Consider the following 68,770-nt stretch of genomic DNA (forward strand, 5'->3'; position numbering starts at 1 on the left):
GGCAGTTGGAATTCTTGATATAAACAAGCAAATACAAATCCTCTTTAAAAAAAAAAAAAAAATCAGTGAACTGCTCAAGAATATGAAAGAGTTGGGAGCATGAAGCTTTGGTTGATGTGCATTGAGGGTGCTCTCAGCCACCATCAAGATTACTGCATTGTAAGGATGGGTAAGATTTCCTATTATGGATTCCAGATGCTGATGATAATAAACTCAATAGCAAAACCCGGGCCTTTAGGGCATATAGCTGAGATAGCTATTGTTGTTTCAGCTTATCTTTTGTATGTAATCTTACAGTAAAATATAGATGAGCTGTTCTGTTGAGGTAAGACAGGAACCACATACAGGTGTAGGAATACATGCTGGCTGTGCTTCCAGGCTAGGAAACTGCTCTGTGACACGCAGTGTTGGGGGTTCAGGTGTGAGGCTGAAATATTTCCAGGACAGGTGTTGTCCTTAGGGTAAAAGGAGGAATGAAACCCAAGGATGGCAGCTGTGCTAATCTAAGTTAGCTGAGCATAGCCCTGATGTTTTTAATTTGGTGAAGGTTATAAACTGTACCTGCAGTTATAAGGCCATATTACAGTTATAATGCTGATAAAGGATTAAATGTTAAATAAAATTATACCCCGTTGACTGTTAATACTGACGGCTGAGAATTTAAGAGATGACAGTTTTATTCCTGCTCTCTGCTGTTGGTCTTTACTGTCACTTTCTTATGGTTTATTTTTCTGCAGTACCACTTGCTTTGACACTCCTAGTTTGCTTGTGAAGTGAGATATGATTTAGCTATGGAATTCTGCAGGCTGTATACTGACAACATCTGTATTTAACTATCATATTTCCTGCAGATCACTGCTGCAAACCTTCTTGTGACTGGAGACATACGTAGTTTCACTAATAAAACCTCTCTAGGTGTTTGTAGCTCAGACAGACCAGCGAGGCTGAATTTGTGTGTTTGTTCTTTGCTTTTGCTGTGTTCCTGTGACACAAATAACCAACAGCTTTTCTTAGATAAAGCTGCAAAACTGCTCTTGTCCTGATGCGTATTTATTTAGCATCATGTTGAATGAATGACATCTGGCAGGGTTTTTACCCTCACAGCTGTTTGCCATCTGTTAGTAAGCCAAGGTGAATACGTTCTAAATGGCAGCTGCAGGCTGGGCTGCTGATTTCATTTCAGCAGTGCTTCCCTGTGAATGCCACAATATAAATAACTGGGTGCCAAGAGCACGGGCTAAAGAATTTTTAAAAAGCGGTATAAAATGTGAAACGCTTTAACAACCTGTTACATTCTGAATACAGACAGAGCTGCAGCTCTTATTGCTGTCCTGAAGTCTGTGGGTGTCAGCCTCAGCCTGGGCAGCCCATCAACTTGCATCACCCCACAGGGACATCCTGCCAAGCCAGCTGTGTATCAGCAATGCAGAGGGGACAGTTCTGAAGGAGCTGGTGATGGCTCTTTCAGTTGGAGCCTGCTGCCTGCCTGCCTGCCTGACAGAGTAAAAAGCATAATTTGCTAAGTAGTAACCCATTGTTTCCCATCAAAAAGAGGTCAGTTTTCTCTGGTATCAAGTTCTGGTCATGCTGCAGCTAGTTTGATGGACATATACTGTGAAGCAGAAGAACAGATGCGTACTCACAGAGTTCAAATTGCTGCACAAGTTACACACATAGCCATTCCTTTGCTCTTTCAGGTATAATACCTTTGCAGCTTTTTCTTGTTAGTTCTCTTTCTACCACAGAGCAGATCCTGTGTGGATATTCAGAAAGCACTGAGCACACCAAACTGAGTTTGTAATCTGGAAGCAAACCTGGGTCACGTTATGGAAGTGCATGGAGCGAGGTAGGGAGGTAAGAAGAATGCGGAAGGGGCATGAGAAGCATAAATATCCTTCTGGCTGGGGTCTAATGCTTCAGTGTTCTTATTGCAGGTAAGAGGAAGAAAGGAGTGGGGATGAAAGTGCAAATGGCACGTTCCAGAGATGAGAGAGGAAGAGAAAAATGGAGTATTAAAATGATGGAAGAGAAAACAGGAGCAACCACCACAAAGAGAAGCCGAGAGGCATATTTCAAAGGAAACTGGAAGCAGGAGAGTTGCAGTTAAGTTCAGTTGTGCACGAGTTCATCTGAAGGTCTGGCTGGGCTGGAGGGGAGGCACCAATAATGTTCCAATCTGTACCAACTTTTTGGCCTGTTCCCCCTTCAAGTCTCTGTACTGATAGCTTAGCAAGCTTCACATTTGAATTCTGGCCAAGTAAGCAGGAAGGACTGAGCCTAAAAAAGCAGCAGATCCTTCCGTCTGCCTCCTCTGCTTTCTTTTCCCCTAAATCTTTGTCACTCTCCCTGCAAACGTGATACCATTTCACCAGTAAAGCAAGACCAGTTCTCCAAGCAAGCCACAGACTTCTGGCACAGGGTGAGAGACATTCCGCCTTTCAGTAATATTATCTCACCTCTGAGTTTCTTGGGTTCTAATATGCTCTTATATAGGCTTTGCTCTTCCACTCTCTACCACCAGGTAGCTCTATTCTCTCTTCCTTAGGATGGAAGTGTCATGCTCTGTATAGCTGGCAGGGAAAATGGTGTCTCCAGAAGTAGTTTCAGTTACTCTCATATATCATCAAAGGAGGAATACGCTTATCATTTGGGGCAAAAAAAAGTTTCATATGAAATTGGAAGATTCAAAGGTAAGGGAAATGGAAGAAGGGGAGAGGGTACAGGCATTGCCTTTCTATGGTTTCTTTGACAGTCAGTCCAGATTGAGACACGGGTGAAAACTAAAAGGCCTCTCTCCCTTAATGTTTTTTTCTGAAAAAATGCTGGGTTCAGATATCCATCACAACCTGTAGATGGATAAAATGGAGAAAAGAGGGTCATAGCTGCACTGGGCTCATTGTTCTGTTGCTTACTGGGCAACACCAGCGGCAGATGACAACGTTTTGTGCTTTGGGACAAAGAATTTTATTGTGCATTTATTACAAGTTGATGGATCTCAAAGGTGATCCACTGTGCAAGGAGTTGTCTGAGGATGATCAGAAATGTGTAGGTCTCTGTATCCAAATGTAGGATTGCCATCAGATTACACCTGCTGTACAACAGATTTCAGCTGTGGAAGCTTTCATGTCAAGCATTAGTAATCCCGGTAGAGGTACAGGCTTAATGAATTCATAGCACCTGACTTGGCTGGGAAGTCTGCTGCTTAACCCACTCGTTGATCAGTTTGTGAGCAATGGCCTGTTTGGGAGGGAACCAGGGTAAAAAACTTCCATTGTCTTGCTTTGCAGATCTGGGTTCTCGCTTGAGACCCTCCATGATTTCTTCCAGGCCAAACCAGCGGGCTTCCTCCAGCTCCAGGCTGTTCACACTGATCTGGAAAGAATTAGGGGAGTACCAGTTTCCTTAAATCAGCTTCAAATGTGGGCAGCAGTCCCTCGTTCTTGCTCCTGCAAAGATCCCATGCTAGAATCCCTGGAGTGATTAATCCATGCTGGAATTAATTGTTGATGCCAGCACAGGAGAGGACATGACTGCCCACTGATGTTTCCTTAGCGAAGCCACAAGTCAGTCAGCCCTATTCCATTGTGGCATTGGCCTGCAAAGTACTAGTGTCTGATCACAGTAATTAACATAGCAGAAGCTGCATGTTCTACAGCAGATAATGTTCTGAATATTAGAAGGTAACTGCTCTGCAAAGTTAAGAGGGAAAAAATGCAGAAGCATGATCTGTGCTTGTACATTCAGTGACCTGTGTAAAATTTTGCATGTTACAACAGAAGCAATTGTTGTTTTCCAGTCTCTTTTTCACTTATAGGAAGCTAGCTGAAAAAGCATTTAGAGAGGAGCTGATGCTATCCAAGGTAAAGTCTGTGGACCGAAAGAGATTCTGCTATGTAAGGCTGGCATTGAAATGCCTTGGGGGAATGCGAGTCCACTCACCTCCAACTGCTGTCTCCTCACCAATGCATGACAAGCTATCATTAAGCAGCTGCTGGGGAAGGGCCAGTGCTGGGATGCTGAATACCAGAGTGACTCCACCTCCAGGCCCACCTCTTCTGCCACTTCTCGCCGGGCTGCTTCCTCCACAGCTTCACCTAGAAGCAACCATACTTGAGTAAGGGCAAGCTGGCATCAGGGCAGCAAACCATGGCAAGAAAAACGTAGGTACGCTCATTTCTGAGGTGTTCTAGCCCTGACTGTTCAAGCGTGAGCAGGAGCTCTGGCTGTGCTGACCTAGGAATGCTTATTCACTGAATTGAGCATCTTGCTGCCAGTGCTTGCTTCCCTTAACCAAAGCTATCAGAGACACTCTTGTTTCTTTTCTGTATGCAGAGCCAATGGACAGAATGTGGGGCTACCCTTCTTTGTTTCCCTTTTTTTGTTTCCCACTTTCCCTCCTGTAATGAGAGGTCTGTAGTTTTGTTGTTGTTTTTTTTTTTTGAGCCAGAGGGTATGAGATATAATACAGACTAAGAAGTATCTGGGTGTTACTGCTCTATTCTGGGAAGCCTTACACCTAAATTTACTATCGGGAACTACAGCAACTGATACGCATTCATAATTCACCCATTCTCTTCACATATGTACTATTTTGAACCCTATCTGAGTAATGATGCTGACCCAATCCTTGTTTTTGTGGTATCAACCATGCGTAGTTCATCTTTTGTGAGCAAGCCCTTGGTTGATGTCCCACAGCTCTGCACATCTGAGGGCACTGTGCTGGACGAGAGGCCGCCTCACCTGCTTCACAGTAGCCAGACAGAGCGGTGTACATCCCCTGAGGAAACGAAGCCTGTCGTGCAAGGAGGCAGCGGCTGCCATCAGACACCAAGATGATAACTACTGGAGACATCTAGAAAATGCACCCAAGAGCAAAGGAAGGAGTTCAGAGCAAACAAGTAAGTGAAAGTGGGGACTTTTCCTAGCTGGCTGGGAGCACTCTGTACTTAGCTGTGCTGCTCAGGTGCTTACCTGTGGGTAATAAGTTATTCCACTGGCATGGCACACGCGCTTGCTGCCAGCTACGTTTTTCTGAGTCGGCTGCCCGGTTTTGCTGCAGTACTGGTGGGAATCGTGCCAGCGGAGAAGGGCCTGGGCCTGTGAAGAAGGAAATACAGGTCTATGGACAGCCAGAGCCAGATGATTCAGAGCAGTCTCCCCAAGTGATGCTTTGCTGTTTCATGCCCGTAACAGCATGCTGGGGAGAAACTCTGATTACATTTGGAAGCCTCTATAATGCAAATAAAATATGGGCACTATTTTGATAAAGGGAGTCTTCTGCAATTGGTGTTCTGTGTTCATTGCTCTAGCATCCAAATTTCATCTTTTTAAGGGGAGGTGGAGGAAGAGTTGTTCCTTATTGGGATATAATGGGAGTACTAATGAGAACTGAACTATGCCAGGGAGACGCCAGCCCCAAATACCATTAGGGAAAAATAACCCAAGCATCATAAACATTACAGAGCAGGAAAAGAAACAATTATTTCTGCTTCTCTTATTGGACGCCTAATTTTCACACAAGTCTTTCCTTAGAGCTTCCAAACAGGGCATCTGGAGAGTAACAATTTGTAAGTGTGCAGATGTAACAGAGCAGCTCTGACAGAAGATCTGTAAGGCCATTCTTGGAATTCAGTTTGCCAAGAGAATAATAGAAAAGCCATGTGTGTTAATTGCCAAGGACAAACTGGGATTGCTGAAACTACCACTGCCACTGAGATCAGCATATTTCATGCTGGGCATGCAGCAGGTTGATGCTAAGTGGCAAATGACTGCAATCATTGTTAAGCCTCTTGTCTGCTTCTCTTCCCATTGCAGCTTGCTTTTGTGACAGCAAATCTGGGAGAAGAGCAGTAATTTATAGCATCCTTGTACCTAGTTGGCTAAAAACTGACAGTAGATACTTCCACAATACATATGAAGTCATAAAACAATGTGGGAGACAAATGTTAGGAATAATAACTTATTAAGGTTACAAATCCTGCACTGTACCGAGGCCAGCAAAGAAGAATCCTTCTCATCCACTACAAAGAAAGCCTTTCGTAAGTCAGTGAACGATCCCTTGAGCTCAGCCTCAACGACTGATCTTTCCAAGGCTCCTGCTTAAAAAAAAAAACAACAGATCTGTGATTTCATGAACTGCAGTTCTTATCCCAACTTTATACCCTTCACTGTTCCAGTATACGACCTCTGGAAGTTCCCATGGAAGTGACATCACTTCAGCGGTACGCATTTCCAAACGTTAAGTGACCTGCAAACAGCCCACCTTTACAAACACACCCAGAGGAACCACAGCGCAACTGAGCTACAGTTTGGTGGCTCAATCACTGCGCTCACAGCAGCTCCTACAGAGGATCGACTGATTCCTCTTGACAGTAAATAATCACTAGCGTGGAGAAGGGACGCTGCCTCAGCAGCATCTTCATCTCAGTGCATCGAATGTGATGCCAACACAGATGGAAGAGGAGTCATCCAACCTAAATCCAGGGCAAAGTGTGGTACGTGCTCATCTGAACAACCAATCAGCACCGACTTCTCTATCCACTGTTCAGTCTCTCTGAATTTCTCCAGGATCCTTTTCATTTCTAAAGAGCAGGAGAAAGGGGAAGGAAAAGCCGTAAGGAAAATTAATTTGTATGACTGTGAAGCTCTTTCTGCCTAGCCAACGTTTGTGCAATCTGGGTTCAAGGGGGGGTGCTCATGTAAGAGCAGTGGTGGAGACCAGACATACAGCTTTCCTTCCTAGATGTTGTATCTTTAGACCATGTCAAGCTAAAGATGCAAATGTTTTTATGCTTGAGTAACAGCTGTCCATTCCAATTCTCTCTTATGCCAGCTGATACCTTTCTCGCAGAACTTCTCCCTGCTTTGGTGGCAAAACTTGTTGTCTGTTATCCTACCAGCTCTTCAGAAGTTATGGTCCCAAATATTCAAGATTTATAATCTCAAAGTAGCTCAGGTATATTTTGATACCATATGCATGTGAGGAGCTCACATCAATGTGCCAAGGTTTTAACTCCAAATAGACTTTTTTGGTAACAAACAGCATGCCTTATATAACAGGATGATCTATGTGTGTTTTTTTTTTGTTTTTTTTTTTTAACCCATGTAAGGTGTTGCTTGTTGCAAATGATCCTGTATCTTTTGAGCTGCATGACCTGGGTGATGCCTTGTCTGGACACCTGCTTACCTGCTGCACTGAGCTGTGGTATCAAATATTTCTTCCCGACTTTCTGCAGGAAGGGTGAGAGATTGTGAAAGATGCAGAAAGTTCCCGAGGTCTGGGCTTGTCTACACAAGATGTCATCTTCCTTTAGCTTACTCAAGTATCTGCAGTAAGAAAAGAGTCAGAATGATGAATTTGAGATCACGTCAATATTACATGTGCTATGCTTATTTGGACACATTTATTTCAGGCAGAGCAAATCCAAGATATGTAACCCAAGTCTCGCAATCCAAGAGGGTTCTTTAAAAGATGTGGTTGTTTGTGTGCTTCTTCCAGACTGTCTGAAGTAGTATTTAAATGAGGTGAGCACTGTCACTTCAAAACTGCCTGAATTTATTTATTTATTTATTTATTTTTTTGAGAGCTTTAGTGAAAGCAGGCATTCATTTAGAGAGTTTCAGCCTGAGGCAACTAGCTCTTTTCCATAGTGAAGGGAGTGTAGAGATTTTGACCACTCCCATTTACAAAGCACATGCAAGACTCTTGCATCACTGCTGAACTGCTACAAGATGAAAGCTGGCATTAGATTTGGGTAGGGCTGTTTGTGACAGTGAATACAAGAGTGCCAAATCCTGGTCTCAGTGCAAATGAGTTAGATGAGAACTTACCTCATTTTTCTAATATAGGTGGAGTGTGACCTGCAGAAGAGAGCAGCTCTTCTATACGCTGCTCGATAAATTGCAGCCATGATCAGCACCTATGGGAAGCTGTTTCTGTCTGAAAAGAGAAGCACAGAACATAACGCAGCAGCCTTGAAAACATAAGTTTGATTTAAAAGGTGCAATAACCCAATGCTACATGCTTACAGAACCTACAGAACGTTGGCGTTTGCTTTCTAAAATAAGTGTGCACAGAAGGTCTTAAAGTGTTACAAGACGAGGTTAAATACTTCTCTCCGAACTCCGGTACCAGTGGGATAAAGAGCAGTGAGAGTGGCTGCTTTCTTGCTTGTTTCCTACGCAGTTGTAATGGCCTCCATCCAACTGAACATCCTATTGCAGCAAGCAGCAGATCTGTGGGAAAGGCACTGATGCCAGAAGGGAATGAAAGACAAAATATCGGTGGCAGAAGAGAATTCCCAGAGCTTGACGAGAGGCAGCAGTTGCAGCTGAACTGGATCATCTCCAGCTGAGAATGGCTTTTGTGCCAAAGGATCCTACTACATTGTCAGCTCAGGCAGTCACAGACTGCCGCCTGAACTCAGCTTCAGAAAACAGCTATCTCAGGCATTCATCTGAAACAAAAATGAGCTGTGATTCACAATCCTCAGCAATTATCTTGAGTATTTCACTTTCCAACCACAGATCTCAAAGCTCTCTAAGGAGGAAGTTGCATTTCCTTAATCCTACAGGCTGGGATGTGTAAGCTGCACCAAGGAAGAGGTGGTGAGTCCTTCCTCTGAGGAAGGCTGGTGACGGCTCCTGAGCCGGGTGGTGCCTGAGCAGAGGCCCCTCTCCTTGCAGGCAGGCAGCCTCTGCTCAGTGCTGTGGAGGTGTCACGGTGGCTCCTGACATCTCTGCCCACCCTGTGGGAGGTGGACTGAGATCAGCCACTCTGCATACGCATTGCCCACTTACTGCACTCGGAGCAGAAGGCGTGCTGTCTGCAGCAGCAGGAAACAGCTCTGGAAGGCCACCGTTGTCCTCAGCTGGAAGTACAGCTCCTCCAGCACGCAGAGCGAACAGCAGCTGTCTGACCACATTGAGTCGCTCTTCCCCCAGCAGGAGCTCTGGGAAATGTAGTTCGGAAACCCTTGGCTCAGTTGGGTGGCTGACAGGATCTGCTCCGGCTTTCCGTCAGCTCCTGCAGCTGTGGAGCTGCTCTCCCTGTGTGCCTCCTTCTGCCAGAATTCCATATACTGTAATTTGCCAAGCAGGAGCTATTATGGGAACAATGCTACTGCAGTAAGTTGAGCTATTCTGAAAGTATTAGCTCCCCTTTGTTTAGTTTCTTTTTATCTTTGCAAGTTTCTCTGTTTTCTGTGTCAGTAGCGTAAGGGCAGTGTTTGAAGTTAAGGACTGTGTGTTCCCAAAGAGGAAAATATGCCAACAACTGAATGCATCTGAAGAATGGAGCTGCCGAGTGTTCTAACACCCAGACCTGCAGCTGAGTTTGCAGTGGCTCCGATTGGAAAGTGCCCTTTGCCAGGACAGATGACAGAGTAACAACATGTTTTGTTTTATGCCTTCATAGCTGAATACATTTCTTTGGTACTGAAAATGTTACCCTGGGCTGGAACCTATCTGCCTATATTGAAGAGAAAGGGAATTTTATCAACATGTAAATGTTTTCAGCACCTTTAGCTGTTTGGTGTGATTTCCTAATTGAGAAGTTGTCATGTAACTAGAGAGCATTGCTTGTAGAACATAGTAAGTAGAGTAGGCAGGAAAAGAATAAGTAGAATACGTAGGGAAATGCCACTCTGGTATTTCTTTTCTCATTGCTTAAGTGTTTAGGTGTAATTGTTATTTGTGAGACTGCTCTGCTTCAGGAAACACAGTCTTATTAACCTACAATGCTAATTGGATTAATGGACAAAACATCTTCCCTTAATAAGATAGAGCACTGAAGTGTAATCTCCAGTGTAAACTCGCCCTGCAGTTAAAACAAGCCAGTAGATCTGCTGAGCTGAAAACAGTTGTGGTAGTAATCTTGCTAGTTCTTGCTCTTCTGTCTTGCCAGCTGTTCCCAACAAGGGGACATGAGCTGGGACTGCCATCAGCTGCTAACTGCTTCCAATGCATCCAGCTAGCAAGCTCATGCCGAAAATGTGTGGTTGCACCACAAGGAACCTCTTGCTAAAAAATGTTTCTTTCCTTGGAAAAGGCTGGGGTAAGACAAACCACTTCTTTAAACAGAAAGTTAATGAGTAGTCTTCCCGTCTGTCATTATGCTGTAGATACAAACTAATCTATAACTGATGAGGCTGCCCAGAGAGGCAGGTGGTGCCCCAGCCCTGCAGCTACTCAAGGTCAGGCTCGAGGGGGCTCCGAGATCCTCGTGGAGCAGTGGCTGACCCTGTTCATTGCAGGGGAGCTGGACCAGATGGCCTTTAAGGGATTGTTCCAACTGCAAGGATTCGATGAAGGCTTGGCTTCATTTTATCACGGCTTCATTTTGTCAGCAGCCTCATCTTCGGTACTGACGCTCCTAGTTAATAAACAGGTGGGTCACGTCAGCCTGAGGAAGTCCCGTTAAAAATTAAAAAGTTAAAGGTTAGGAAGCTAAAGCGGCACTCTGGTTTAAGGAGGAAGTTTGCCACATCTCCAAAGCTGCTGCTCTACCTCTGCCCACGTGTCCCGGCCTGAGGACTTTCAACCCGGAGGCCGGCGGACTGCTCCCCACTTCCTGCCGGCTGTAGGAGCTCTATTTCTGTTGGAAGTCGACCAAGGTGAGAGGAAGGGAGGCTTATTTCTGACGGATGGTTCAGCTGGAACCCGTCTCTCTTTCCGCTGCGGCACGGCACCGGCAGCGCGCGCCGTAGCCACACGGGGACCGTCGGCGACCGCGCTCTTCCCGGAGGAGATCGAGGCGGCCACGCGACGCGGACCCCCGGGCTGCGCCCCGCGCCCACGTGGAGCAGCGCCGGCGGCGGCGCCTGCGCACCAGGGCGGCCGCCGCTGTGACCGAGCTCACGTAGCGCGCCGGCCGCCGCCCGCGCCCCGCCCCCGCCGCGCGCGGCCCGGGAAGGCGTGGCCTGCGCGCCTATTAAAGCCGCGGCGGGCGGCACCGCGCGCGCGGAGCGTGACGGCGGCGGGCGGCTCGTGGGGCTCCGTCTGTGGCACGCGGCCCGCCCGCTCTCTCAGGTGAGGCCCGGCCGCGCCGCCTCTCTTACCGGGACGGGACGGGCTCCGCGGGGGGTGGGGGCGATACGTGGCAGGCGCCGCGCCGCCGGTTCCCGGCCCTGCCGGCCGTTACGTAACGGGGGGGCGGGAGCGCGGCGCCGGGCTGGGACCAGGCCCGCGCCGCTGCCGGGGCGCTGCGCCGGGCGGAGCCTCTCCGCGGGGCCGGGGCTGCGGGCGGCGAGGCTGAGAGGCGGCGCCGCTTGGCGATCTCTGCGCCGTGCCGAGCGGAGCCTCTGCGCTGTGCGCGGGGCGTGCGGGAACGCGTTGAAACGAGACCGAGTTTGTAGGAGGACTCTGTCGGGCGCGGAGATCGCCGATAAAGCCTGTGTCGGCGCGGTGTCTTCGCTGTCACTCGCTCTGCGTGTTTCTGGGCGCCTTCTTCCAGGATCGTCAGGCAGAGTTGCTGCTCCCCTTGAGAAGAAGGGGCTTTTTGCCTGCGCGGGTGCCCATTCAGCAGGAAGGAGCTCCCGCTGTTACTGCTTTCCAGCTGTTGATCGCTGGGATTTTCGTTGTGAGCGTTTTTAATTCCAAAAACATCTCTGCAGATATTGTGCTGAGGCGTGAATAGGAGGATAGCCTTCTGCTTGTTGTGTCTAATAAGATAAGCGCTCTGCTGCGTTGCCAGAGCTCTTTGTCTTGGCTTGGAAAGCTAAAACAAACGTGCTTTGAGAGGGCTGTCTCCGTTTAGTCCTGCTATGCCAGAAACCTACTGGAAACGTGCTTCCATCCCCGGGTTACACACTTGTGTGTGGACTTCCCTGCTCTGCAGGATTGAAACTTCAAGCACACTGCTGATGTTGGCTCTGGAATTCATTCTCATCTCTTACAGGCAAACAGCTTCTGTTGTGCAGGAGTTGGAAGACGAACTTAAGTTCATAGAGGTGTAGGATCTGCTGCTTTTGATTCTTTTCAAATAGAAGTAGGGACACACAGTGCTTTATGTGCACTGCAAGCCAGCAGAACAGGCAGAAATTTCAGGAGATCAGCGGAAGGCCTTTTGAAAGTGGCACTTGGTGCCTAAGAACTTTGGGAAAGTTCTTTCATTTTGGGTAAGGATTCCAGTCATGAGTCTCAAGCTGCAGCCCTGTTTGGAGAGGGAGCCTTGCTGCAGGGGGCAGCTGCCACTGCTTGTGCTGCTCTTCTCTGCCCTCAAACACTGCTCACTTTGACTCTCTTAGTTAAAGTAGATTGCTTGCTACCTTAATTTAAAAAAATGTTGTTTAGGGATTAAGTTAGAGCCGCTCCAAAATAATTCCACACTGAACTCAGTGCTCAGTTTCCGTTTCCTGTCAGCAGTTTCTTGCTTTCTGGATCCTGGTGGGCACCAGGGAGCTTAGGATGGATGGTGAGAACTGCTGTGTAATAGTATTGTTCGCCGAACGCTTTGGTCTTCAGCCACCATCTATCTTGATTTGGCTGCTCTGAGGCTTTTTCATCATGTACTTGGTCTTAGTTTTGCTTTTCCTTCTGCTTGCATGGGTGCTGTGTGCATATCCTCTCTGATACGACCCTGACAACTCTATAAAACTCATCAGAAAAACCCATCTTGGAGGTCCATCATTTGAAATGGCATTTGTTGCTTGTCCCTACTGTTAGGGGAGTTCCATATCACACTCGGCAGTATCGCTGCTCTGCTTTACTGGTATCTTCATGCTTGTTTGTTCCTTGCTTTATTTTCCCCAATCATTTTTTCCCCACTCTGTCATGTCTCGCAGTTTCGAAGCTAAGCAAACATACATCTTGCAGAAAGTTGGGGAACTCTCGTGTTGAAGCTGTCAGCCTCACTCCCACTGGAATCGTTTGCTCTGTATGTGGGCAGCAGGCTCCCTCCTCTCTGAGATGCTCATGTGCCATGTTGGTGTGTTCCAGAGCGACGCAGCTGCGGAGGAGAGCCAGACTGATGGCAGTAACAGAGCAATTTCATATCGGTTTACTGTATGTCTCTGACAGGAAGAAATTAAGCCTGCCTATTTGGCAGTTCATGCGTGTAAGGGATTTCCAGCACCTTTCCTAACTGAGCCTTGTTTTCTTTGATTTGGGAATGTGTAGTGATCCTCTAGGAGAAGTTTTGAAAGTCGTGCTACTTAGCAACTGCTGTTAAGGCAGTGAAAGCTGCACGGCTGGCTGCTGCCCTGGGCTCTGCTTCCAGCTCAGAATTCTGGCTGGGAGGGAAGTCATCTTGGGTGGCTGCACATTGCTGCAGGACCTGAGCCCTTGTGAAAGGCAGGAGAGCTGGAGACTGTGAAGAACAAATGAAATTGTAGGTGACCTCTGGATGTCATCCAGCTGAGCCCTCTGTTTGGAGCCGGTTGAGCTTGGAGCTTGGGTTGGGCTGCACGTGGGTTTGCCCTATTTCAAAGTTCTTCAAGAATGGGAAATGAGGTTTCTTTGGGAGCCTCTTCTGTGCCCAACTTGTCACTGTGACAAACGTTTCTCTTTGTACCTACACAGAGTTTCCCTTGTTACAATTTGTGACTATTGCCACCAGTTCCTTCAGTGTGCTGGTGAAGCTAGCAGCAGGTAAACAAACAGCCAGTAAACAAACAGCTCAGTGAATTCTGAGTACTGATAATGTGAGCAAATATTTATCGTGCAGTAAAACTGTTTGTGCTTGGTGGTTGATTCACAGATGTGTTGGCTTGGCCGCTGAGTGAGCCAGAGGCACCCAGCTTTCTGCAGAGCAAAGTGGGAGCTGAAAGGTGTGTTTGGACACAGCTTTTTTAAGGGAAGAGCAGCAAAATAATTGTCTTTGAGAGTACTGGATGTACTACAGATGTAACTTGTTAACTTAAGCAATTACTCAATTGGAGCTGTCCTTAATGGGGCTAATATCAGCCGCAGGATCTCATACAGTTGTTATCAGTATCTTTGGGTTACCTTGAAAACTAGGTAAGCATTTCAGGCTGGCTGGAGAGTTGGGTTTCTGCTCATTGCATTTTGAGCTGCAGTTCCACAAACGCGTTGAACCTGTGCTGCTACCAGAAACAACACTGCCTGACGTTATTGTCTTTGGCTGCCAGTTGTGCCTCCCAGCTGCTCTCTCTTGGATGTTGTGCGGCTATATAGTGAACAGAAGGAGCTGAGCCAGGGTGAAGGAAGGGAGCTACAGGGTTGTTTTGTTTTAGATGAATTGGTTTTGGAATAGTTGGATTTAGCTTGATGCCTGGCTGCCCATGGTGGGGACAAGCAGGTGAGGAGGAGGGGAGGAATGCTGCTTTGGAGCATTGGTGGGGCTGAGGGCTCTGACTTGGAGTGGGCAGAAAGCAGGCCTGCAGCTTTCCCTCTGCGGATTTTACTTTGCAACTCAGTCCAAAGCAAATCCTTTTCTTCCCTAAACGGGCAGAGTGAGCCACTTTGTAATGTGTTGGGTTTTTTTCCCCTCCCTAAATTAATCATTTTGCCTTCGAAAGAGCTGTAAACTATTTCTGTTAGTATCTGCAGTTGTTTTCATTCACCTGAGGAGACAGAATGCCTGAAAGATGAAGCTTTCACATATGGGGAAATAAAAACCCAACATTTTGTGAATTCCAAGACAGCATGATGACTTCTAAGATATTCCTTACTTGAGAGAACGAGCTGTCTCATGAGTTGAGTGTGCGGTGAGTAGGGATGTTTCACCTGCTTTGTTTCTTTTGTAGGTACCTGGTGAGGTGACAGCTTTGAGCTACAGCTATGGCATCCAACAAGATGTGGTGCACCGTTGCCCTTGGATTTCTGCTGCCTTTTTCTTTTGCCCATACGGACTTCTTCACCTCAATTGGTGCGACGTGCTTTGGTGTATATGCTACATAGCTGAAAGAATTTCTTAATGACTATCATACTGATTCTGCAGTGGTGTGTTAATGGAGTGCAAGGCTTTTATTGGTATACAGTTAAATCCACTTACTAGCTCTTAGGACGTGATTGGCTTTTTTCTTGCCTTTGAGAGAAATATCCTTTGAATTCAGTCAGTGCAATCAGTCTGATGAAGCTTTGTTTTGTTATGTACTCCTATGGGTATTGAATTGTAAACACAGTTTTGGTGTGTCTTGATGCATGCTTATAAAGGCAAGCAAAACACCTGTTGGAGGTACAAAATGATACCAGCATGTCAGGTGCCTTCTTTTGTGTCCCAGTGCTGTGGGTCGCAGCTGAAGATGCGCCTTGCATCATTTCATGGTGAACCTGTTCTGCTGCCTGCTTGCAGGAAGGAAAACAATTGTTGATTAATAACTAAGGTTGTTTGGGTGCTGTTGGAGTCATGCCACTGAGCTTAAAAATAAGTCTGAGGTATTATTACGTATCACAGATAAAGTCTTTATGTATTTAGCTTTGTCATTATTTGTTCTGTATTATGTATGTTTGGATGAAAGCTTACTCTGTTCCAACTTATTTCCTTTTCCAAATGAATCCTGAATTAGTTCTAATAATAAATATGTGATCTTATGTTAATTTCCATGGCAACGAGCTTTGTCCAGCATGAGATTTTCTTCCTCAAAAAAAGAAAAGGCAAAAAGCTTTGCTTTAAGTACTCCTTCCAGTTTAGCTAGCAGGATGTGGGAGCATTTTGGGGAAGGAAAAGGAAGAATACAGAAGAGAAAAAGACTCTTCTGTTTTCAGTTTCTTGTTTGTTTTTGTTTCTCCTTGTTTAACCAAACTGTTCAACTTTTTTTTCTAGGCCATATGACAGACTTAATTAACACAGAGAAAGATCTGGTGATATCACTGAAAGATTACATCAAGGCAGAAGAAAGCAAGCTGGAACAGATCAAAAAGTAAGCAGCTTGTTTGATGACGCTGATAGCTAATAATTTGAGTCCGGCCTTATCTAAAAAATGCCTCCCAAGGTTCATTACACCTGAGGAATTTTGCCTCTGAGGCAAAGATTAAGCTAGAAGCTGTTACCGGGGTTTTGTCCCCAGTAATGACTTCTAGTTTTGTTTTATTATCTCCAAGCAGATTGAACAACAAAAATGTGTAAATATAGCTAATCAGATAGGTGTCGTAGCTTTGTTTTTGCTATATTGGAGGTGACAGCTGTTGGGAAAAAGTTGGAATAACTGACAGAGGGAGAAGAAGGTGGGAGGAACGCCTGTATCTTTAGGGTTTGTTGGGCTCTGTACTCAAAGATATTGGTAGCTTGCTTTGACTTAATCTGAATGAAAGCTGGTGACTCACTGGAGCGGGGAGGATGGCTCACACCTTGTGTGGCTTGTCAAGGTTTTTATGGGAAGTACTTGGCAGAAATCTTGAATTGTTATTGTGGCTGATAATGGCAGTGACTCTCACCTAGTCCTGAAGTTAGATAGCCATCAAATGGGAAATGTACAATGGGTTTGTGCACGTGCATTGTAAATGTACAAGTTGTTGACACAAGTTTCTTCAGGCTTGCTTCAGGTCAGTCCTCCTGTGTTGCTAGGAGTTGGTCCATAGGAGCAACTGGAGCACACCATTTGCTTGGGAGCCCTGTCAGTCACTTTGCTGCTGACAGAACCACTTTTGGGGGCTGTCAGAGCATAGGAAAACATCTCAAGACAGTATGGAAAGAAGGAAAGCACAATACGGCACATTAGCAGATGTCTCAGACATGCTGAATTTTGGAGCGTGCTGAATGCCAGTTCTCGCAGAATCCTCTGCAGCTTCACATTTTCTATTTGTTTTTCCTTTTGTGGTTGATATTTGGTGTTCTCTGTGGGTTGCGGCCCCTTCTAACTAATGAACAGGATTTATCCTGTTATCAGGTTGTTGTTGCATGCCTTCACTTCAACAAATGCATGGTTTGGTTCAGGGAGGGGAAGCTGCGTTGTCTGCAGATGCACAGTAGCACAGTGCTGGTGCTTTCAGCGTGACTGATGTGCCTGCTGCAGTGAACTCCCTCGCTGTTTCCGCTGGAGTGACAGGCAGATGAACAATAGTAGTTGCTGTGTATTTCAGAGCATGTTGGATCTGTGAACAGATGATGTCACTGAGGAGCGAGGGAGGTTGGCAGAGTCAGAATTACAGCCCCAGAAAGTTGATCTGGGCTCTCATTTGGGAACCTAAGAGCCATGTGGTTTTTTTTTTTCGTGCAAGCCTACGATACGGAAGGCAGCCTTGTGGTGGGGAAGGAATGGGCTTGTTATAGATCTAGGGGTGTGTGTCTAGGAAAGAAGGTGGATAAAGCCTTGTTCTTGATTAGTTGTGCACGAAAGCTGCTGGTGTACTGCATTGGCATGGTAGGAAGGAGTTTGTTCAACACTGTCTCAACAAAGGAAAACAGAAAAACCCCACAAGTTTGAGATTTTGGCTGCAGCCAAAGATGATTTAAAAAAAAAAACAAAAACCTTTTTGCTTTTTGTTCATTCCAGAAGTGCTTTATATATAGAAAAAAGTTTGCGATTTGTATTGAGATTTTTATTGTCTCAGTCTGTTAAGAAGTTTGAAATCAGTTTTATAACTTTTACAAGAAACTTTAATGACTGTGTGTCTTCACTCTAGATGGGCAGAGAAATTGGATAAGTTGACAGATACTGCTACGAAAGACCCCGAAGGTTTTTTGGGACATCCTGTAAATGCCTTCAAGCTGATGAAACGGCTTAACACAGAGTGGGGTGAACTGGAGAGCCTGGTTCTGAAGGACATGTCGGATGGTAAGTACGCCAGTAGCAAAAGCAGTGATCAGATCACATTATGATTGTACTTCTTGACTGTCTTTCACAGGTAGTGCTTTGAATTAGGTTTGTAAGTCTGCTTTTGAGATGCTATCATAAGAAAGTAAGTATTTCGCAGAAGGCCCACTGTCTTGATGCCAGCGTGCTATTACTGGAGTTTTACACAGATTTTAGAAAAACTGATGTTTAACCAGAGGCACCTCTTTGGAGGCTTTAAATTGTGCAAGGTGCCAGGGTCAGTCTTCATGTACTCACCTGTATTTCACGACACTGCGTCTAAAAGTTTGAAAGCGCCACTGAAAAGAAAAAAAGGGGAAAATACCTCTTCAGAATGCAAAATGTGGAGAACTTGTCTTTGAGTGCTGTCACTACTGAGGTGCTCAGTGCCCTTAAGGCACAGTGGTGTGAAACCTGAATGCTGGCAGAGTCCGAGCGTTTGTGAAAGAGATCTGAAGGAGTTCAGTAAATGATTGGCTGCCTTGCTTCCTGTACCAGAGTAGAAACTCTTCAGTAGAGAAATGGACCTACCAGTTGACTGTGAAATAGATTTCGAGTAAAAAGGAAGCTGGGCTGATTATATTTGACCTCTGGAAACCTATCTCAACAAGTAGTTGATGTTAGGCGTAGGTTTGTAGTAGAAAATGACAAGGAGAGCTGTCAGAAAAGACCCGGTGTTGGTCGCTGGTAAGAAGAACCGTCTCATTGGCCCTGTACTTGGAGTGGGAACATTGTAAGACTTGTGCTTTGGGATGCTGAGACAAAAGAGTTTGTCTGGTAGAAAAGTTACTTTCTGACAATGTCAGTGGCTGTTTGCTTGTTGAGACTTGGGTCCTCGTGGCTGACTTTGCTGATGCCATTCCTTCTGGCGGCTCTGTGGAATTCTGTTCCCCTCCTCAGTACAAACAGCCTGTGAGTATCCTGACTGCAGAAGCAGAAGGGGAAAAATGGGCAGTCCTCCCACTGAAAAGAAGATTACAGCAGCAGTTTGGTGCTCAACACAGGGCTCGAAGGGTTGAGATAACAGCAGATTTGTCTGGAGTGTATTAACACAGGGTGCTGCAGTAGTTTGATAATTACTGGTCACAATGTTATTTTTTTCCCTACTTGTGGAGCTTTTTGAGAGACTTCTCATGGAATATATTGTGTAGCACCTTGCTGCTTATTTTCCCTGTTGTTTGTCATCTCTGGGGGTCGGATGAAGGTTTTTATTTTGCTGTGCTGCGTGTGGCCTTGGTTTATATTATGATAAAATAGGCAGCTGAAAAACTGCTGTTTTGTATGCATTTGGCATTGCAGTCATCCTTGGGCTTTGGAACCCATATTGTTGATACTGTCAGTAATTACACCCTGCTTTGTCTCCTTGGGGAGCCTGGCTTTGGAGGAGATATGGAAGTCGCTTTCCAGCAATTCTTCAGCATCCTGTTCTCTTTTCCTTCTCTCCCTAGAGCTCAAGAGCTAGTTGCAACAGCTCTTGAGAATTTTAAATATCCGTGGGATGTTCAGGCCAGCGTGCTCCTACTGCTATGTGTTGTGAATGCGTTTCAGGCTATGTTTAAGATTAAACAACTGTTGTAGAGTATCACACAGAGATCTGCCCTAGGGCAGGACAGATCTGAGTGGCAGGGAGGGTGGGCCGGTATGGGCAGGTGCCCAGAGTGGTGGGCATCCTCAGTATTTGGAACTTTACCTCCGAACAGCTGTATAATCCTGAAAACAATAGTAGAACATTTGGAAAAGGTTTGCTGTCACCCTGGTGATCCTGAAGAGGCGCAGATCACTGCAGCGTGCTGGGGCCTGGCCTATGCCATGTGTTGTATGTAGCATTATTTTATTTTATTTTTTGCTATGTTACAGCATAAATAGTTTCTGAGTGAAGCCTCAGGTGTACTCCTTTTGAAACAAATCTGCAGTAATGGCCTTTCCTGATATGTTGGCTTTCCCTGGAACAGGGAGTCATTCATTTAACGCAGTGAGTTGGTACAGTTCTTGTGACAAAGAAGGCCAAGTGTTTTCCTCTTCTTCCAGGCTTCATCTCCAACATGACGATCCAGCGGCAGTTTTTTCCGAACGATGAAGATCAGACTGGTGCAGCAAAAGCCCTCTTGCGGCTTCAAGACACGTATAATTTGGATACAGACACCCTCTCAAGAGGGAATCTTCCAGGTAAGGGTCACAGGTGTTATCTGCAGCAACGCTGGGATAAATGTCTAGATTACAAATGTCCAGATTACACATCTTTTCACAATCTTCCACCTTGTTTAACTGTGTTGTGTGAAGGTATCTGTACCAGTCTCGTCGTACTAGAGCTTGAACATTCCCTTTTAGTTAAGTCATGTGTCTTTCTTCTAGTGGCGATAAGATAATATAGTGTTAATAGGTTTTAATAAAAAGAATCAATATGCTGCAATCAGTATTTTCCTTGTGGTGAAAAAGTTAGGTCGTATTTGAACTTGGGCTTCAGCTTCATGGGGTGTATAAACTGAAAAAACAAAGGGAGAGAACCACTATCACATGCACACAAAAGAATGTGAGCTTGTGTGGCACTATGCAAGAGGAGCAGGTTTATATGCAGGAGACATGCTTCTTTGTCAGAAGGCTCTTCTCTGCTAGTTTTTTGTCTTGTTTCCTCTGCTCAAAGCCAGTACTGTGCCAGCTGGCAAAAAATCAACTTTGCACAATCCATCTGTGTTTTTGGAAGTGCTCATTGTGGTCAGATGTCTAATAAAATTAAGGGTAATTGGCTTTATATGTTATGCTGTATAACCTTGCTTTTGGGTTTCGCTCAAGACTGTCTCAGAGAGCTGCAGATTCATTCTACTACAGTAAGCTGTTTGTTATTCTTGTCCTAAAACAGCACAGGAATAGAAGACAAAGTGCTTTGGATGGACTGCATTTTATTGCTTCTTTTGAAGCAATAAGCTGTCCAGACTGTGCATGATCAAGTGTTACTGCAGAACCCAAAAGCCCTAGAGTATAAAAGAGAATAAGTTGTTTTTTTGGCCTTCAGAGCTACGGAGAGCAACGTGCCACGTGCTCACTTGTTTGTGCTCTTTGTCTCCTTTCTCAGGGAGTTTCCATTTGTGAGGTGGGCAAGTTTTGGTCAGAACTGCTTTTGTGTTGCTTGTTGATTCTCTTCTTGCCTCACAGGCTGTGCTGTTTCTTTACACTGGTTAACAGCCATATTTGACGATTGCTGTTTTAAGCATTCTTTTAAGTTGCCCTTTCACATTCGGATGTTATGTTGCTCCTAAATGTACCAGAGCACGGCTTTGCAAGCTGTTACTCCTTCCAGAGGGTCTCTTTGTGCCTGTCTGAGAGCGCTCAGCCCACCTCCGTGCTGCGTCCCCTAGGCTTTGCTCTGCCTTACAGCTTACAGGTGGCTTCATGTTCAGAAGCCTGAAATCATTGGCCATCCCAGGCCAACACCCACAGGGTGTTAGTATGTGCAGGATATTCCTTCTTGTGGACCGTCTCTTCAATTCTTCAATTTCTTAAGGCATGTCTTCAATGGAATTCCCCTGTTGGAATGCAGCAATGGGAGCTGCTGGGAGAAATCCAGCATGTGCTGAGATGTAATCAGGAATTTAGTCTAGCTGTAAAGCTGACGGGTCCTGGGCAAGAAGAAAAGCTTCAATCTGTGTCTTAGTTTCCTTTTTTACTTTATCTCAAATGCTCTCTTACCACAAAAAGAAATGTGGTTTTTCCGTGGGTCTTCATTTACAGTGGCAAAAATAGGAATCTGTCATTTACTTACTATTGCTTTCCTCTTCCAGAGGTCCCTTCAGATATTTCTAAAATAGACTGATTTCAGAAATCTCAAGTAGCTGGGAATTCACAGGCATTTTCTTTTTGTCCTTTGCTAAGCTGTTGCTGACACAAGGTGTGCTTCAGTAACATTTTGAAGAAATAATACAGTATCTTTGAAAACAGATTTCTGGAGCTTGTTCCTTAGCTTACTTTTGCTCAAAGAGTCCTGTGTTTTGAGGAAGGAGGGTTTATTTTCTTTTCCACAAATTGTAGAGGCACTTAGCTAGTTTCTGGTATTCTGGCAATGGCAAACTGCACGTAACCATTTCTATCTTCTGCTAAGGGTTTGCAGGTTTTAAACACTTAAACTGGATGTTCAACAAATAGCCACTGCAGTGTGGGAGATGTTAAAGACCACAACAGCAACAGAAATAAATGGTGCTCTGAAGAACAGGAAGTAGCTGAATGTGGCTCTGAGAAGTGATCCAGTACAGTGTTGTGTGTAAAATCTTTGTTTTGTTTTGTTTCAAATACAGGGGTAAAGCACAAATCCTTTTTAACAGCTGAAGATTGCTTTGAGCTGGGAAAGATTGCGTACACAGAGGCTGATTACTACCACACTGAGCTCTGGATGGAGCAAGCTCTGAAACAGCTGGATGAGGGAGAAGTGTCTTCTGCAGATAAAGTCTATATTCTGGACTACCTGAGTTATGCTGTGTATCAGCAGGGGGATCTGAGCAAAGCAATGATGCTCACCAAGCGCCTTCTCGAACTGGGTACGGCAGGAGAGAGCTGAGGCTCAGCAAGATGTAGCCCTGTGGTTGTGCAGGTGTCACCCAGGGATTTGTTCTGAGAACTCTTGGTCTTACTGATTTCTTGCCTTGTCTACAGGCTTTTTAAAATGAAATACCAAAACAATTTGTGCTTCTGTAAATATCCCTCTGATGGACTGTGTGAAGAACATAAACATAATCTGTATATCGAAGGCCAGTGAGAAGCACTAATTAGTGAACTGAAGCTTAAGTGTTTTTTAGGGTTAATGATTGCCAAAACCTTGGTCACCAGAAATATTAATTCCCAAGCTGTTAAGCTTGAAGCCAGTCATGCTATTCCAGCCCTGCCTGCCCGTTGCGATTTCCTCGTCCCTCCTGCTCTGCTTGGGTTGGGTGGCCAAACCCTGCTTATTGTGCTTGGAAACCTGCATGTACTGAGGATCCTGGCCTCACAGTAATTGTTTTCTTAAGTGTGAATGAATTGAGCTTTGCTTTGATAGCTCATGTTCTTTTTTACTGGGTGTGCTGCAGACTAGCATTCTTCCATCCTAGTTTGGAGTTTCAGTTATCCCATGAATACTCTCAGACCAGAATAGATGTTTCTGATTTCTGTTTGAGGAGCATCTGTTGCTTTTGTTTTTGTATATTGTCTCTTCTGAATACTTCTTTTGCCGGTGATAACTGTCTCTTTTTCAACAGATCCTGAGCATCAAAGAGCAAACGGAAACATGAAGTATTTTGAATATATCATGGCCAAAGAAAAGGAAGCCAATAAGTCCAGTACAGATGCAGAAGACCAGACAGAGAAGGAAACTGAGTTTAAGAAAAAGGATTACCTGCCTGAGCGAAGGAAGTACGAAATGCTGTGCCGTGGGGAGGGTCTCAAAATGGTAAAGTGGAACAGACTGTTCTGAAATGTATGAAACCAACTGTAACAAAACAATGTCCAGAATCTGTGTGTGGCGTGGAAGCAAGGAACTGTTACAGCAGGTGGCTTTGTGTGTCAAGCTGAGGGTTGGTGTGTGTGGTGGAGTTATTCCGTGTTCCATTCTGTCCAATAGGAAAAGAATATTACTGCTGACTAGCTTGGGCACGCTAAGTAATTGTACTGAACTGGTGTTTCTTTAGTGACAAAATTTTTTTAGTAGGACTGTGTAAAATACTGCTTGTTGCAGTATTACAGAGTAATGTTAATTTGCTTAAAGGACTGACAAGCTTAACCCATAGTTCTCACTGAGACTAATCTTGGAATTCTGCAAAATCACAGCCAAAAGGGGATAAAATGGGCAAATCTGTACTGATATTGACGTGGGGTGAAATTATGTGAATATTTCCACCAGATCCAGCTGACAAGGAATTGTAGGCCAGGCATATTTGCCATGCCAGTTGGGATGTATGTATGTATGTATGTATGTAAACTGGCCAGCTGGGCCTGATTTGCCAACTGTATCCTCGGCTGCATCCAAAGCAGTGCAGCCAGCAGGGCGAGGGAGGGGATCTGCCCCTCTGCTGTGCACTGGGAGACCTCACCTGTAGTGCTGCATCCAGATGGGGAGTCCCCAGTACAGGAGAGACATGGAACTGTTGGGGTGTGTTCACAAAAATGATCCAAGGGATGGAAGACCTCCCTGCAAGGACAGGCTGAGAGCTGGGGCTGTGCAGCCTGAAGAAGGGAAGGCTCATAGCAGCCTGTCAGTATCAAAAAGGGCCATAAGAAAGAAGAGGACAGACAGTTTAGCAGGGTCTGCTGTGATAGGACAAGGGGAAATGATTTCAAACCAGAAGAGGGGAGATTTACAGAGGATATAAGGAAGAAATATATTACAATAAGGGTGGTGAGGCACTGGCACAGGCTGCCTAGAGAGGTGGTGGTGCCCCAGCCCTGGAGACAGCCAAGGTCAGGCTGGACAAGGTCTGAGCTCCTGATGGAGCTGTGGGTGTCCTCCTGTTCATTGCAGGGGGGGTTGGACCAGATGGCCTTTAAAGGTCTCTTCCAAATAAAATGATTCAATTATTCTATTGACAGACTTAAAGCATCTCTTAAAGGGAATTGTTCCTGTCTGCTGTTCTCAGGACATCTTCATGTTTCTTAGAGATACTAATGGAAGCTCTCTGATTATCTCATTCCACCTTGATTTCAGACTCCTCGGAGACAAAAAAGACTGTTCTGCCGCTACTACGATGGAAACAGGAATCCTAGATACATTCTGGGCCCTGTCAAACAGGAAGATGAGTGGGACAAGCCTCGAATTGTTCGCTTTCTTGATATCATTTCTGATGAAGAGATTGAAACTGTGAAAGAACTAGCAAAGCCAAGGGTAAATGCCTTACACTTCCTTGCCTTTTTGGAATCGTAAATCCATGTGTAGCTTTCTATGTGAGTGTGTGTGACTGTCTCTCTTGACCACGGATTTGTGTGCACTGTGCTCACGTGTTGCTTCTCTCACTTACAGCTTGTGGTGACACTCTTTCTAGGAGACGATGGGGAAGCTGGAATTCCTGTGTAATTAAAAGCCAGGTGGCAACAGTTAGGCTCTTCTGGCAGACAGTTGCAGTGCATGTTGTTTCAGAAGAGGAGGAGAGCATTATATGACAGAAAACAAACACACTGCAGCCAGGCTGCCTTGAAGTATACTTATCAGATAGGCTCTCCCTCTTTTGTTGATTTGCCACAATTATGACATGGATAAGAGAGCCTTCTAGGGAAAAGCATTCCTCTGGTTTGGAGTGCCACTTTACTCTATAGACAGTAATGAATGGCCCATTCTGTATAGAAATATAAAAATGACTTCTGTCTCCCAGGCTCTGAAGTTACCTGCAAATGAAAGAGCTACAGCAGGGCAAGACTTATCAGTGCTGCTATGCTGCTTATTCAGAATTCCAGCTCTTCAAATTCTGTTTCAGAAACTGGATTCCAAGGTTCTTGTTTCTGAGGGCCTGGTTCCAAGCCAAATCAGCTGTCAGAGTGAACAGGAGTGTCCAAGATAAACAAAGAACTGACTGAGTTGCCATCTGAATCCAGCTGGTGTGACTGCATCGTGTGCATTTAAGATGTAGATATAAGGAAATAACTCAATTTCTCCAAGTTATCAGTTATTTCTAAAATAAGATTTGAAGTTGTCTAAGTATAATTTTCCTGCTTCCTTTCTCCAGCCTGAATGGCTTCTTGTCCAGAGAAAGCTGAGCAAATGAAGATTAGGCAAGAAATTCATTAAGTACAGGACACTCAGCTTCATCTGCTGCAAAGTAAGCTAGCGATGCCTTATATCTGAACACGTGGCAGGTGAGGCTGCCCTTGGCCACCACACTGGATATTAGGTAGCCTGAAGTGGACTTTAAAGCTTCCTAAAGGCTGATGTGTTGTGTTTCTGAGGTGACACTCGGAGCCATATGGAGGTACGAGTGATTCTTTTCACTTGCCCATAAAACATTTGCCAGCAGCCTTGCTGCAGGTCAAAAGGTTGAAGGCCAGTTGTTTGCCTCTTGGTGATTAAGCCCCTTTGCTGCTGCAGAGCCTGGCATTATAGCTGTGAAGTATGACTTGATATCTTGATGATGTAGAAATAAGTCTTAGCACGGAAAATAAGAGCCTGAATGGATCTCTGAACACGTGGCTATTTTAAACTTCAAGAGCTGCCAAGATGTTCTTCCTGTCAAATGTTTGGCTCATGTCAAAGACTGCAGATTTGCAGTTCAGTGATGTAGAATCTTAATGCTGTTAGTGTTCCATGTAATTCCTGTGGCCAAGGCTTTGTAGAGCTCAGAAACCAATGCAGCAGGAGCATTATTTTTAAGGCAGAAGGATGGCCTGTTCCCGACTTGATCCCGGGGATGTTGCTGTCGCTGCCTCCCAGAAGATCCTGCTGTGTGATCTGTGCCCAGCCTTGTGTTGCTCTGCCATGAGCTGGCTGGAGGGAGGCTTAGCATCCAGCTTTGGGACTCTGTCTGGAGTCAACATTTGTGACTTGATTCTTACATGTGTCTGCGTGGGATGGGATGAGAAGCTGTTTGCTCAGAGTTCCCGGCACCTGTTCTTGTCAGCTGGGATAGGGAGGCTTGGGTGAAGTTAGTTTCCTTTAACAAGAGAAAAATGCTACTTGTGTTTGGTGTGGGACTTGGTGTGCCGTGTTGTGCCTAGAGCTCACCAAAATGTGCAACTTCTTCCGAAATGTAAGCTCTGCAACTGAAGCTTTCCATTCTGAACAGTGGAGTGTCTTTGCAGTACAAGGAATCTGAATCGGTGTTACCACAGATGGGACAGTGTCAAGTAAATGGAGTGCAGTAGAGGAAAGGGCAAAGCCTTGAGCTGGGAGTTCACACTCCGGGAACAAAATGTGAATGTGTCCATGGACAAAGCAAGTAGGTTTTCCTAGCAGTTGCTGTTAAAGAAGTGTGCAGAGTTGCGTTTAGTACAGAAATATTCAGAAGGTAGGCTTCTACTCATCTTTCATGTATACAGTGTCACAGCATTGCTTGGATTCAATGTAACTGTAAAACTCACGTGCAGGACAGAGTAACAAAGGACCAATTGTACACCTGTCCCAAAGCTGTGTTGCTCGCAGCAGTTGTTGCAGTATGAAGAAAAGGAAAGCTTCCAGCTTGCTTTATTCAGACAGCTGTTGCTCTTGCTCCAGAAGTGCCAACACTGATTCCTGAAAAAGCTGATCTTCTCTACTGCTTTCAAAAAAATATCTACACGCATATACATTTAAAAACAAGCAGGAAAACCACACACAAATTCTCTCCTCAACTCTCTTTCCAGTAAAATGGGAGGGTCCCCCTCCTTCCCATCACAGCTTTACAATTTTCTTTCCTGGTTCCGTAAAAGAAAAACCACCTTGAAAGGTGACTGGGTGGTTTGGGTGGTCTGCATAGAGGCTTGTGTGACATTTCCCCTTAGGCTTCTGAGTGGTCGGATTGCAGTGATGCACTATTTGCTTTGTAATGCAATTGTTCTGATGGTTCGCTTCACAGCTGAGGCGAGCCACCATTTCAAACCCCATAACAGGAGCCTTGGAGACGGCACATTACAGAATTAGCAAAAGGTAAGAGAGCTCTATGCCAGATGTTTTGGGCCTGTAATGAGTACGTAGGTTCTGCTCATTATGGGAAGAAAGGAGGTGGTCTATAAAGACAACTTTGGCTTTGTAGTCCATCACTTTATTATACGCAGATCCTGTAACAGGCTGTTACTGCTGAGTTTCTCAGTCTTTTCCTTCAGCTAGAAGGAGTGTTTGCTTTCTGTTTGTTGTTGATTTTTTTGGGTTTTTTTGGTCACCTTCTCAATATGTGTTCTCAAGTGATGATCTGTGCCAAAAGCAGGTATCTCATTCAGCATACAAAAACACTTAATGCTGCAAAACTTTCAGTGGATTGCGGTGATTTTAGTACTCCCTTTCTCTTTGCTGTTGTCACCAGCCAAAAATTATCCTCCTTCCCTTTGCAAAATCTAGCAGAGCACCTGAAGCTCCTTCACACGTGGGAGAGGTGCTTGAGGTCATTGCCATGTGGTGGCAGCTGAACTGGCACTTGCAGTACGTCTGTTAGTCACACAGCATCAGTGCCCAGGAGTGCCCCTTGCTCCTGCCTGGGCCCTTCTGCCTCCTGCCAGCACAAATCTGGCAGAAAGCAAGCTTGGTTTTTAGCTGGTCTCCTGATTCTTTTCACTTCGTCTATAACGTAGTGCAAGTCTTGCATTTAACAAATGTTTTCCAAAATTTGCTTCAGGAGAAAGCCTGTCTGTTTCTGAAAGGAACTGTGGCCCCGATCTCCCTCCCGCTTTCAGTAGAGGTAGTTAAAGATTGGCCGCGCATTCCATCTGTGTTAAGCCTAAGTTCACAAAGGAGTTAAAATTATGCATGAAGAGGAACTGTCTGTGAAACTCAGCATCATACATTTTTTTGCAGAAAGTCTGTAGTCTACAGCAAAAAAGGAAAGGGAAAAAAAGGAGGAAAAAAGTGAAAGGACAATCTAACCAAATTTTTTCAACGAATTTGTTTTGATTTGGACGTGGCAGCTACAGCTTCTGTTGCCCTTCAAATATTGCTAATTTAAGAGCATTGCATACCATCCAGACCAATCGGAACCCTTTCAAACACCTGTGGCTTGGCAAAAAGCAGCCTGCTAGGTGGGTAAGCCCTTGTCCTTTCTCTTTTTGTAGCTGAGCCGTGCTACTGTTCATGACCCCGAGACTGGGAAACTGACCACAGCACATTACAGAGTCTCTAAGAGGTAAGGGGAACGTCTTCCAAAGGTACTCCCAGTCCAAGGAAGTCTGTTCTGTGGCTGTACTGCTTCATCTCTAAATGGGGGGCAAAGTTGGACTAATTTTAATTTTAATTTCAGTCTTTCTAACTGAGCTGTCTCATAACAAAGCAAGCGGCCACCTGAGATAGAAAATACTTCTACGTGTTAGTGGTAACTAAAATGGGGGTTCCCAAGTTTGCTTAGCATGCCTTGCCTGGTGCTGCTAATGACTAAAATGTTCTGCTCACCCTGACAATGGAAGAGGCTGTGTGTGTCTCTCACCTGTACCACGAATCTTCAGTACTGGTACGTGCTGCGTAAAACAAGGCATCGCTGTGCTGCTGTGATCCAAGTGAGTAGTGCGAGCCAGAGCTTGTTGGAAAGGAGCGTGAGGAGCTTGTGCTGTTGGTGCTAGCTGGCTGCACTCGCGCAGAGCTGCTGGTAGAAGTGTCCTCCTGCTTTAGGGCTGCTGGAGCTGGTTTGGATTACAGATGAATCATTGCTCCTGAAAACCAAAAAGACTGCTTGCTTTATTTTTTTAATAGCCGACTGCTTTCCCTCATCAAACATTCTTTCCTAGCAAACACTCTTAGAAATGACAGCATTCATCTGTGAGAGGACTGCTGTTGCGGTGTGGGACGTGGCAGGCTGTGTGAAAGGGGCACCTTGCCAGCAGGGCGCGGAGCAGGGCAGGCTGTGCTGCGTGCAGTGCCAGCACGGATCTGACACGGCTTTCAAAGGGCTGCTTTTTTCCTCTCCTCCCAGCAGCCACCCGTATCGGGTGGTAAAGTTTCCAATTCAGGAATACCAGGCTGGGCTTTTATTTGTTCCTTGTTACCTCTCCAACATTTTTCTTTTTTTTTTCTTTTTTTTTTTTTTCCCCAGATAAATACATTTTAGAAAGCTTTTCAATGGGGAAGGCAGTGTTTTGTGTGAACAGTGACTGCTGCAGTAGCAGTGTTGAAATGCTCTGCTATGGTGCTGCTGTGCTGTGGCTGAGGACACGGCCGTCGTGATGCCCGGTACGAGGCTGACTTGTGCAAGGGGCACATAGGCCCACATGTGTCATGTAGCTCTGGGCAGCAGGCTGCGTTTTTCCGAGTGATTCAACATTAGTGCTACAGAAAGCTTTTGTGCTGTTGAAATCTGTGTCAGAAGAGATGTGATGCAGACATACAGGCGTGGTGCATAAACGTGGCTAGCTGTGTGCAGCAGTCGTAAGCACTGCTAAAAGCCGGTGGGAGGAAGGAAAAAACACATCCTGCAGCATGAGCTCAGCACTCCTAGAAATAATTCTTAACATTTCTGTAATTCACCAGCTCTGCTCACGGCTGTCTTTTGAGCCGGGACATCCTCCAGTGAGTGAAGTCTGATGCTGGATGGCCTGATGACAGGTCCCGGGCTCCTCCACCTGTCAGGCTGCCTTTGTACCCCAGGACAATTAATTTCATTTTCAAAAAGTGTTGTAGTTCTACTTCATGAAGGAAGCAGTGTTCGCCACAGGGAAGGACTCAGGGCAGCCGCTACAGTTGTAAATACTCAGCATAGTACAGAAGGGTGCTGTTTTCCTTTTTTTCTTAAAGCCTGTGTGGTACACTAGGCAGAGGGCTCCAGGGGCTGCTGCTGGGCATGAACTCAGTGTGGGGCGTGCGGTGCTTGTGGCTGCTGCCTGCATGTGGCTGCGAAGCATGGCTCTGCATCGCTGCTGCTTCTTTGGGAAGCAGTTCATGTAATGCTCTCTGCTTTCTCCTGACCTCCAAGGCTGCTGCGTTGTAACACTTTCTAACACATATTAACAGTATGCAGAAGCAGATGAATCTTTGTATTTGTGCAAGTCATTTACATCTGGCTCATTTTTTCTTTCAAAAAAATCCATGCTCGTAGAGATTCTGTAACCTGTGTCAGTGTCTTGTCACGTGTCATGCTACCCTTCCTCCAACACAACGTTTTGGTGTTTTGTTTTGTTTTTTTTAAATACGAATTTTTAGATGAAAGCAAACCAATCTTTATCGTAGACTCGAGGAGAGTTCATTTTTATAGCAGATCTATGATGCTATTGGCAGCCAGGCACTGTGCACAGGTGTTTCGGTCCAACAGTCTTGTAAAAGCAGCAGCAGCCACTGCTGAGCCTTGGGATGCTGATGTTGGTACGCCGATGCCTGATTTACCAACAGAAGATGTTTAAAGATGTCTTTGAAACTCTGAGGCTGACTTTTCATATCTATAAATATATATATATATATACTTTTCTCCCTTAAAAATCACTTCCTCAAATGTTCTGAATACCAAATTTGTGGTAGGCTGTTTCAGTAGAAATTGTTCAACAGGGGAAAGGAAGTGTTTTACGCATTACTTGTTTTCATAATGATGTTTAGTATCATTGCACAGGTAAGTAACGTGAGTAGACAGAATGCACAGCACTCACCTGTGAGTGGATGGTGACATGTAGAAGAGCTGAGTTCTGTTCACATAGAACCTGTGCATGCTAAAGTAATTTACTTCTTCTTTTCCCAACTGCTGCATCAAATGGGCGGTCTAAATTACCTGTTTGGAACGGGTAAGAGCAGAACTGTAGTGTGCCTGTTTTAGAGACACAGCTTGAACCAAAGGTCACTGTTGGGAACTCTTTCTTGCATCACTTGATGGTCCCACGTGGGGAGTAAGGCCCTTAGGTTTAGAGCTGCCTTTAACCAGGATCCTAAGTTCTCCAGAACAGATTTGTTGTATGCAGCTCTTGGAAATATTTCTGATTGACCTACCAAATTTTTGCAAGCTACAAAAGATGTTCTCAAACTTGAAGCAATCCCAAATATAGCACGTGCACTGATAGCCTACTGGCTATTTCTACCATATTTTAGTCATGTATTGGTTTTCTTCCACTTAGTGCTTGGTTGTCTGGATATGAAAGCCCTGTGGTATCTCGCATTAACACCAGGATACAGGACTTAACAGGGCTCGATGTCTCCACAGCAGAGGAACTTCAGGTGAGTGACTGACTTCCACAAGTATGGTGCTCTTCATTTTGGATGGCAGTGCATGTAGAACAGTGCTCCTGTCTGGGAGGTTGTCACAGACACTCATTACATCCGGGGCCAGCTAAGTTGGTGTCTGGTTGGATCTAAGATCAGGAGAAGAATGACTGTTATTCTTCACAGAGAGGTAGAAGCAGTTGTCATTGCAGAGTAGCACTTGCTGTAGTGTGAAATAGTTTGTTGCTGCTGCAGGGAATAACCAAAGTTCACAATGTTTATCGGAATGAATGTAATTTCTTTTTATTTATACTGGTGGAGCCCTTCCTCAAGCCTCCTGGTGATAAAATGTCCAAGCACCAAGCTGAAAATTGATAGTAGATGCAAGGAAGAGGAGAAAGAGATGTGAAAATGACATAGGGGTCAAAAAGTGATTTAGATTTGAATGATACAAGCTATTCGGAAAGGAATATTGCCAATAATGTTTCTACAGAGAAAAAGTATTTTTCAGCCCTGGAGGACGGGGAAGGGACTCGTTGGTGTGAAAAAGAATGTCTCAGTGAAGTCTGATTAATTTGTGAATAAAGCCAGTGTGGCTTCCAGGAGCATGGTACATTTCATCTGACAGAGACTTGTGATTTCTTATAGCTTAATTATGAAACCCCATCTATCAAAAGGCTGTAATTGACAGTCAAATTCTTGACCTTTCTTGTCTGGATAATGTAGCTTTACTAGATTTTGTGCTTCTCCTTTCGCTGTAGGTAGCCAACTACGGAGTAGGAGGCCAATATGAGCCTCATTTTGATTTTGGAAGGGTAAGTCCTGTTTCCTGTCTCCACCTCTTTCTTCTTCACAAGTGCTGTGTTTCTCTTTTTCAGGTGGCAAATTATGGAGTGGGAGGACAGTATGAACCCCACTTTGACTTTGCACGGGCAAGTAGATGGAGGAGAGCTAGTCACCTGGTGAAGCCTGGGCCTCCTGGCTGTGGCACAACTTGTGTTCTTTATCGTGAATTAAATTTTGTAGCTCTTCAACTTTTCTAATGCGTGCTAGTGGAGAAGCCCTCTAAACCACCAGCTGAACTGAGAAACATTTCAGACATCGTGGAGCAACAAGGGTTTTCTTCAAAACCATAATTTATAAGGAGCTATTCTTAAGGAGGTGACAGACACTTCTTACCAAAGCAAAGAGCACTGGCTTTATTGTTACACTAGAACCACATTTAGAATTTAGGCTGACCAAGGCACTGGCAATGTAAAGCCACTGAAGAACATACAGTCAAACTGCTCAGTGTATATCCTGTGCTCCTGGCACACAGAGGATGGTGCATCCATGCACTGAGGCTGGCACACAGGGGGCTGCAGTGCGGTTAAGGCAGATGTGGCTGCAGGGCTGACAGCTTGATGCCCTTTTCTAGATGGAAAGTTTTGGAGGCAGTGTAGTAAAACTTGCATTGCAGCTTACTGTGCAGGCCATGCCATACAGACAGAGCACTTCTGCCAGAGCTGAGATGCAGGCATCCTCTGTGCTGCTGAAGAAATTGTTCAAGTGCTCTCTGTTATTGTTCTTTAGCTGCTGATTGCTGACAGACTACTTAAACTGGAAAAGGCTTACTTTTTCTTTTTCTTTTTTTTTTTTTTTTTTTTTTTTTTTTCTACCTCTTCCGATCTTTTCACATCACACAATCCCCCTTTTATCTGACTGAAATTCAAAACTTATTTCTCTTCCAGCTTAAATTTCAGAGTGCTGGAAATAATTACGCTGAATTCAGTTGGTTATTTACTGGGCACACTTGTTTGTGATTGAATGCTTTCAGATTATCCTTATGCTGTGAATCCAAGCCACCAGCTATTAATCAGAATTTCTGCTCTGTAAGCACATGCTCAAAAGCATTGCAAGTGATTTAACAGTTTCTGTTTGGAAACGCTTGGGTTAGTTTCTGAAATACTGATTGCTGGAAATTTTAGTGTGCACACGAATAACACAGGAGGTGGGCTCTGCGTGTTTAGAAAGCAACAAAAACAACTACTAAAGTAGAGGTGTGACAAAAGCTGGCTCATACCCCCCCCAGCGTGGGGCTTTGTTCCTTAAATCAAGTGCTCCCTTCTGAACACAGTGCTGCACTGGTGTTGGCACAGCCCCACACTCATGTTTAGCATGCGCCTACCTTAGTCCTGTTGAAAGCTTCAGGAGTGGCTGCCACGGGTGCTCTGCGGCCGCAGTACAGCACGAATGAATCGCTCACGGAGGCTCTTCGTGGCACTCCAAAAGCTTCTGTGCCAGGGAGGAGCGCAGGATGCAGAAGGCTGTCAGTGGTGGGAGGTTGGTGAGGGCAGAGGAGCAGCAGGGAGCAGGGCTCACTTGGGTCTGGCTGAGCCTGGGGCTGGAGAGCTGCCCTCATTGGGGCTCCTCTTGGGGGAGGATGAGAAGGCTGAGGTAGCTGTAATGAAATAATTACCCTTGTGGCTCTAAAGTGGAGTTGTATACTAATTTTCAGATGGTACAGCTGTTCTTACCCCTTAGCAACTTGGGCACGACTTCTGTGTCCTGTAGCATTTTGAATGCCTTATCTAAATAGGTGCACTTACCTTCAGTTCCTGCCCCTGACTGGAGTGAATGAAAATTTTTCTGCATGAATTTGTCCACTGCTGGCTCTGCAGCTGTCTGTCATTGGCTCCTCAATAATCAAAATGAAATGCTTGTTAAAACTGCTTGCTTTTATTCACAGAAAGACGAGCCAGATGCTTTTAAAGAATTGGGAACAGGCAACAGAATTGCTACATGGTTGTTTTATGTAAGTGATACATTTCTGCCATGTGCTTTTGCCAATAAGGTCTTGTCATTGCGCATCCTGTATAGCTGAATTATTTCATTACTTTTGTTTAAACTGAAGTGATTTGCAGATGAAGGCAGCCATCACCTCATAGTAACAAATACAGGTACCTTACCTGTAAGTCATGGCTCTTACCTGTGCTTAAGTGCTTAAGGAGGTTCTTTTCTCAGAGCTCAGTAGCTATTTAAAGTATTTGACTGCCAATTCATTTTTATATCTGCATCAAGATTTACAGCACAGTCATTGCCATGACATTTCAGCACTTATCATTCGGGGCTATTGCACTTCAAACGGGTGGGTTTTAGAATTAATGTTTTTAATCACGCAGCCTTTGATCAGTAAGTGAGAGACATAAAATAAGTTGCTGAATTATTTGTTTTACTAAAATGTGACTGAGGAACGCAGAGGCTTGCAGCTTACCTGTGCCTTTTCCCACCCTTCCAGATGAGTGACGTGTCAGCAGGGGGAGCTACCGTCTTTCCTGAAGTAGGAGCAAGCGTTTGGCCTAAAAAGGTAAGGAAGGGTTTATTGTCCAGTTTAACTATCCTCTCTTCACCTGCACAAAACCGTAAAGCATGTATATTTGAACATTGGAAAGAAAGCTTTACAGTGAGTTTATGTGGAAAAGAGCCCCGGTCACAGCGTGCTTACAAGTGAAGCTGCTGGGGCTGTACTGGTGGTTCCAGGACCCTCTGAGCTGCTGCATGTTGGCTCATAGTCACGTTTTGGACGTGAAGTAAATCAGAGTCTCACTCCATAGCAAAGAAATGTTAGAATAAGGAAAACAACCTTCAATTTAAAAGGAATCTTTGAAATACACATGCTCCTCTATCTTATTGTTGAGTAAGTTGGTGTCACACAGAGCAAAAAGCTGAGGATTTCCACTGCAATTTCCAGGGAACAGCTGTATTCTGGTACAATCTCTTTCCAAGTGGAGAAGGAGATTACAGCACACGGCACGCAGCCTGCCCAGTACTAGTTGGAAACAAATGGGGTAAGTGTCCGTGGTGATGCTCCTGCTGCTTGCGACCTGGAGCTAAGGGGATGCCTGTGGGTTGCTTTGCCTTTCTTTTTTCCTTTGGACCTCACAGAAGAATAAAAAGCAGGCAGAAGTGTTAGGTCCCTTTTGAAGAAATCTGTCTCTATACGTAGTGTTACTATGTATGTAATACTGTGTGTTTTTTATTTATATCTAAAATATAGTAGTATATTTAATAGTCTCACATAGTTTTGTAGCTATTGAAAGGTATTTTTCCCCTTTGATGGATTAGGCCAACTTCACATTTGTGTATTGTGTTAAAATACTTAAGCAGTGGATTTTTAAAATTTTCGTAGCTTAGCCAGAAGGATGAGCTGAAGGATGCAGTGACCAAGTACCTTCATGTCATTGCAGTGTCCAATAAATGGCTCCACGAGCGGGGACAGGAATTCCGAAGGCCGTGCACGTTATCAGAGTTGGAGTGATGCAGATTTGTCCTTCTCCTCTGTATTCAGTTTGTGTAAAATGCACACATCTCCTACAGTTTACAATTGACTAACACTCCACTACAGATTCAGTCTTCAACTACACCAGTGTTTCATCTGTGGACAAAAAACCCCACGCTTTTAGTTCCTTCTAAAATATCCCCTTTAAGGTTTTATAAACAGATTATATTGAGTTTAAGGTCTCTGAGTGTTACAGGAAAAAAGAAGAGGACAAATTACAGATGAGGGCTACAACCAAGAGTGGTGTTGTGTGGTGTTCCTTCACCATAGCCCCTCTGACCAGCCACTGCTCGCTTGCTTTGGGCTCATTGCAACTGTCTGTTGCCTGATGATACAGTGGGAGGGCTCCTTTTGAAGGAAGGCTGAATTAAAGCAGTTCCTATTCTATTTTCAGACATCTGACTCCTTGCTTTTCTAGAATGCATGAAAACTGTGGCTGTGGTTTGTCTTCATGTGGGAAAGAGCCTGTTATCTGTTGCGGCCTGTTTTCCAACCTCCATAAAAGCCCAAATTTTTGGTCAGTCTTCCTTCTTAGCTTTTATGGTGAATTTGGCTCTTCACCATGAAAACGTGAGCCAGCAGTTGCACATGCATCAATGAAATGCTTCAGCAGTGTTACGTCAAACACATGCCTGCATCAGAGCAGCCTGACAGTGAGCAGAGCCTATCTCCTCTGTTTTTTTTCTCTATTTTTTGTCCACATCAAAAGAAACAAATGCTGCTTTTATTCTGTCCTAGTAGTAAACACATCTGTTCCTTGGGCAGTGGGGATGGGAATGTTTCCGTCTTCATTACTAGCAGTAATTGTGCCTTTGGACACTGGAATTTCAAATTGGTTATGAGACTTCAGGTGAGGAGGTAACACAGTTGTCACAGAATGCTCTCCACCCCTGTCCTCCCAGTTCTCAAGTTCTGTGAGAAATAGATGGCCTATTTATAATCCTAGATCCTTTTTAGATTGCTTTTTCTTCTGCAGATGTTTTTGCTGCTCTGGGTGCTGCGTGCAGCCTTCAGCAGTGACATGCCTTTAGTTAGGGGATGCTGCTCACACAGAGCCAAGGCTCTGCCTGCTCTCCATGCTGTGCTGTTATTTACCTCACTGAGGCTGCTCCATCAGCTGGGGCTGGTTCTGGTGAGCAGGGAAGCACTGGGAAGGGGCCATAGCAGAGGCTGTGGTGTCACTCACATCTCTGCTGCCAGTTCCATGAGCCAGGCTGGAGCTGTGCTGATCACCCCCTGCACCCATGCATGTGTGAGCACACACACACACACACACACACACACAGTCCCCAAGTCAACAGCGCAGTAGAACTAGCTCACGGTGACTTTCAAGGACTATGGTTTGTGATGAGTCTTCCTTAAGCTGAGATGACATTGAAACCTCTGAGGGAGATGAGAGCGTGGCAGCTGTAGCTGTTGGACTTCTGTTCTGCTCTTGAGATTCCTGTGGGAGGAATAACTGCTGCCCCTGCTTCCCCCCAGCACAGAAGGAGCTGAGCAGGGCAGGGAGGGACTGCAGCAGATTCCCTTTCCTTAGCCATCCTTCTTCCTCAGTGGGATTTTTAGCTAAACGGCTGACTATTCCACTAGCATAAGAACAAGAATTAAAGTGAGCTGCACCAGATTCTGCCTAAACAGTCTGATTTTCTGGATGATGATGGTTGTTACTGATTTAGGGGTCAAGCCTGAAGTCTTTACCAAGGAAAAAAATTCCAATTTTAGTTTTCTGCCTCCACAAAATCTTGAAAATTGAGCCAAAAGGTAGAAGAAACCAACAGTTACATGTGAGAAATACCTCCAGAATATGGAGGATGCAGTTTATGGTACTTGAGTTTGAAACACTGCCTACTTTAAAAATCTTTGCTGCAAAATGTCTTGTTAAATTTCTACTGAGCCTGTTAGCAGTGGGACCTCCACAACTTTATCCTTAGCCCTGCACCTTCCTGTATTGTGCTTGTGTTTTTGAAAGGTGCAAAACAAAGCCCCATCCAGTACTTAACAAAAGGAGAAGTCAGAAACAGCTCCACCACTTCTGTACTGCTCACTTATTCAGAGTTGCTGGTACAACAGAGCAGTATCTATCTGATAGAAATAGACTCTTAAAAAAATAAAAAAATTGGAGAGATAAAAATAATGCTAAGTTGTAACAAGTAAAAACAAAAAGAATACGTAACATCCTTACTTAACCAAGTTTTCACCTTTCTACATGATGTCAGTACAGTCTTTTCCTATCTATGGTGTTCTCTTTTCCATCTTCTCCCTTTTCTTAAGCTCCAGGAGAAGAAGGCAGTGGTGGCTAGGGGTGAGTCCTGCTGCTTCCCTGCAAGTAACAGACAGCAGTGTGGTGTTAGGAATCCTGTTTGGGGGCATTCATTTTTTGCCAGTAGCTCAGAGGCATCTCTGAATGGCTTTAGATAAGCCCGTTTTGCACAGTTAACTAGCACAGAAAGAATCACTGCATCACCACCACGCATGTGTTTGGAAAGCAGCGTCTGGTTTTGCTATTAACAGAGCAGCTGTTTCTTTCTGAAGCAGGCAGAGGAATTACTTGACATGAAAATAATTCAAAGATAAAATTTGTACAAGGTAAGACAGAAATTCTGAATAAATGTGGCAGTGATTGTTCTAGTACTGTGACACTGTAAGAGAATGCTGGGGGCTCGCACATGTTGGATGGAAAAATAGAGGGCTGAAGTGATGAAAAATCACCTTTTCATTGTATCAAGCAATTTTCCCCCTATTTTTGGTTCAAAACCAAAAGCTGAACAGTGAGCCCAGAAGAACCAGTGGAACGTACAGGGCAGTTTGCTGAGCAGGTCCCTCCCTCAGCTGCTATCAGGTAGCTCCAAGGCTGACTTTCATTTTAAGAATGGTCTCTAAAGAGGCAACACTTGGGAAGTACAAGGTTTTTGTGCAGGACTTCTTCAATCAGTGATCTACGTAACGACCTGCAGTTCTTCAGAGAAGAAACAGTTTGTCTTTTGACAGTGGAAAATTTCACTTGGTTTCAAAGGAAGATCTCCCAAAACTCAAGTCTGCTGAGGCACATCAGACTGAAACGTCCCAGGTTAGTGGTAGAGAAAGCGTAGGTTTTTCCTTTAAGCTGCAGATAATCCATACTTCATCCTCTTCTGCTGCGGCAGTGTTTGTACACCTTGTCCTAAGTGTGTGAGTGGTGATGCAGGTGGTGGTGTTCCTCTCTGCCTTATCCCTTCATTTCTCCAAGGGCTGTCGTGGATCAAGAGCGTGGCTCCTGTGTGAATCTAGTTTTGTATTAAAGATGATTGAAAACTGTTTGGCTCGCAGTGACTGAGAATTGAGAAACTGCCTTACTGTTACATTTTTTGTAATAAAAATTTTAATATAAAAAAATGGGCTTAAAATAAAAGCCACTGCCAGTAGCAGTGAAAAATCCTCCACATCAAACTCGTCATATGTGGCTGTCTTAAATCTGATCATGCATACTTCTATCACCGTATGTGTTTCCTGGAAACAGAGCTCGTTTGCTTCACTTCATGATCCAGGCAGACAGGTGTGGAGGGATGCTCATACCACTAGTTCCTCTAAAGCACGTCCTCAGACTCGAGCTTTGTGTCTTGCCTGGAAACATGAGGCTCTAATGGACTGCAGAAGAGGATGGCAGCTAATGCTAGGCTGGAAGCATGCGTGCAAGAGCTCTGAGGGAGGAGCGTGGCTCAGCCCTTGGTCTCTTTTTTCAGTAGCTGCTGTGAGATGTAACAGCAGCTGTTAAAGTAATTGCACTCCTGGCTTGGTACTCAAAACCAGACCGACAAAGGGTCAGCTGCTAGAGGAGCCTTTTGTCAGGGAGGGTAAATACTTGCATTTCCTGATAGGAAGTCAGACACCCAGTTCTGAACAGTTCTGGGGAAGGGAGGACACATCAGACTGTCATAGAATCATTAAGGTTGGAAAAGACCTCTAAGATTCATCTAGTCCAACCGTCCACCTACCGCCAGCAATCCAGGAGACAGCACTGACACGTAGGATGCCCGGGCTGATCGCTTCCGTAGCTGGACTTTTCCCGCAGCTCATACACCTCAGCTGTCCTCGTGCTTCTCTAAAAACAGCGGAGCTTGTACTTAATTTGCAGTCATCAGGAAGCTGGGGAAAATCAATGAGTAAACAACTAAAATGTAGCAAGGGCTGGTGACAAGCCCTACTGCTGTCTGTGGAGCAGAGCCTTGTGCTGCTGTCAGAACCCTTGGCTGCAACTCGGGATCTGCCCTCGCTTCTCTATGCAGCCCAAGGACTGAGGCGTTGCCCTATCCCTGCCCATGCTGGCAGCATGGCCGTGGTGGGGTGACACCACCCACCCAGCAGGGGTGCTGGGACAGGGGCAGAGCCTACCACCCATCCTGCGGGCTGGGACTCAGGGCTGGCCCTCGAGGAACACAGGTGTTTCATCACACAGCTGCATGGATAACCAATGACTCATCTGGCTCCCAAGTCAGGCTTTGACCCAGCCATCATTAAGCACGAACTTTAACCTTGGGCTGCCAGCTCCCCTGCCTCAACCTGTGCTTCAACCCCAGCACCTCACCCCCAAAGGGTGCAGTCCCCCCGTGCTTCATCACAACCCCAGCAGAGTACTACGGGAAGGCCCTGGCCAAGTCCACCAACGGGCCCTTGCCCACTCAGTGCTCCCCACCACCAAGCTGCAGCACCGCCAGCACTGACTGTGCCATTAGGAGCAGTGACTCATCCCCGCCCCGGGCTGCTCTATATTTGAGCATTACAGTGTCAGAAATGAATGCATAGCGTTCAGAGCTGCTCATCCCAGGGTCAGGACGAGGTTCAGAACCCAGCTGTCGGAATTCACCACCGCCCATACCTCCGTCATGTGGAGAGAGAAGCTGGCAGAGGCAGGAGGCATCTGCAGCCTCATTTGGAGGAGGGGGGGAAGGTGGCTCACCCCCTGCAGGGCAGAGCAGCCGCCACGTTTTGGGGCAGCAGCTCAGGGCTGCTTTTTCATTCACAGGCCTTTGCTTCGGCGCAAGCGACAAACCAGCAGGGAAGCTTCTTTCCCTGGCCCTGCACACTGCCAGCTGCTTCCCAGCCCTGTCCAACTTTCCTAAAAAATCCTGATCGATTTTGCAAGTGGCGCTGGCTTCACGCTCGCTGCCCAGAGCCTCCAGCCTGCACGTCCTGCACAGCACAGTGCACACAGCTCATGCACTAGGCACTGCATTGTGCATCTCTTGCTGCCCTGCCAGCGTTCTTCCCTTGCTTGTCTGCACTGGGTGGCTCATGGATCACCTCAGGGACTATGAGGTGACAAAGCTGTGCACCAGGCACAGCCACCTGGATGGCTTCACTGGGGCTGCCTGACAACAAATCCCAGCAAGAAAAGCTGCCCATTTGCTGCACAACCACCACGTCCCCAGCACGGCCTGAGCAGCAGAACGGGTCTGGGTCTCCTGCACTGCCTGCCCAAGTGCCTGGAAACAGGCCCCAGAAGGCAGCAGCTGGATCCAGTTCTGCACTGCTCAGCGAGGGACAGAACAGCTGCCTACTCTTCCCTCCACTGACCTGTACTGGCAGCCCAGACATGGAGGTGGTCCCTCCTTATCCCATAGCTGGAGCACAGGGCAGGAAAAGGCCTGGGCAGGGTGCTGGAGGGCTCTAGCTCTTGGGCAGTAAACATGACATGGGGCTGAGCCTCCTGAAAAACGTGTCAGGATTTGCATTTATGTTTGCTATACATCTGAAAAGCCAACAGCCTGGCTCCCCTCCGCTCCAGAGAGCCTCTGGCAGTGCAGTGCCAGAAAAGAAGTGGCCAATGGAGCAGCTGCTGGTGCCTGCATTGCAGGGCAGTCTGCAGAGTGGCTGTGTCTGAGCAGGACATATCCAGAGCTTCCCAAGCGGAGCTCTTCCCTTTATCAGTGGTTTGCACTGTCTATTGCTGTTGGTTTGTTCGGTTGTTTTCTTTTAATGAGTAACTTCAAACTCCCCCATGGCCACATGTGCCCACAGGCCCCAGCATTAGGATCAGCAGTGCCACATGGGAGCAGTGCTGCTATTGCAGTGCAGGGAAGGCTGGAGGCAGACACTCCCCCCCCTGCAGGCAGCAGGGCATGGTGGGCAACGAAGGGCTTCCCGGTGGGCAAGCAGCCCCTGCTCTGCCTCTAGGAAGGGCCTTTTGGGGGACCCTGTCACAGCAGCCAATCCCCTGGTGCTCTGATAACTGGGCCGGTTCCAGTGGGATTGTGCAAATGCAAACCTGGTATTCCTCTATGAGTCCAAACCCCGTGTTGCACTTTGCACTCTGATTGCTGTGACCTCATCCCGGTCCCTCAGCAGCGTTTAAAGTTCGGGGCAGCAGGGTGCTCACCTCCTCCCACGCACGCAGCTCGCTCCCACTGCTCCCTGCCCACACATCGGCGTGCACGAGGGCGCGGGGCCTGCGTCCGGGCTGCAGGATGCGGCTGCTCCTGGAGGCGGCGGTTCTGTGCCTGATCCTGTGCCTGGGCCACAGCACCGAGGAAACCACGCAGGAGAACACCGCCCAAACCTCCTACACAGAGTCCTACTTTCCGGAGTGGGGCATTGGGGCCATCCGGGACAGCTTTGAGACGGTTAACAGCTACTTTGACTCCTTCTTGGAACTGCTCGGGGGGAAAAATGGCATTTGCCAATACAGGTGTCGATACGGTAAGTGAGGGGTGTCCCACACTGGGGACACGGGGCAGAGCACTGTGTCTGGGGCTGGGGGCAGCTTCAATTGCTGCAATAGGCACTGTCTGTCTGTTCTGCACAGGAGCCGCCGGGGTGGGCAGCAAGGCCATCAGCAAAGTCGGCCTGTCTACACACTGCACACACTGCTCTATGCCAGTGACAGATACATTCTACTACTTTCCTAATCTGATGCTGATGGAGCCCTCAGAGACACGCTGCTACCCCATGTCCCCGCACAGCCCTTCTCTCCCTGCTCCTGCGTTCCCTGACACCCACAGCTCTCCTTCCCTGAGACCACAGCCTCTTGCACCCGTAACCAAACCCCTGCCCTGCTCAGCACAGATGGGTCACTGCATGAGTCATGGCTGTGCTGCTGGTTCCAGCACAGGGAACCCTCACCTCCTCATCCCTCTTAATGAGAGCAGCCTGCTCAGTGCCAGGGACAATAGAACAAGAGGAGAGGATGTAAGAAGAGTATGCAAGCAGCCTGGCTGCCAGCTACCAGGCCTGCTAGGGAGGAAGAGCAGCCCTGAGGAGAAGGGGTTGGTGGAGCCAATGGTAGCCGTAATCTCAGCAACCTTCGGAGTGGGTTATTCAGCAGCTGCAGGTTGGCTAATAGCAAGGGTTGGAGGAGGGGAGATAACAGGAAAGTAAATGGAACCCATGTCACCATGGAGGAACTTTAGTACTCAAGGCGGAATGAGGCAGTGCTGCTCGCCTTGGACTTTGAGAGATTTACTAAAAAGGAAGAGTTTGATTTGTAGTGGGGGCAGTCAAAGAAGGCGGCAGATCAGGGACAACAAGGCAGCCTGGAAGCGCGCAGGTGACAGAGCAACGGGGCTGTGGCACACCCCTGGTGTGGACACAGAGCAGTGGATGGGCCCAGGCAGCAGTAGCCATCAGCAGGATACCAACCAGCTTCATAGAATCATTCAGGTCGGAAGAGCCCTCTCAACTCACTCAGCACACCCCCACCTGCCCACGTTCCTCAGTGCCTCATTTCTGTGGCTCTGGAACACCTCCAGGAATGGTGACCCCACCAGCCCCCTCAGCACCCTGTTTCAATGCACTTCCACTCTATGGGATAAGTTTTTCTTAACATCCAACCTGCTGTTTGGGAACAGCAGGAACTGCGTCCTCCTGCCAGCTTCCCATATGTGTCCTGGGAGAGAGCCCAGCCCTCTGTCACCTGCCCATCCAGCAATACCCACCAGGTACTTTCCTCCCAGTTTCATCCCACATCCCTGGTGACTGCCTGAGCAAGATGCCTGTGAGCACTGAGGTGTTTTCATCCCTTCTTGCCTTGAGCATTCCAGTTTACAGACATGGACTCTATGCTTTGGAGAGATCCTCCCAGCTCAGTTTCTGTCCACACACATCCCACTTCTTCTAGGAAGTGGGCTGCACACTGTGTCTCCCTGGGCTGTGTGGACCTATCTGCAGTGTTCCTCAGCTGGATGGAAACATCTCCTGAGCCCACAGTGGGGAAGACATTGGGAGAAATACAGATGCTATAGTGTGCTGAGGCCACGGAAGGGAAGATGGGTGATGAAGCTCGATTCAGAGAGGCTCATGACTCACCATTGTTCCAGAGAAGTCATTGCTCTCAGGCCATGGCTTTCCCCTGTCCTGGCTCCACTGCCCCGCTCCTGTGCAAAGGCCTGCCCATTCCTCTGGAACATCCTGCTTCATATCAGAGAAATGCTTTACCTTGAAAGGAAAACAACAAGTACTTCTTTGGCACTGTTTTTTGTCCTCTCCTGAACAAGTATTAAGCACTGGCAGAAGCAGCAATTCTCAAACACTTCTCACATACTTCCACAGGTCCTTCTGGCCCCCCCAGAACTACTTGCCTGTGCTGGACTCTAGCTCATGTAGTTGGAGGGGATGCAGGGAGGATCCCAAACCAGTGAGACTAAATGCCTGTGCCCTGAAGAATGAATGCCAGCCATCTGTATTGCCTTGCTGCTGAATCAGGGCCTGATTGCTCTCTCTCCAGCCAAGGAATAAAATTGGTGCATTCCACTCTTTCATTTCAGACAAGGGATACTGATAATTGCTTATTTTGCCACGATAAAGGTCAGGACTCACCTGTAATTGACACATCCATCTTCAGCCGAGCACAAAGAACTGGCTGTTCTGGCTGCTAGATTGGATTTATCAGCACCTGGTGAGGTGAGAAAACAGACAACATGACAGATTACTCCCTTAAATCAGGAAATTTTGTTTATACAAGTATTTGCTGGAAAATATCTCCCCCTTACTATGAAACCTCTGTAAGCATCTTGGGGGGAACAGCGTCCTGAACAGGGATTAAATCCCTGAATAACTTCTCCCAGCTGTCTAGGCAGGCAGGACTTGGAGGGTCACAGTGTGGGACCCCAGGACCATCTGTTCACCCAGAAATGTATTGCCTTCCCCTGCCCCACTGTACCAGCACTGCAGTGCCTGAGACCTCCTGCATGGGCCAGAGATCTCCTCTAGCCAGCTGGCTGTTCTCCAGTCCCTTGGTACAGCTACGGCAGCCTGGAGATACTAAAATGCATCAGGGAAACTCACTTCCCATTAGCAGCTCGACCTCAGTTCTCTATGATGCCAATGTGACTGTGCCCTGAAATATTACTCTACAGAAGAAGCTTTCTCAGCAGGGCTGTGTGGCAAGTGATGAAACCCAGCTGGCAGGACTTACCTCATCCCCTCCCCATCACAGACGTGCCCATAGGACAGGCAAGCAGTAAGCGATATCAATCACAGAGTTGCTATGTGTAGAATGAGGATTACTTGTAAATGGTGCCTTGCTTTTGTTTTTGTTTTCCTGAGCTACAAAACAAGCTGTGGGAGAGAGGTTAAGCGTGGTGTCTTGGACTTTATCTAGCTGAGAAGGAGTTCAGAAAGGTGCACTTGACAAATGATTAAGCTCAATTTGTCAGAGAGGAGGAGGTGGCTTTCCTACATGGGCTCATCTTGAGCACTTTTGTTGATTCCGCAGTACTCACCAGATATTTTTTCACTTCAGCCACCTGTGTAAGACATCACAATAGCTGTAGCTTAAGCTTATTGAAGATTTTCTCTGGAAACAGTTACTTCCATATCCAAAAATAGCCCCACTCCTGCTCTGCCTTCTTACCCCATAACTGACAACGTGCTGCAAGATCATAACTTACTGCCAATATTACAAGCAAGTCATTAAAATTTGTTCTCAGCCTGCAAAATCCACCTTGAACTGTGAACTTGCCTCTGCTTCCTTCCTCAGCTAGGGTTGAACTCTGAGTCCCAGCTCTTGGTCCCTTCCAAAACTGTACTTGCGCTGTGAAATGCATCCAGGGAGCAGTCCTCCTCTCACTGTATTGCCTGTGAGTTTTGGGTTATAAGATTCAGCCGATCTATAGACACAATCCCTTCTCTCTATAGCATAACCATCAAAATGCCAGCATATCTCAATGGACTTAAATTATGTATTGGTGCAAAGGCAATCTTGTAATGGCAATGCGCTGTGACCAACTGATTGGTGTTCTTTCACTACTCTTAATTCAGTTCTACCTGCTCAGAACAACAATGCTTTCTGCACTAGAAAACCATTTGGAGCAGGAACCAGATCTGGCCTATTTGAAGGGGGCAAAAAGGAGAGACAATAGCACTGAGAAATACCTCCCCACACAAATGCCACTGCCTGCTGAGAAAGTCAGCAGGAGAGCTTTATCTCAGCCTGCAGACAGTTAAATCCCTGAAGCCTACTGCATTTGTGTAGGGCTGGAGAAAGCTGCCTATTGACATCCCACAGCCAGACAGTCTTTTGGTTTGCTATTTGTTGCAAGCCTGTTGTTTAAACAAAACCACTCAGGCAGTTTTTAATTTAGAAGGTGCTGGGAGTGTTCCCACATATGACCTTCTAAGGGATTCTGCTGTGAGGCCTTTCCAAACACACAACAGACTTACAGCTGTATTGATGGCAGGTAATTCAGGTACCCTGGAAGAAAAACAAGGGAAAAGTATCTGAAATGGTTATCAGTGCTGACAAGAAGAAACAGAGCTTAAAAGAGCAGCACATCACCAAACACAGGGCCCAAGATCAGCCAGGAATGGCTCTGCATTGATCCGTAGCTCCCTCACCCCGAGCACACTGGGGATGGAGAGGAGTTTTCTGGAGGAATTAAGAATGCAGCTGGATAGCCCCAGCTGCAGCACGGAGGTTTTGCTCAGCAAAACCCCACGCTGTGAAGAGGGACTCACCCATGGCTAAGAGCTGGGGAGAGTCCCAGAGCTCTTTGGTACAGCCCTTGGGAAGATCAGTGTTCTTCATGTTTTTCCTTTCTTCCTCAGGGAAGGCTCCGATGCCACGACCTCACTACAAGCCCCAAGAACCAAATGGCTGCAGCTCCTATTTTCTGGGGCTCAAGGTACCCCAAAGTGTATGTGCTGTTCCTAACTAATGAAATTCTCTACTCACAGCTAACCATCTCTAAGCCGCTAATGATGTGGGGGAGGGACAATGCTTAGCTGTGCTGCGTGCTGCCAGTGCGATGCTTCTCCTCCCAGCTCTGGAGAAGGGAGTACCAGTGGGTTGTGCTGGGGATGAGCTGTCTGCCAGGACTGCCAGGAGACACGGCTGGCTGCTGACAGCAGGCAAGGAGGAGTCAGCCTAAGCATGGCCCCATTTATTGTCAGTCAGGAAAGCATTAAACCTCAGCTGCTAATGGAAGACAAGCAGGAATCACGTAGGCAGAAGTTAGGCTTATGAAGGCCTGACCTGTTGCTTTGTAGGTACTGAAAGATTCCTGTGCAGATTAGCACTACAAGAAGAAAAGGGCTGGCCAAGCAGAACATCAGTGTGGGGAAAAAAAAAAAAAAAGTTATATCATCAGTTCTCTGCCTTTAGGACAGAAAACACCCAACACTGGGCAGCTCAGGGCCTATGCTAATTGAGCATTAACATAATGCACAAACAGCAATGCCTGAATGTATTATCCTCGCCTGGCCCTTTGTCCCTCCCATGCTTTTTGCCTCTCTTGAGCACTGAAATAAAACTGTAGGCGTTAATACTGTACCTTTTCACCACTTTAAAGGCAATTAATGAAATAATATTGGAATCACCAGGAAAAGCTCTCCCAGGAGGCTCTTAGAGCAGGAATTACTATGCAGCCAGTGCATTACTGCTGCCTATGAAGAAGCAATTAGACAGATTCCTGCTTTGAAAAACCCTCCCTTTAAAGCCCATTTTTCATGTTAGATTAGTTCCTTAAACCACATTTCATTGCAAACCTTGTGGGCATTTCTGCGGTGCCACCTCCTTATGCAGGCAATCATGAGCACTGAATGCAATGAAGAAAAAGCACATCTCCTAAATAAATACTGCATGAGGAAGGCTGAAAAGAGGAAGAATTTCTAACTAGCTAATGAGTCCCATCCCTCTAGGAGACAGACTTGCCCCACCAACCCACAGTTATTAGCTAAGCTGCAGGTTCCCTCCAAGCAAGCTGTGTTTGTCCTTGGTCCCATAAACACATCTGTAAGAAGCAAGGCATTGATAACCCTTTTAGATGATTTACTAGGCCAAGAAGCAGGCTGTGCAAAAACAAAGAAAGAGAAATGGAGACTCTGCCATACCTCTGGTTTGGGGGCTCTGAGCCAGTCGGGCACTGTAAATTCTCAGCCACTTGTGGCTGTGCGATTTCGAGGCCAGGAAGCAGCCAAGAGATGCTCCTTTTCTTTCATTTCCCAGCTAGATTTGGGTATCCCTGCCATGACCAAGTGCTGCAACCAGCTGGACATTTGTTATGACACCTGTGGAGCCAACAAATACCGCTGCGATGCCAAGTTCCGCTGGTGCCTCCATTCCATCTGCTCTGATCTCAAGCGCAGCCTTGGCTTTGTCTCCAAGGTGGAAGGTAGGCTCCCCAGCTCACATCCCCCAAGTAGGGAACAAGTGGTGGCAGGGAAGGGAGGGTGTGCACAGGGAGACACCTCTTTGCCAAACGAAGCAGAAACCTGCAGAAGGGAGCAGGGTGTCTGCCCAGTAGTGCTAAAGATGGGTCAGTGCTGAGGGAGAATACACGCTCCTGCCCCAGGGATGGACATCTGAAGTTATTTAACATGGGGACATGCTAGGAAAGATGTGTGGAAAGGAGAAAAAGGAAACCAAAACCCCTAGAAGCAATTCTTTTAATCCTTGGATGCCCTCCCTGAGAGTTCAGATGCCTTCATGGAAGATCAAAAAGTCTTCCAGAGCCTGCGAGCCACATGCTCAAACCTGTACATGGCCAAGGGCCAATGAGTTGGAGAACCAGGGACTGGGCTCTGGTTCACAGATAAGAGATGACAATGGCACTACAGATAGCACCACTGAGCCACAACCTTAAAAGATCTTATAATCTGTTGATCTGACAAGGGCTGTTTTAGAGGAAAGAAAGGGGCTGGCAGTCAGGCACACTGTTGCAGTCACAGCATGCTGGCACTGCACCTTCCAAACACCGGCAAAGATTAGTTCATAGTGGTTATGAACAGTTGTAAGGAGAGGCAGCTGGGAGAAACAGTGCTGCCAATGTCTAGTGGGAAATCTGCTGGGTACACAGCACTGGTTGCAGTGCTGCAAGTGATCCACCAAGCAGAAAAGCCTGAGAGACGTGGCTGGCAGGGAGGGAAGTTGGTGCCACATCAGGAGGAGAAGAGTCCCCACTTTTTTGCTGAAGGTAACTTCTGGATTTGTACAAATACAATACCCAGAGAGAAACAGTCCATGTTCCCAACTGCAATACCACAGGACTCAGCGCAGGGCTCAGCCTGCCAATGCCCTACAGAGCCAGCTCCTGACTGCCTAATCTCTTCCACCCCCACAGCCTGTGAGTCCGTCGCAGACACCGTGTTCAATGCTGTCTGGACCCTGGGCTGCCGGCCCTTCATGAACAGCCAGCGGAGCGCCTGCATTTGCAGCGAGGAAGAGCGAGACGAGCTATGAAGCAGAGCAGACCCCCTGGCCTTCACGAGCTGCTGCCAATGCTCCCTCTCGCACACGGCGCTTCTTCTCAGTGACTTCCAGCAGCCCTCTGGCCAAGCATGGCACACAGGGACCTTGGCCAAGCAACACACATTGGCTGCAGCTTTGGAGCAGAAGGCAGCAAAAGGGGAGGCAGCCTGTGCAAGTAGGGCAGAAATGCCTGCTGTCCTCCGCAGCTGCAGTTACACTGCCCTATCCCTTTCCAGCTCTATCAGAATGATCTGATGCCAATTTTCTCTGCAGACTGATCTGGAAAGGCAAGCAGGACTCAGTGCTGGTTATAAACAAGGGGCTTTACTTGTTTGTTTGCCACTCTGCTAGTATCCCCTGCCCCTTAACTTTCTCATATGCAGTGTGAAGCATTAGGCCTCTGCAGCCTCTGACAATCTCAGCCTGTGGCCACACTGTTTATGTTCTTCCATCTCTGGAGACTGAAGGGGAGGAGTGATTTGCTCTCAGTGTGATGCTCACATGCACCCCTCACATTTTCTATTCTATCATTACACACTCTGACTACTCTGCTAATTTAATACTTGATGAAACAATGTAAAACACCCAGGGGTTTGGCAACATGAGAAGGACTCGGCGTGTTTGTGATACTGGTGTGTTTCATACCTGGGCAGAAGAGGACCAAAGCCCATCTCAGATGTGCAGAGCACTAATCCACAGCTACTCTTACACACCTACAGCACTCTTACACATTCTCAGGAGAGGAAGCTGCATTTTTTTTTTCAGTGACTCCCAGACTGTATCTGTTTAATTATTTTCTTCCTGTATCTTCTAGCAAGCTTTTCTTTCTGGATCCCTGTTAACACTAAATGGCTGAGTACCCATCTCCATCTTTCACACAAAGGACACACAAGGCTCACAGTTGCCTTGGATGAGATTTTCCAAAGCCCGGAGGCTTATCTGTTAGATGGCAGGGCTTACTTGGATCTTATCTTGGTGGGTGCAGAGACGCTGCCAGCTGAGAGCAATCAGTCGTCTCAGAAGGCATTCTTTAAAACATGGTTAATACTTCCATCTGCTATTGGGAGCTTTTATTATGTTTAAAATGAGAATTTAAGATGGTATGCAGAATTTCATCAGCATGTAACATTTGCAGACATTTTTCAACTGTTTTTCTTGCTGAAAGGAAGTTGCTATTGGGTGTGCATGCCACGACATGAAAATTCTTCAGTTTCCTGCAAACATATTTATGGCTATGTTCTTCCAGCTGTCACAGGAAAGTTAAGGCTACAGAAGGTACAACAAGAATAACAAGAATAGAAAGTCCGTTTTCATTACCTTTCTTCTAGTTTGTGTTTAAATGGGTGTGTGGAGCTATAAATTATTTAAGCCCTGTATTCCTATTCTTGCTAGTCATCTTTGCTTTATAGTGAACAGCAATGAGAATCATCTAGTCCCAAATAGCCTGCAACAACAAGAGCCGTCCAAGGTACAAAAACAGGGAATTGGAAGTGATAGTATAAGGTGCACTGAGATGTCTTCCATAGAGGAGGACCTTCATTCATAGTTGCAATGTCAATTGCAATGACATCCTTTCCTGGCTGTGCTAATGCCAGTGGAGAGTGAATACTGCACTGCCAAGTTTCACTGCAGCATATGTCTATCAGAGCACGAGGCTGGACACGCTCATATGCCATCTAAGAAACACATTCCTTTGGCTAGGGATGGGAAGGAAACATTTCTCATTCCGAACACTTCCCAAATGTTGCATTTCATTGGTGAAATCATGCCTGTTGCCAGTTCTAAATGTTAGCACACTCTTATGATTAAATGACACAATTTAAATAATATGTCTTGTCAAACTCAGTAACCCGATAACAGATTAAAGCCAGGGCAAGCAACTGATAACAGACAATGACATACAGTGGAGGATTCCAAGGGTTCTGAACAAAATCTCTGTCCACAGACCGACACTTCAGAGACACCGCTAACATCAATAATTCTTCCATGCTTTCAAACTACCATTCATAACAAAACAACTCAAACTGCTGCTGGTGGGGCAGCTATTGAAGAAGCACATTTTTCACTACAAAAATAAGCTGTGGGAATATGAAAAAAAGCCACGAGCAGCTCAACAGGAAAACTCAAAACTTCAAGTGGTGGCAGTGACTCAGGGATAGAAATGGTGCATGAAGTATAGTAAAATGTCTGCAGCTGAACAAATAATGGCTTCCCCTCCATGCCGTTCCTGCTCCTCAGCAGTGTGCAGCCATTGGAACATGGGACTCCGCAGCTCAGTTCCCAAAGCTTGGGTCATCTTTGTTTCTGCTCTGAACAGGACAAAGATAGTGTGCTTACCTGGAGGCTTCTTGTTGGCTTCGCGCTTTGGCAGGATGACTTCAGCTCCTACTGATGTTTGAGCTGGCTGGTCAGCGTGCTCACTTCCAGCAGCAGTGCCTCAAACAGCAATCTCTGCATCTCCACAATGGACACAAACATGGACTGGAATGGCAGGTGGCTCCTCCTGAACATCTACCATTCTGATTTTCATTTCATATGAGAATGCAGCGACATCAGCCAGAACGTCAGCCCCATGTGGCAGGCAGCACTGACACTGCTTGGACTTGGAACCACACTCAGCAGTGCCCTGGGGCCCTCAGGAGCACCAGTGTGGTGCCTTCCACACGCTCAGTGCCTGCTTTTGCAGTGTGGTTGTTCCTGCTCCGTGGTGTGGGTGATTAAATTAAATAGAAGAACAAATCCCGTGGCTCTTATGCAAGTCTGGCCTTTGATTTCACAACCAAGATGTAAAGCTGACAAAGAAGACAGATGGAAACAGAAGGTAAACCAGGGAGAGAGAAGACTTTGAGAAATGGTTTAGTTCTCTGCCTAGAAGCCATTCCCTCTCTGTTGGAGTAGAGATGGCTCAGGGCAGTGGCAGATAGCAGAACCACTACCCTGCTTGCAGGACAAACCAGACACTGTGCCATTCACATGGCCATGCAGAGCAGTTTTTCCTCCTTACGGCTCCTCCAAATGATTTAACAAAAAGCTGTGGAGCAGAAAGGCTGCTTTGTATTAATTTGTCAGGAAGAACCTGACAAATAATGTGAACCATAACTAAAGCAAGCAGAGAAACTAATCTCCCCTTCCCACCACTCCCCACATCCATCTCACATTAACAAAAACACCCATTGCTTCTCCAGAATGCACCAGCTAATTAATTTCATTTCCCAGCTCTTGTTTTATCAAAATAAGAACATGCAACAGGGGCTGCCTGAGCAAAGAAGTGACAGCAGGAAATTGCCACTGTGGTAATGCAGAAGTGAATCAGCAGAACCAGGAGAGCATAGTGATGCAAGAAGGGGGCTTTTTCATTTCTTTTTCATTACATATGGTTAGATAACATGAAAAATGTCCTTCCACTTCCACTTACTTTCCCAGGAAAATTTTCATTTGTTCTGCCTAGCACGGATGCACACACACATATATCCCCAAAGCAGAAAAGCAGCCATGAAGCCATTTAGAAAAATCACAAAACTCTCAGTCCATCAAACACCCACTCATCACTGAAATGTCAGTCACCAGAACAAATAAATCTGAGGAATGGAATATTGCTGGGGTGATTTGTGACTCCCTTCTAAATGGTCTCTTCACAAAGTCTCACCCTCCATTTCAGAGCAGCAACAAATCTTGGCCTTGGCAGCAATTTGCTGCTTCCAACTGAAGCAGAAAATCAGTAATGCAGACTAAGGGGGACCTGCAGCATACCTCTCAACCCACACACGATGGGGCTGCACATGGTGAGCCCTCTAGCAGAGAACCATGCGAGCACATTTCTGTGCCATAGCCACCAGTGGGGACAGCTGCTTCTTCAGCCCCCAGCCCTGCCTCTTTCTTCATTCTTCACTGCTCACCTCCTTCCATCTGCTCTTGTAATCCTTCACCACACAGCAGTCCTGCTCCTAAGTGATACTCAGAGGGCCCCGAGCTATCACCCTTTTTGTTCTCTTTGGAAGGAGTTTGGTGGCTCAGAGGGATTTCTGACTAGCATCATGTCACCACCATCACCAGTAATTGCATCTCCAGACACTTCTTACCCACAGGAGACCACAAACAAGGCCACAATGTCTCCTGTCACCAGGCACACTGGGGACACCCCTGTCCCCAGCAACCATCCACATTAAGTATTTGCAGTAATCATTTGTAAATATGCATTGCTCAAATCCCTTTGGCAGAGGCACAGCCCCTCCTGTGCAGAGTAATGCATCATGACAACCTTCAAACACAGATTTGGTAGCAGCACACTTGGGGTGGGCGTGTTTAGATTTTTAATGATCTTTTTCTTCAAACAGAAGTGCTACAGCACTTACAATAGGCACCACACTGTTGGAAGGGATGGAGAGAAAACAGAAAAGAAAGAACAATGATAGGCTAAATACAAGAGACACAAACTGCATGCAATTATCAAAAGACAATTAAAAAATGTTCTTAAATACCTATGACTTCTTTAAAATAACCTACAAATGTGCCTGTGATAGACCTAGTTTCAGCTGCCTGAATTGACAACTGTTCAGTAGCGCCAAGGAACTTGCACGTTATGGGATATATAAATTTTTATACATTTTTATTAAAGGTCATCCAAAATCACAGCACATCCAAAAGCTTCAGCATCATTCGCAGAACCGCACAGCAAACGCGTTCAGGTACAATACTGTTTGTATAATCTGATGAAAGAAGGGCTTGAATAGTACGTTGAGCCCAAGATGAACAGTCCTGTGGAACCTGTGGGTGGCTGTAGGGACAGACAAATTTGGGTAACGGGTCAAGACTGCAAAGCAGCAGGATTCTTTCAACCAACAGAATGGAGCTAAAACCAAACTGCTCTGCCATCTGGCTTGTTCTCAGATGGCTGCCTCAAGTGCCAAGGCTGCTTCGCAACCAACCATCACACAGCTAGGGAACAAGTCCTGAGGTTCAAGTAGGGCTTTGTCAAACACCTCTCATTTCTCAAACAACCAAGAAAGAAAACACCGCTAAGAGTGGTCCCAGGCAGAGACGCTGTTCCAGGGGTTGGGTGTCAGTCGTCGAAGTCAATTCTGATGGGGCCACCTGTCAGGAGGTGGTTTGCCAAGTTCCTGGGCTCGTCCTGCTCCTCCGTCCCAGCTGACCTGCGCACCCTCCGCCGGCAGCCCTGGGCGCAGCGGGAGCTTTCATCCAGCGCCCCGCACACAAGGATGCGGCAGTGCAAGAACACTTCCTGGAGAGACAGCAGCATGAAAGTTACACCGTGCAGCCATTTCTGGTCTCACAGCAACATGATCCTTAGCCACCATGGCCATCCACAGCGAGCTGGATGAGCCACCAGTTTCCTCTGTGCCTAGGAGAGGGCTGAGGTCTCCTCAGAGCACGGTGCCTCCTCTCAGCCAAGGGCAAGCCGGGGAATAGGAAGGTGTGAAATGAAGGGATGAAAATGCCAGGCATAAGCTTGGAAGAGCTTACATGATTTAGTAGCAGCTGTGTGGTAGGAAGCAGGCCAAGAACACACGAAGCTTCACAAGGAGATGGACTGGTAGAAACATGCAAGAGAATTTGACAAGCGCTGGGAAAACATAAAGATGGGTGCCTGAGAGACAAGGGGAATGCAAGTTGCTTAGGCATGCAGGCTGGTCGCTGAGGGAAGAAGGAGAGCACAAAGAGTAGGGAGACAGCTGCCCTTTTTTCTGCACAAGTAAGGCAGACAGTGACAGGATTGTTGCTCCTTACCCTCCAAATGACAGGGGCTGTAAGATCCCTGCAAGCTGTGATTAGGGAAGCAAACAATTGTGAATGTTTAATCAATGGTGAGGTTTAAAGCAAAATCCATTGCACAGGAGGATGCACATGGAGGCAGCAGTGTCAAACAGATGGCTGAGCAAAATCTGTGAATTTTGGAAGATCTCATTCTTTATAACCATACTGGGATTCCGCAGGTGCTGAAGGAGCAACCTCATGCTTTTAGGAGCAAGCAGCATTGGCCGAGCATAACAGTGATTGAATGATCTGGTTTCTTCTGGCAAAGAAAAGGAAAGCTATTTGCATTAGGAAGATGGCATTATCCTTTCAGCTGTCCTGCTACTAGAGAGCTTCTGCCCCAAACTGCCACCAGCCTGGGCAGCCTGGTTTCACACCGAGGTCAATGGTATCTGGAAACCTCCTATCTAGAAAACTGAAGGGCATCTGTTCAAACACGTTAGAAAAAGTTGATGAGATTGAAAACTATAAATCATTTTGTTTTAAAGACAGGATACTGTGCAAGGCGGCTAACCTCCCAGATTTCTGCTTGGTGACTTTCTCTTCCAGCATATGAAGGGACCCCAAAGACTGCACTGGAAAAACACTATTTTAGCCAGCTATACCACCAACACTCCATAAATGTCCTTTATATTTAGTTTAATTTTACTTGTTTTTGTTACTCTCTTCTAAAGAACCGATTTCAGGCTCCTAAAAGAAGCAGCAGCTAGAACAGGCACAGTGGAACCTGCCTTGGGCCTGCCATTCCTCCTGCTGGCGTTCTAACAGAGCCGATACTGTGCTGAGACTAGTCAGTCAGATCAGGGATGATGCAGTGTCAGAAAGGTGGGTTTTAAGCTTACTTACCTTGTTGTCTTTGCCCACAAACTTGAACACAGGAACCTGGAAATGCTTGGCAAGATGATCTTTTGACGTGTACTGTTTCACTGAATCATCAGAAACGCAGCTGAGGAAAACAGAGGGATAGGCTTTAATGGCTTTTCCAGAAATGGAAAAAGGAAGAAAAAAAAACAATCCCAGTCTATTTAACCAAAGAAAGTAAAGGAGGGCTTGGCCCTCTCAAGCTAAGCGGCCATTCCTGTTATTTCCTTTTTGGCCACAGGAGAAAATTCAGGAATGGCGGGAAAAAACAACAGTGATGATAATAGCATCTGCAGACAAAACAGCTCAGCAGCAGAGAGCTGGTAGGATGTGGTCCAGCCCCTTCAGCAGAGGGAATGCCAGAGAGCTGCAGTCAAGCTTGTCCTCATTTCATCTTCCAGTGCAACATTCTGAATTTCTAAAGAGATGTCCCTGTCTACAAGACAGCTTGTCTGGGAGGCAAACTTCAAGTCATCCACGGGGAGAAAATAAATTAGCAGAGTGCATCCAGGAAAGTGACACAGGTTCTTCCACCTTGAGGCCAAAGGTCAGATGGTACTACGTTGCATAGGATAAGATGCTTGTAAAAGCAGCATTGCTAAGGGCACTCAATTGTGAAGAATGATAAAGTCAACTCTGAAGCATGTCCTCTGTTTATGAGCACATAAATTGTGGTGACTGTTGAAGACTATCTCAAACTAACTCCTAAATCCCAGTTTCTCTGTAGGTTCTCCACTCTGGTTGCAAGAAACCAAACAGTTTGGCAAAGGGAGGAGGAAAATGGAGGAACAAGAGGAACCAGAGATAGATGCACAGAGACCTTACTGCATCTTTAGGTCTGTCTTACAACAGGTTGCCACAAAAGCACTGCAGCACCACAGAAAAGTTCAGAAAGCTCCCAAGTCACACGGTCAAGTCACTTGGCATTGTGTATGGGGCCATACCATGTCCTAGCCTTGGAGGAAAGCCTCAGATCTTGCTTCTTGCCTTGTGAGGCAAGAAGGGGCAGAGGAACAAAAGTTTGGAAGGAAAAATGGGTGAGCCTGGTCAGACTAAGGAGAAAAAACAACCCTCTTCTATGTATAATGTGCTTTTGTTAGGAGAGCTTCTGTGGCTGCCACGGGAACTGCACTCTGATCCTTTTAGTGGGATGAGTTGCAGGGAGGAGTGCTTGGGACCACAGTAACCTCCTCAGCCTACAAACATAGGGCAGCTCCAGGCACAATGGGACAAGCAGTGCAGCAGAACTATCTCAACCATGTAATGCTCAGACCAATTGCAGCCTGTGAGCACACCAGATCACACGGGACTGCCCTCAGTGCCACGACCTGGTTCTGGATGCCCCAGAGAACTGTGGTGTTTATCAACCACACAACCGGTCAATGCCTTTTAATTGTTTTGGTTTTGAGAAAAGGAAAAGGCAAGAGCAGAAGCAGGAGAGCTGCTCTGGGCTAGCAGCAGTACAGTATATTACAGAGCCCGTGAGGAGGGATCTGGGAAAATCTTGATTTCCAGCATGATCACAGCAATGTAGGGACGGAGGCTGAGGGGTCCCATCTCATGCCAGCTGGAGATGGGGGGAAATAGCAGGGAAGAAAGCAGGAGAGAGAGTTTTCCCATTTCTCAGTTTAAGGCATATCCTCTCACATATAAACAGCATTTCCCTCTGGAAGTCTCAGCTGCAGTTAACTCCTGCAGATCTGATCCTACACAATCAAACCAATTTAAAAATCTCATCCTTATTGCCTTGGGCTTCTGGCGCTGGGTTGATGGAAAGAAACAAGGTTATTGCAGAACTGTTTGGAACACAGACAAATCAGCAGTGTATTCAGCTAATTTTACCTTTTAATTGCTGTGAGCACAGTGAGAGATAAAGAGCTTCAGTAGCTTAAGAGTACATCATTAGCCTTTGGTCTAAGCGAGTGGTACCACTTAAATATAGCCCGGTGTGGGGAGCTGGCTGGGGGCACTGGTGCCTGTAGTGACAGTCCAAGAGCTGAGCAGGCTGGACAAGCTCCAGTTAGCCTGCTCCAGCGCATTTTCCCTTTGGTGAAGTTTTAATGCCCTCTGCAGGATAACAGTAACAAAGGGGCTGCTGGTGTGCCTTCCCCAGCAGCAGGCAAAGGCCTCATCAGAAACATCCCGGCTTCTTGCTGGGTAAATCCCCAGGCCAGTGCTGTAATAAACTCAAGAGATCACATTTTCTCCCTTCTCTATTCAGCTCAGGCTTTGGCCACTATTTTAAATGCTCATCATCTACAGTCATGGTGGGAAATGTAGGACTGTTTGGAGCGTTGAGCCTATCAGGGTCCACAGGAACAGTCAGGAAGATGATAAATCAATCCTCCCATTACAAATCAGCTCATAAATGCCACGAGCTGAAGGACTGCAGCTTGGGCTAGAGAGAGAGAGGAGATGCTGAAATCTTTGTGAAAGAGAAATGGAAACAGAACCTTTGTGCGCTGTACTCTGCAGGACCCTTTTTATACAAGGCAATTGTACAGGACTTGTCATCAGCTGAGACAGTGGACAATTCAGCCTGGCAGCCAAGGAAATAATTGTTGTCCTCATTAAATAGTTTGGCAGACAGGACTTACATAAGCCCAATCCTTTAAGTGATGGGCTATGACACTTGAGTCTGTATGTGGCTGCACTTTCCTACCTGGAGTAGGGCAGACCTGCTCCCAGCTGTGATCTCTCCCATGTTGTCTGGTTATGTTGCCAGATGCTGGATGCAAACATTCCCTGGACAGCACCATGGCACTGTCACGTTAGCATCTGAACAGGGGTCACTTAGAAGTCATAGTAGATCCCAGTTTCTAACTTACAAGCCATCCCAAAGAGACCAGTGATTCCAGAGACTCACACTGAGGTTTTTTTACTAGCACATCCTGGAATGATCACTATCCCTAAACACTAGAAAATTACAGCCAGAGGGACCCTATATCCACTGCAGTGATTGATAGGTATTAGAGAAAGAGCAAAGCAAAGGGAGCTTGTGGAGCTCCAGCCAGAATGAGCCAGGGAGTCTTCTGGCACATGCTATAGGAAGGCCAGTATGGGAAAATAATTAAGAGCCTTCTCCAGTGCTGAAGCAGCTGCATGGCAATGACACACTGCCAAAGGGGTTCTGCCAAATGGGCAGGTGCTTTGCAGGCTGGCAGAGAGAGGACTGTCAGCAAGAATCTCATTTATAGGAGCCAACTCAATTATCCACAAGCTAATTACAAAAAAAAGATGCCCAGTAAAGGCTTGAGGAAACCTATTTTACTATCATTCAATTGCTGTGATAATACGGATGGTATCAGCTGGACAGCCTGGCTGCTGGTGACTGCAAATAACATGGTAAATAACACCGCTGAAAGTGCCAGCATTTCCTGTGTCACACAGGTGATGCGACTCAGTCCCACTGCCACTTCCCATCTAACAGCCAACAAGCAAGGGAACAGAGAACTCACCCATCTTGAATCAGGTAGTACTTCAGGATCTCATCGATTTTGGAGGTGGGAGTGGCAAAGCAGCTCTCAACGAGTGTCTCCAGTCCATTGACATGCACCAAGGGCTCAATCCCAAAGTACAGAGAGTCCCGAAGCTTGAGGGTGGGAGGAGCACCCCTGTAGGGTTCATCAAAGTCTTTATCTTTGAAGATCTCAAGGGTGAAGGGGAAGATGCCTCTGTTACGACTCATTATTTCCAAGGGTGAGTTCTTGAGATTGGGCACGTAACCTTCAGAGATTGTGTACCGGCGTGGGAACTCACAGGTCACTGGGATCAGCAGCTTGCTGGTGCGGACAATGATGTCCCCGTTGCTCCCTGGAGTCTGCTTTGGCAAGCCAGTCACCAGATTGGTGGCAACGATTTTGTCATTTATGACCTACAGGAAAGAAAAGGGTTTAAAGGAAAGGGCAGATAACCGAGAAGAGCTTCTCTGAGTTCAGATCAGCAGTTGAATTCGCCTTGTGCAGGAAACTTAGGCATAACCCAGCCACTGAAATTTCAGCGTGTGAACGTATCCTCTGCAACCTGTTCATCTTCCTGAACAGTTGCCAGTGCAACCCTCAGAATACAATCTAGGACCAGAGGGTGCCCCCACAGGAGGCTGAAGAATGGCACTACTGGCCTTCCCATGCCAGGATGATGGTGAAGCCACCTCTGTGAAGTGCTGGGAGAGCTTGTACATATGCTGACAGATGCGCACCACAGGAGAGGAGGTGGAACAAGCTCTCACCAGCAGCTTTGGGATGCCACCCCACATCTACCCTGAGGCCAGTGGACCAGAAGTAGCCCCAGTAAGCTAAATCAACTTTATTTCCCAAACAGGCTACCAACGAAGTCCTCAAATCTGAGTGATCCTAAAGGGCAGGACAGCAATGGGTATACATACATCTACAACAGTGCCACAGGATTTCAAGGAGAAATGGATGTTGACATGAGTGCCGTTGGATACTCCTTTGCAGGAAGTGTTGATGAGAGAAAGGTCCAAGCCTCCAACCAGATCCTTTGGGATGCTCACCTCAATAGAGCTGGACTTGCAGAGCACTGGAACTAGAAGAAAAAATTACCAGAAGTCTGGGGTACAAATCTAGCACAGTTGGTTAAGGACACTACCAATCATTACTGAGGGACAAAAAATGGGGGAAAATATGTTGCATTTGTGATTATCATCTTACTGTAGTAATCCTTCCATCTCAAACTGCCATATGTGCAGTACTGAACTGCCCCAAGTTCTTCTAACGCAATGATGCCACAGAAGATGACAACAGCAACAGCTAGAGCTGCAGCAGAAACATAGCTATGCTGTGTTTCCAGCTGCACTTGGGTCAGCACAGTGCTGATTGATGATCCTTAGCACTGCTATGTTCTGGGAATAGCCCTTCCCAGATACAGCTAGCAAATTCACAGTGCTGCAGGCAAAGACATTTTTTAAGACTCTGTGTCAGGTTTTGCATCAAATAGAGAATGCCAAAACAAGGCAGCATGATTCTACAGAGATGCCAATAAAAGCATCTCAAAATGCCATAATAATCAATATGTTTATGAGAAACATACCCAGCTCTGACAAATGCAATTAGAGAACTCTACTTCATTCCAACCTACATTTAATTTTCATAAACAACTTCAAGTGAATGGCTTTTTTTTTTCAATTAATTCTATTACACAAGAAGTGGGAAGAAGCGTAGAGACTGGACAAAGTGAAAAATTGTAAGAGGGAATAATTTCCATTAAAGAAGTAATTGCTACAGATACCCCTAGAGCATATACATATCTATTCAATTACATATAGGACAAGCATACTACTGCTTATATTCTAGTCCCTTCTCAGCCAGAAAAATGAATCCCCCCAGAATTATCATCTAGAATGTTTTAAAATCACATGACAAAACTTTTTGCAAATATGCTGGCTCCCTAAGATTTTCCCTAAAATTAATTATATTTGGAATCCTTGGCGTTCACATGATCTACCTTCCCTATTCTGATCACGTTTATGAGATTTAGTATCCATGGACTTTGGATAAAAGGAAAGCTGCTAAAACCTGCCTTCTACCTCCAGTTAAAAAATTCTCATGTCCCTGCTAATGTATATTTGTAACAGCTACTGTGCACCTGCAGGCAGTTTTATTTTTTTTAAAAAAAAACCTCATCATTTTCAAGGTGATATGCTAAAATGAATGCAGTGTGCCCAAAGCAATATGCGTTCCTAATGACACTGCAGGGTTAGAATGGAAAACTAAAGTACTAAGAATTACCTTAACTTTTCTTCCACTGACAACAGAAGGCAAGTGGGAATAACTGAGCAAGTCAAACGCAAAGCTCACAAGGAGACAAGGGACTTTGAGAACACTATAATGCAGAAGGCAAGAATATCCTTTGGAGAACTGAAAGGATCAATGCGGATTCAGAGCTTCACTGTTCTAGGGGGACTCAATGAGCAGAAACAGTGCCTTTATAAAGGTGTACTTCTGGGAAAGAGGGTTTGCACCCCTGGTGCAATTCTCCAAAGTTCAGGGCTAAATTTCCTGCTGTCTCTCTGAATGTCCTTGAGTGGCACTAAAAGAGAGAAAAGTAAGTCAGCTGTGCCATTCAACCTCTGCTCTCATACTGCAGGAGACATTTATGTGCACCCTACCACTGGTGCATGGAAATGAATGAAAGCACATATGACTACATCTGTGGGCAAATGTACTTCTAATTCAAGCTCACTCTCTGCTTAGCAAAACACACTGGGAACCTCCTCAGAATAACTGGTAACGCAATTCAAATCACATTAGAAATCTGCACTCAGAAGACTAATCACAGTCAAGAACTGAGCTTTGCTTCTACCTGTTTCGTGGCTGTGTTGCAAGCAGGTTGCATTGCACCAGCATGGTTTAGCGAGGAGTAGGCCTGATTTCCCCGGAACAGACAATGCCAGCAACAGCAGTGCAGGAGGAGCTGAAAAGGAGCTGGCAATGTACCAGTGACTACCTGCAAACACGTTATTCCGTTGCAGGTGATGAGCTCCCAGCTGCCAGGCCTGAGATGCCCAGCAGAAATGGGTTATCCTGTGGACCAAGGAATCCACCTTTATTCACAGAAATTTTCATGCGTTCAGAGAGTTGCACTCCCCTGCTTTGCTGTTAGGTGCATTGCTGCCCTGGACTCATCCCAGCCTGGAAGGCTCCCCAAGGCCTCACTCAGACTTTGCCTGTCTAACATTTCAGTTCCCACACTGATGAACATCTGAGTGTTGGCAAGGCCTCCTCGTTATGTACTTTAAAGTCTCCTTTGTGTCAATATTTGCATATTACCTTGACCACTGTAGAAAGCTTCTGTGGCAAGTTTTGTGGTTTATACTGCTTCCAGCAGCTGGCACCTTGTTCCTTGTGGCTCCTTCCTCAGCCTTTCAAAGTACAACTGCTTGGAGCAGGCATTTTCTTTGAGTGCAGGCTTTCCAGTTCTGGGGAGCCCTGAGCCACTACTACAAGCAGAAATAAGCTGTATCATCCCCTCTGGAGTGTACACAAGGCTCGGATGTGGCAGAGGGGAGAAAAGCATTTCACAATCACATTTCAAAGAGAGGTGGGGTACAAAAGCGGTCCCCTAAATTTCAAGTGGTATGGCTGGCTGGTATCCCTGTGGGGAAATTTCAGCCCAGGCTGCTATATCTGTGGAAGAAGATTAATATTTGTTTTGAATGTATAAGCAGCACAGGGGAGGGTTGATAAGGTGCAGATATAATAGCTTCAGTCAATTGTGCCTGCCCTGCTCTGCTAATTGTATAACCGTAAGCTTGGTTAGATGCCATAGAAAATTGTGTGGTTCAGTTCCAGATATATTCTGTCATATCTCCTCAAAATTGCAGGCCGTTGGATAGAGGCGTATACTCATGAAATGCAAAAGAACGAGCAATCTCACTTTATGAGTTGCCTTATTGCAAGCCTCAGCTTGGCACCTGGCCGTGCTGCTGCTCTCATTAGCAGCTGCCAAAGAAGAAAAAACGCTGGCTGGAAAATGCATGGCCTTCTAATCCTGCTGGGATTGCCTCAGGAAGCCAAGATTGAAGAACATTGCTCTTTCTGGCTTTTATCCATCAATCACACCTTCAATCAATATGAATAATCAGAGCTCTTGGAAATCCCTATCACCTCCTCCCCATCGGGATCTGGTAAAGCAGTAAGCGGTACTGAATCCCAAATGGGCAGTGCTCACCCTGTAAACAGGAGTGCAGAAGGTTGATGTATGAAAAGGAAGCTTAGATTACAACATGCCAAAACAGAGGACATCCAGACAACAGAGGGCAACTCAGCCCTGCTGCAGGCAGCCATGAGCCTTAGCTTTGCCTGCAGAGTAGTGTTCACAGGATCTCTGCAGGTGCAGCACTTTCTCACAGGCTCTTGGCATCTCTTTTCTGCTGCACGAGCACTTCCAAGCACTTGGGTACTTACATGGGAGGACAGAAAGACATGAAGGAACCGTCGCTGACTCTGTGTCACTCCTGACAGAACGAGGTTAGGAGGTAGCACCCCAGAAGGACAGCCAACCTGCCTCAACAGCAGGACTTGCTCCTCTCCAGAATCACAGAATGGCCTGGGTTGGAAGGGACCTTGAGGATCATGAATCTCCAACCTCCTTGCCACAGGCAGGGCCACAAATCTCTACCTCATCACAGTCTCAGCCCTGAGTGCATCCTCTTTGGCATTACCTAAAGTCTAAGGGAATCAGACCATGACAGGCTCTGTTTCCTTCATTGTATATCCTGCCCTGACTATGGCCCAAGCCCACTAGCAAATTCCCATGGAAATATCTGAAGGCAACTGCACAGGTTACTTGTGAGCCCACCAAGGTAGAGCACAAGCAGAGAGCTACCAGCTTGGTCTGCCTCCACCAGAGCAGCAGTCACTTTCTCCAGTTTATGCTGAGCCTACCAGGTCTGAAAAGTGGTCTGGCAAGCTTGATGATGCCCACCAGAGTATTATCTGTCTGCCTTTCACATACCCACACGGTTGTCCTCAAGATGCAGTTCTAAACTGCATGTCCTTTCAGCAGAGGATCACAGTAGATCTCTTTAAGACATCCAGGCTGCTCGTTCCTTCAGCACTCCGAGGGTCAGCTAGCTGTAGGATTCTAAGTCTCAGAAGAATCCTGGATGCAAGTTCTGGATTGTAAGAGCAGACCCTCAGCTAACTCTTAATGTCCTCAGGATCTTCCTTCCTTAATGCTCTGCTCCCTGCAATCACAGCTAGACTAGACTGACTCCTGGGAGCTTGGGTGTATTTGAAGGGAATCTCACTTAGCAACTCAGAAAAGAGAATCAGTTTATTCCAGACACATGCCACAGGTGTGAGTGAGGTTGGCAAGAAGGATTCCTTGCGTACAGGAAGGGATTGGACTTCAGATGTAAGGTCAGAAGCAATGGTGGATTTTCAGATATTATTTTGGACAGTTTTCCATAGAATAACCTAGCAAAAGCATTCTCCTACAAGGATGCTTCAGATAAATTTAAATTGAGCAAAAAATGGCTGTCTAACCTCATCCTTGGAAGAATCTGAACCACTTCAGCTGAAATTTAAAAAACCCAGTTTAAGGCACGGAAAATATTAGTTCTAACAGCATAAATCTGACAAAAACACGCACAGCTCAAGCAGAGAAATATAATGGGAGATGTTAAGCAATCTTAATCATAAGTTATTCATGAGTTAATCATGCTAAACCCGCTGGTGATGCAAGAAGCACCCAGCTGAGTCTCTCTTCTCCCACTTGGTAAAAAGAGCAATGTCCCCAGCCTCTCAGTTTTGGATGATGAGTCATTCATGACAAAGCCCCATTAACCAAACTGGAGAGGAGATACGAAGAACACACAACAACAAAAGCAGAGAAGTTCCTTCGAACACACATTTCATCTGCAAGGAATACAGGCTGTCAAGGGAGATTCTTTGCTGGGTCTCCCATCTGTTAACCTACCTTGGCAGGTGTGGTTGTCTTCTGACAGAACAAGTCCCCTTGGGCATTCACACTGGTATGTGTCTTCCACTTCAATACAGGTATGGCTGCAGCCTCCATTGTTATTGTGACAGCCTTCGATTTCTGCACAGAAGGGGAAATCAGCACATTGATCCTCAGGGAGCTGTCAGGCCTCAGCATATACTCCTGGCTGACTAACAAATAGCATGGCCAGCGCCAAGCTTGAAGGCAGCAGCACAGTGAGCTTGCTATCAAGAAAATGTAATGGAAACTTGGTTTTAGTCGTCCAATTTCCTGCGTTTGCTATTTCATCATGAAGTTAACAAGAAATTCTGTGAAAAAGCTTACCAAATTAAATTGTGTGCTGTCACACACAACGTGGTTCAGTAGGCATTCTTCAGCTTTGCCCTTTCTGGCTTCTGAGACATTCTCCTTAATCTAAATTTTTACGTTGTTTCTTACTTCAAAAAGACAAGGGAAAACTTTCCCCAAACTTCTGCCACACAGAACCATATTCATTCTTCAGTCACATCAGAGTTAAAGCACTCAGGTGTCTCAGGGAGGATAGACTCCCGTGCAGCCAGTTCCCATCTCTAGCAGGGCACAGCAAAGACAAGACACACTCTTTTGCCTGAGGTTTTCCTAGCTGTGATGTATGTAGACATACCACATACTCCTGCATTCCCTTTGCAAACTGAGGAGGAAACTCTACTTATAAGAGTTACCAGAAATTACACTCGTTCAGTGCAAGTTAAAGGCTTGGCTTGTTGCCCTGAGGTGCATTATTACAGGAACAGAGTGACCAAGTTAATGGTGTAAGATTGATTCTGCTCCTAAATTCTCCCTGCCTAAAGTCTGCAGCACAGCTAATTGAGGGATTTTTCATGTCTTTTCTTACACTGTTGCTGTTCAGCGGAGGCAATTCTTTGAGAATCTGAATTTTCATGCAAAACATATTCCCAGCCACTACAACTGCAGAAAAGAGCCTGGAACATTCATCCCAATAATACTCAATATGTGAAAATCTATAGAAGGTAAGAACATTTACAGCTGTTGTTGGTTTTATATTATAAAGAAAATAAGAAAGAAAACAGTGGAGTGGGAGGCAGTTGTTTTGAGTAACCTTCACTTCTTGCTTGTTATTGCAACTCTTTGGGATGAACATACTTAGATGTTCTCAGTCAAACAGGAATAAACATAATACACACAAACCACAAAGACAAAATACGAGGGCTGTTCCGAAAGTAATGCCTCCTGTTTTGTTATGTTGGCCCAGAGCATCAGAGGCAGATGTTGGTGGTGTATCAGTTGAAGCTGAGCTTTCCTGCCAGTATTGTTGTATGCTGCTGCTGCACAACAGATGGCAGCAGAGGAGCAGTCTGACCAAATGGAGTCCAACATAGAAGTGCACATGCCACAAAGAAATGTCATTCAATTCCTTCATGCGGAAAAAATCACATCCATTGACATTCATCAATGTTCTCTGAACGTTTACAGAGACCAAACAGTGGATGTGAGCACAGTGAGGCAGCGTGTTCAGCAATGGCAGTAACACTGTAAAAATCAAGATATGTCAAAACAGCAGGTAAAGCATTAAGAAGGAAATACTGAAATACTCTTAACCCTACCCTGTCTCGTCAGTTCATGTACTGAAGCTAAATCTCTTACATTCATTCTTTTCAGCAACGGCTGTGAAGTGACTCAAGTAAATCACATACTCCAATGGCTCACAAAACTGAGGGCACATCTTTGGAAATAAAACTCACTAACAAGATTGTAAAAATCCCCTGCAGCAGTGTCAAACTCATGAAAAGCACTGTTCTTCTTACAGAAGGGGAAATTAAATGATATATCAAGGGCGCTAAAAACCAACGTCGGAAACAGCAAAAAAACAAACGAGTCTCCAAGCAGAGTCTTTCAGTCCTGTCAGAAGTGTGCAGAGAGTGAGAATAAAAACTGTCATGTTGCACAGCCATTTTATGTGACTCTCCAACAGCTCAGTGCTGGATGTGGAAGGGACCAAGCCCATAGATCACTTCTGGCTCCACACAAATGAACAAGAGTGCAGGAGCACCCTGTACAGCAGCTCTCCTCAGGGAAGTGTCATCTGGATGACTGATGTTTTATTAACAGAGCTTGGAGAGGAGATTTTTCACAAAAGTGAAATGAAAGGTTTTTTGCTATCAAATGGGAGAAAAAGGGACAAAAGCTGCAGCTTGGAGCTATCTGTCAGTGTACCATGAAGGTGGGTGGTGTTCAGCCCAAAAATACAATGGCATCCTCTCTCCATCTCTGCACTATGGATGCCTGCTACACTGCTGCTCAAATAAGGCTGCACAAAGGCTGCAGATGTGTTCAGTTCTGGCAAATAGGTGGCTTGAAAGCAAGGCACTTTGTTAGCTATTAGTCTTGTCTGAAGTCCCACAATATGTGAATATGCAAGACAGCAGCTTTGTCTGTGAGGAACCGCTATGCTTTTCACAGACCATAGAAAACATCAGGCAGCAGTCAGTTTTTGCTAGCTTTTCATATTTCTACCCAAAGATTTTTGTACACAGCTAATAACAACAGCCCAAAACAATACTTTAGTTTTTAAGTCCCTGCCAAGGCACCAGTCTAAACTCTTCAAGGATTTCTACCTTGCGGTGCCATCTCTGGGAGGTAACAGCAGCCATTGTTCGTGGCAGAGCCTACAACTAACTGCTTACATGAAAACAAACAGTCCAAACGTAGCACTCATCTTAACTCCAGTTTTGGCTCACAGACTGGATCCCTCTCTCCTTGATTTCTGCTCTGGGAGGCTATTAAATCATCACATTCCATTCTAATGTCATGACATTACCCTATGTCTAGTGCCAGCTGACAAAAAAAGAGTAATGCTACATCTGTCCCTGCACCCTTAGCATACAAATCTGCCAAGCCAAATCCCAGTATCTTCAGCAATAACTGGCTCTCTTTGGACAACCAACCTCCCAGATCCTCTGCTGCCTTTCCTCCCACAGAGATAAATACAAGCAAATCCTAACAGAAACGAACAAGGTAGGGAGAACAGCCGGGAGGCATGTCTCAGCTTGATTAGAAGGCTGTTTCAGTAAGAGCACCATTGGCAAGCACAGAAGTGATAGGAGCAATGTTCCATCCCAGCTTCAAGGAGCAAAGACAGAACTAGTACTGCAAGGGGAAGGGAATGATTTAATGATCTGTACTTTTCCCAGCAGACTGTGATACCCAAAACCTCACCTTCACAGGTTTTCCCATCGCTTCCCAGCGTGCGCCCAATCCCACACTCA

The 68,770-nt window shown here is 46.1% G+C and overlaps 4 protein-coding genes and 1 long non-coding RNA gene across 13 annotated transcripts in view; 2 read left to right on the forward strand and 3 right to left on the reverse strand.

The window, feature by feature from the left end:
* Positions 1 to 2,945: 2,945 nt before the first annotated feature.
* NUDT13 (nudix hydrolase 13) lies at positions 2,946 to 11,128 on the reverse strand. 5 transcript variants are annotated; one of them, XM_042817709.1, is made up of 8 exons: positions 11,058 to 11,128; positions 7,831 to 7,939; positions 7,187 to 7,326; positions 6,474 to 6,581; positions 5,989 to 6,098; positions 4,972 to 5,097; positions 4,741 to 4,852; positions 2,946 to 4,094 (listed from the first exon to the last, which is right to left on the reverse strand). In XM_042817709.1, exons 2-8 carry the CDS (start codon positions 7,908 to 7,910, stop codon positions 3,835 to 3,837), a joined length of 936 nt encoding a protein of 311 aa, XP_042673643.1. In that variant the 5' UTR covers positions 7,911 to 7,939; positions 11,058 to 11,128; the 3' UTR covers positions 2,946 to 3,834. The 5 variants fall into 5 exon arrangements, with proteins under 5 accessions (XP_042673643.1, XP_042673642.1, XP_042673644.1 ...); XM_042817708.1 differs by lacking the exon at positions 11,058 to 11,128 and adding an exon at positions 8,800 to 10,673; XM_042817710.1 differs by lacking the exon at positions 11,058 to 11,128 and adding an exon at positions 8,800 to 10,670 and having other exon boundaries at positions 5,989 to 6,095.
* Positions 10,961 to 39,170, forward strand: P4HA1 (prolyl 4-hydroxylase subunit alpha 1). 3 transcript variants are annotated; one of them, XM_042817706.1, is made up of 15 exons: positions 10,961 to 11,028; positions 14,706 to 14,827; positions 15,725 to 15,821; positions 17,524 to 17,675; positions 19,722 to 19,859; positions 21,980 to 22,219; positions 22,916 to 23,106; positions 24,358 to 24,534; positions 27,191 to 27,261; positions 31,347 to 31,446; positions 32,193 to 32,246; positions 34,160 to 34,225; positions 34,709 to 34,777; positions 35,162 to 35,258; positions 35,658 to 39,170. In XM_042817706.1, exons 2-15 carry the CDS (start codon positions 14,740 to 14,742, stop codon positions 35,726 to 35,728), a joined length of 1,611 nt encoding a protein of 536 aa, XP_042673640.1. In that variant the 5' UTR covers positions 10,961 to 11,028; positions 14,706 to 14,739; the 3' UTR covers positions 35,729 to 39,170. The 3 variants fall into 3 exon arrangements, with proteins under 3 accessions (XP_042673640.1, XP_042673639.1, XP_042673641.1); XM_042817705.1 differs by lacking the exon at positions 27,191 to 27,261 and adding an exon at positions 28,377 to 28,447; XM_042817707.1 differs by lacking the exons at positions 27,191 to 27,261; positions 32,193 to 32,246 and adding exons at positions 28,377 to 28,447; positions 32,310 to 32,363.
* A 2,937-nt stretch (positions 39,171 to 42,107) lies between these two features.
* On the forward strand, positions 42,108 to 51,233 carry PLA2G12B (phospholipase A2 group XIIB). Of its 2 annotated transcripts, none has more exons than XM_042818339.1 (4): positions 42,108 to 42,421; positions 46,766 to 46,842; positions 48,165 to 48,330; positions 49,279 to 51,233. In XM_042818339.1, exons 1-4 carry the CDS (start codon positions 42,190 to 42,192, stop codon positions 49,395 to 49,397), a joined length of 594 nt encoding a protein of 197 aa, XP_042674273.1. In that variant the 5' UTR covers positions 42,108 to 42,189; the 3' UTR covers positions 49,398 to 51,233. The 2 variants fall into 2 exon arrangements, with proteins under 2 accessions (XP_042674273.1, XP_042674272.1); XM_042818338.1 differs by having other exon boundaries at positions 42,109 to 42,421; positions 46,766 to 46,854.
* Positions 43,977 to 45,284, reverse strand: LOC122160102. Its single transcript, XR_006168737.1, has 3 exons — positions 45,135 to 45,284; positions 44,537 to 44,612; positions 43,977 to 44,155 (listed from the first exon to the last, which is right to left on the reverse strand). It is a non-coding gene; the product is annotated as an uncharacterized LOC122160102 (long non-coding RNA).
* A 2,466-nt stretch (positions 51,234 to 53,699) lies between the features above and the next one.
* The window catches only part of OIT3 (oncoprotein induced transcript 3), a 26,161-nt gene continuing 11,090 nt past the window's right edge, over positions 53,700 to 68,770 (reverse strand). For both annotated transcript variants that reach the window (XM_042818331.1, XM_042818332.1), the window contains exons 4-9: positions 68,721 to 68,770; positions 65,481 to 65,603; positions 60,424 to 60,584; positions 59,498 to 59,913; positions 56,025 to 56,124; positions 53,700 to 54,645 (exon numbers count right to left, since the gene is read on the reverse strand). The exon at positions 68,721 to 68,770 is cut by the window's right edge and continues 73 nt beyond it. In XM_042818331.1, the coding sequence (XP_042674265.1) occupies positions 54,466 to 54,645; positions 56,025 to 56,124; positions 59,498 to 59,913; positions 60,424 to 60,584; positions 65,481 to 65,603; positions 68,721 to 68,770 (1,030 nt within the window). In that variant the 3' untranslated portion in view covers positions 53,700 to 54,465. The remainder of the gene's footprint in view (positions 54,646 to 56,024; positions 56,125 to 59,497; positions 59,914 to 60,423; positions 60,585 to 65,480; positions 65,604 to 68,720) is intronic.

This window comes from Centrocercus urophasianus, unplaced genomic scaffold (assembly GCF_019232065.1).
Source record: "Centrocercus urophasianus isolate 14NV4802_14NV808 unplaced genomic scaffold, USGS_Curo_1.0 seq_17, whole genome shotgun sequence".
NCBI lineage: Eukaryota > Metazoa > Chordata > Aves > Galliformes > Phasianidae > Centrocercus > Centrocercus urophasianus.

Coding starts and splice junctions, on each gene's coding strand:
- NUDT13 (XM_042817709.1), bottom strand. CDS start 7,910: ATGGCTGCAATTTATCGAGCAGCGTATAGAAGAGCTGCTCTCTTCTGC. Junction 6,582..7,186: donor ACCACAGCTCAGTGCAGCAG/GTAAGCAGGTGT, acceptor CCTGCTCTTTAG/AAATGAAAAGGATCCTGGAG. Junction 6,099..6,473: donor ACACTTTGCCCTGGATTTAG/GTTGGATGACTC, acceptor TTTTTTTTTAAG/CAGGAGCCTTGGAAAGATCA.
- P4HA1 (XM_042817706.1), top strand. CDS start 14,740: ATGGCATCCAACAAGATGTGGTGCACCGTTGCCCTTGGATTTCTGCTG. Junction 15,822..17,523: donor AAGCTGGAACAGATCAAAAA/GTAAGCAGCTTG, acceptor TCTTCACTCTAG/ATGGGCAGAGAAATTGGATA. Junction 34,778..35,161: donor CAAGCGTTTGGCCTAAAAAG/GTAAGGAAGGGT, acceptor TGCAATTTCCAG/GGAACAGCTGTATTCTGGTA.
- PLA2G12B (XM_042818338.1), top strand. CDS start 42,190: ATGCGGCTGCTCCTGGAGGCGGCGGTTCTGTGCCTGATCCTGTGCCTG. Junction 46,855..48,164: donor GGCTCAAGGTACCCCAAAGT/GTATGTGCTGTT, acceptor TTCATTTCCCAG/CTAGATTTGGGTATCCCTGC. Junction 48,331..49,278: donor CTTTGTCTCCAAGGTGGAAG/GTAGGCTCCCCA, acceptor CCACCCCCACAG/CCTGTGAGTCCGTCGCAGAC.